Genomic DNA, 72089 nt, shown 5'->3' with positions numbered 1-72089 from the left:
AAAGAGCACACTTGTTGTAAACAAGAAAGAGCACACTCATAAGAGATAAAGAAGTTATCAAAACTAGACACAGGTAGGATACTGTCAGACAGGAAATTTTAAATACCATAATTACTATGACAAATATATGAAGGATCGACAACATGCAAGATTAGACTTGGTTTGGTTCCTTCTCTTCCTGCAGTTGTATAGGTGGAACTCCTTCCTGAAATGACAAAGCCTTTTCCTCAGTGGTTCTTTCCTTTGTTTTGATGGATATTTAACAGATGAATATCTTCATAGGGGAGATGAAGATTTAACTACTTAAAAACTGAAAATGGCAAGGAGTCATGCTAGAATTTTTTAATACTAAAAGGATGAAAAAAAAATACCAAACCACGATTTATTCAGTGACTCCTCAAGAACTTTGGGACTAATTTTCTATGAAAAGCTTCAGATTCAGAGAAATGACTGATACTATCTGTCATTATATTCTTTATTTGTTTTAAAAATTAATTTACTAAATATTTTCTGTGGTGTGATTTGTACAATAAAAAAATAGTAATAAAATGTTAATATTTTGAAAGTGGTAGGAAATAGTAATATGAAAATGCTGAAAATTAAAAAAAGAATAGCAACAGAAATGAAGAATGTCTCCAATGAGTAGACTTAATGCAGAAAAATAGTGAACTTGAACATAGGTCTTAAAAGTACCAAATATAAATACAGAAAAGGAGAAAAAGTTAAAAAAAGAACAAAATACCCAGAGTCTTTGAGACAATATAAAATGTTGTATCCTAAGTGTAATAATCCTATAAGGAAAAGAGAGAATTGGAAAAAAGAAGTATTTGAAGATATATTATTTGAGATTTTTCCACAATTAATTACAAGCACAAATTCTCAATTACAAATAATTTGGAACATCAGATAGGATAACAAATATAAAACAAAACTAAACAAACCTAATAAAATCACATTTAAACTTTTAAAAATAAAGTAAAAGAAGAACATCATGAAGGCAGCCAGAGAAAAATAGACACATTGATTCTGGTGAATAAAGATAAGAATAACTCTATACTTCTGGTCCATATCACATAAAGCAGAAGCTGATGGAGTGACAGCTCTAAAATGATGAATTCAAGAGAAAAAGAAAGAATTTCATGCATTGAAAATATCTTTCCGAAATGAAGCTGAAATATTTTCTTATCTGTGTAGATAGAGGTGAGACAAAAAGGAATCATAAACAACATGTTCATTAACACTAGAGAAGGCAGGAATGAATCAAAAAGGAAAGAGCAGGTGAAACTAATAGAAAACAGCCAGCAGAAGGGCAGAATTTAATTCAATTTGTCAATAATAAATTTATTTATTTATTTATTTATTTTTATAACTTTTAAAAAAATTTATTTTTATTTTTTATCATTTATTTACATGTATATTTTTCCTACTGTATAGCATGGTGACCCAGTGACACATACATGCATACATTCTTTTTTCTCACATTACATGTTCCATCATAAGTGACTAGACAGAGTTCCCAGTGCTACACAGCAGGATCCTGCTGATAATCCATCCCAAAGGCAACAATCTGCATCTATTTACCCCAAGCTCCCAGTCCCACCCCTTATCCCTTGGCAACCACAAGTCTATTCTCCAAGTCCATGATTTTCTTTTCCATGGAAAGTTTCCTTTGTGCCATATATTAGATTCCATATATTAGATTCCAGGTATAAGTGATATCATATGGTATTTGTCTTTCTCTTTCTGACTTGATTCACTCAGGATGAGAGTCTCTAGTTCCATCTATGTTTCTGCAAATGGCATGATTTTGTTCTTTTTTATGGCTGAGTAGTATTCCATTGTGTATATATACCACATCTTCCTAATCCAATCATCTATCAGTGGACATTTGGGTTGATTCCAACCATTTTTTATTTTATTTTATTTTCCCACTGTATAGTAAGGGGATCAAGTTATCCTTACATGTATACATTTTTTCCCCCCACCCTTTGTTCTGTTGCAAAATGAGTATCTAGACATAGTTCTCAGTGCTACTCAGCAGGATCTCCTTTTAAATATATTCTAAGTTGTGTCTGATAAGCCCAAGCTCCCGATCCCTCCCACTCCCTCCCTCTCCCGTCAGGCAGCCACAAGTCAATTTTCCAAGTCCATGATTTTCTTTTCTGTGGAGATGTTCATTTGTGCTGGATATTAGATTCCAGGTATAAATGATATCATATGGTATTTGTCTTTCTCTTTCTGACTTGATTCACTCAGTGTGAGATTCTCTAGTTCCATCCATGTTTCTGCAAATGGCATTGTCATTCTTTTTTATGGCTGAGTAGTATTCCATGTCAATAATCAATTTAAATGTGAATTGTCAAACACCAGTTAAAAGACAAAGGTTGTCAGGTTATATATTTTTTAAACACAAGACTCAACTTGTTTCCATTTTATAAGAAAACCCCTCTAAACATAAAGATATAGATAAGCTGACAATAAAAAGATGGAGAAAAATATATCAGAATATTAAAATCAGATAAAATAACTTTATAATAAAAATATTATCAAGAATATTACATAATAACCAAGCATAAGTTCATCAGACAATATTTTAATCATAAATATGCTGTAACCCACATGGGAAGTGGGGGAGGGGAGAGGGTAGGATGAATTGGGAGCTTGGGGTTAATATATGCAGACTATTGCCTTCTGAATACATTAGCAATGAGATCCTGGTGTGTATCACTGGGAACTATGTCTAGTCACTTATGATGGAGCATGATAATGTGAGAAGAAAGAATGTATACACATAAGTGTAACTGGGTCACCATGCTGTACAGTAGAAAAAAATTGTATGGGGAAATAACAATAAAAATAATTTAAATAAATAAATAAATAAATAAATAAATAAATGTGTGCACTCTTAACTATAGAACTTAAAAAATCCATGTGGCAAAAAATAATGAAATTTAAAAATAAGCAAATTCATAAACAGAGGTAGAGAATTCAGCAGTTCTCTCTCTACAATAGCATACCAGAGAGTATAAATGAATGATCTGAATAATGCTATTAAACTAATAGATTAATGACATATGTGAAACAATCACAACAATGAGGAAAGACACACTTTCTTTCAAGTAACATTTACCAAGATCTTATTCTAGGCCAAACACACATACACACACAGACACACATGCAGAAGTATTGAAATACAGAGTAATTAAATTAGTTTAACAAATATATTGATTGAGCTACAAATATTTGAAATTTCCTTTGGAACACTGTTTTATCTGCATCCTGCAAATTTTGATATATTGTACTGCTATTTTTTATTTATTTAAAATATTTTCTGAAAATTTTACTTGATACTTTTTTTGACTCTTCTATATAATATAGGGAAAAGGTATGGCTTTAAATAGTTACATTAAAAAGGAAAAAATTTCTCAATTCAGTCATCTAAGCTTTCAGTTTAAGAACCTAGGAAAAAATAATAGTTTACTAAAACAGAAAGCAAGCAGAAGGAAGAATGTAATAAACATTAAGCAGAGAATAATTGAAACTACAAACAAATAAAGAAAATCCATAAATCCAAAATCTGATTTTTTTGAAAATATCAATCAAGTTCATAACCTCTAAATAAATTAACCTAGCAAGAAATAGAAAAGACCCAAACTACCAGTATTGAGCATGAGAGGAGATAATACTACATATATTACATACCTTGAAAAGAAAATAAGGAAATATTGGGTCCTCAACTGAACAATGGATATGAAAAAGACAATTTTTTTGAAAAATATGTATTTCCAAAAAACCATTTAAGAAAAAAATAGATAACTGAAATGGGTCTATATCAAATAAACTGAACTTGCAGTTAAAACTCTTCTAAAAATAAATCTCCATGCCCAGATGGATTAACTGTTGATATCTACCAAATACTTAAGAATAAAATGATAGGAGTTCTCATCATGGCACAGCAGAAATGAATCTGACTGCCATCCATGAGGATGCAGTTTCGATCCCTGACCTTGCTTAGTGGGCTAAGGATCTGGCATTGCTGTGAGCTGTGGCGTAGGTGGCAGATGTGGCTTGGATCCCACAGTGCTGTGATTGTTGTGTAGGCTGGAGGCTACAGCTCAGATTCGACCTGTAGCCTGGGAACCTCTGTATGTCATGGGTGTGACTCTAAAAAGACAAAAAAATAATAAAATTATATTACTACTACATAATTTCTTTCAGAAAATTAAGGAAAATGAGTCATTTCCAAAACATTATATAAGCCTAGCATAACTCTAATACCAAAATTAGACAAATAAAATAACTGAGATACCCCTGATGTCCTTCCTGAATATAGAAAGAAATATCTTTAAGAGAATTTCAGCAAATACGATCTGGCAATATATAATAATAAAAGCATCCAACCAAGTGTAGTGTATCCCAGGGAAACAAGGCCCATTCAACACTTGATAATGTGTCATTCATCATATTTAGAGACTTAAGAAGGAGAACATATGATAATCTCAAAAAATGCAGAAAAAAACATTTGATAGAATTCTAAATAATTCATCCTAAAAGCTTTCAGTTAAACTTCTTTAGTTATAAAATTATCAAGATAATACTATAATCTTATCAACAAAAATTTAGTATCAAAGTTAATGATGACAGACTGAGTGAATTTCTCTTGAGACTGGGAACACGGTAAAGACATCCACTCACAACTATGTGACATTGTATTGGAAATCCAAGCCAGTGCATTAAAACAAGAAAAATAAATAAAATGCATACAAATCAGAAAAGAAGCAAATTGATGTCTTTTTGTCAATATAATACTTTTCGAGTAAAATACATTTCTATGCAAAAAAGAATTCTCAAAGAAACCTGTCTAAACTAATAAATTAGTTGAACAAGTCCCAGTACAAACTTAAAAAAATCAAATCTAGTTCTATGTATTTGTAATTTTGAAGTAGAATTCACAGTGGAAACAAATTATAATGACACTAGAAAAAGAAACGGAAAAAATTTAACGAAATACATGGGATCTAGTATATTTGAAACTCTAAGTTGCTGACATTTTTTTAAGTGGAGATAAAACATGTTCATGTTGCTAAGTTAAAGTAGTCAAACATAAAATGATTAATATTTCATGATCCTATTGACATTATACTCTGGAAACTAGTAAAACTTTAGCAAGGAAAAGAGATCAGTGGTTGCCTAGAGTTGATTGGTGGGGACGAGGTGGGTAGTATGGGGGAATTTTTCCTGAGAACTGTTCTCTTTGGAACTAGGGTGGTGAATTCAAGCCTATGTGTTTGCTACAATCCATAGAACTGTATGGCACAAATACGAATTTTGTTGTATGAAATGTCCTTAAAATATCAACCAGGGATGTTATGGGATATTAGGATTGCTATGGACAGAACTGTATCCCCCAAATTCATATGCTGCAACCTAACCCCCCAGTATGAGTGTAATTGGAGCATGAAAGCAATTAAGGTCAAAGAGGTTATAAGGATAGGGTCCTAAGATAGGATTATCTTCCTTATCAAAAGAGACCCTAGAGAGAGAGAGAGACATCTCTCTATTCACTATGTGAGGACAGAGCAAGAAGGGTGCCATCTACAATCCATGAAGAAAGCTCTCACCGGAAACTAAATTGACTATCACCTTTTTATTGGATTTCTTATTCAGAACTGTTAAGAAATTAATTTCTGTTGTTTATGCTACCCAGTACATGGTACTTTGTTATGGAAACCGAAGCTGACTCATACAAGGACTAGACAAGTGAATATAACTGTATTACACATGAACTAAATAACTACATTGAAGGAAATGGAGAAGAAAGGAACTAACCTAAGTAACATGGGCAGATTGTGTTTTGACTGGATACCGTATGGCTAAAGACAAAAAGTTAAACAGTTTACTCTAGTTGGAAAATATTTTTTCCTCACAAGGCATGGCTTCAGAATTCTGAAACTAGTTATAAAGATTGAACAAGTAGTAAATATATTAGATAGTGAAAATTATATTGCTTCCTATAAAAAGTGAAATTAACAAATATTGAAATGGAGACATCTAGAATGAGCTCACTGCTCTTGGACTAGGGTAGGAGTCATTTTTATGGACTCATTTAAAAATATATTTAGAGAAATATATATAGAACTGAGGATACATGTTTGTACGTGGTTAGTATACATACATACATTTCCTAGGTTTATTCATTCATAGGAGTTTGAAGCAATGATACCACCTAGCACTAAGATAATAGATATTTTTTATCTTTTTTTAAGGCTGCATTTGTGGCATATGAAAGTTCCCATCCTAGGGGTCAAATCTGAGCTGTACCTACAAGTCTATGCTACAGCAATGGCAACACTGGATCTGAGTGGTTTCTGGGACTTATTCCGCAGCTTGTGGCAACACCAGATACTCTACCCAGTGAGCAAGGCCAAAGATTGAACCTGCACCGACACAGAGACAACAGCAGGTCCTTACTGACTGAGTACAACAGGAACTCCATATAAGAGTTTTTAAATATCATTTTCTAATAAAAGGAGCCATGGCCTGTTAAAGATTCTATAAAATAAGAAAGGGAGAGGCAGAGAAAGAAGGAGGGAGGGAGAAAGGAAGAGGAAGAAGGAAAGGAAGGAAGTAGGGAAAGATGGAAACTTAGTGAAAACACACTTTATAGTCAACCTGAAAGACTTTCTAATGGCCACAAAAAAAAAAAACCTAAGAACATTATAAATATCCATGTGTCCATCTTGCTATAAATAAATAATAAATAAATGAGGAAGAACATTTCCTACAGAAGTATTCTAATAATCAAGAAGCAATGAAGAATTAGAAAATTGTTATTAAAGCACAAGAGTAATAATTGCCACAGACAAGTTTCACTGATAGATATTAAAATTAATGGATGAAAGTTTAAGCAGAAACAAAATATTTTTATAGTTTCAAAGTATCTCTTCCCAAATATTTAATAACTACAAAGGAAAAAAATAGAAATTTTGTCTTGGAAAACCCTCATAGATACAACTTAGTCAATTGATCAATATTAACATTACTAGAAATAATTCATGATGACACTATGTACCTATTGATATTATGCATTGAGGGCATATTACCTCTGCAAAACTTTCCCCAAAATGAAAAACTTCATTCTAAAACAAAACACCAAACAACCTATATAGAAAATTTTTCAACATAATTGACCAGTACTCTTTTTAAAAAAATTATTATAATTGATTTACATTGTTCTGTCAATTTCTGCTATACAGCAAGGTGACCCAATAATACATCTATACATACTCTCATTCTCATATTATCTTTCATCATGTTCCCTCATAAGTGATTGGAGGTAGCTCCCTGTACTATATAGCAAGACATCATTATCTCTCTGTTCTAAGTATAATACTTTGTATCTTTTAACACCAAACTCCCAGTCCATCCCTTCCCCCCACTGCCCCTTTGCAAACACAAGTCTGCTATCCATGTCTGTGAGTATGTTTCTATCCTGTAAATAGGTTGGTCTATGCCATATTTTAGATGTCACATACGAGTGATATCATATGTTATCTGTCTTTCTCTTTCTGACTTATTTCACTTAGTGTTAGAGTCTATAGTTCCATCTCGGTCACTGCAAATAGCATTACTTTGTTCTTTTTGATGGCTGAGTGGTATTCCATTACATACATATCCCACATCTTCTTAACCCATTCATCTGTCAGTGGATATTTAGTTGTTTCCATTTCTTGGCTATTTTGAATAGTGCTACAATGAACATAAGGGTGCATTTATCTTTTTGAATGAAAGTTTTATCTGGATATATGCCCAAAAGGGGGATTGCTGGATCATAGGGTAGTCCCGTACTTAGTTTTCTAAGGAGCCTCCATGCTGTTTTCTACAGTGGTCATACCAATTTACTTTCTCACCAACAGTGAAGGAGTGTTCCCTTTTCTCCAGCATTTGTTATTTGTAGTCTTATTAATGATAGCTGTTCTGACTGATGTGAGGTAGTACCTCATTTTAGTTTTGATTCACATTTCTCTAATAATTAGTGATGTTGAGTATTTTATTCATGTGGCTGTCGTCCATCTATATGTATTCTTTGGAGAAATGTCTATTTAGGTCTTCTGTCCATTTTTAAATTGTTTTTTTTTTCTCTTGCTCCTGAGTTGTATGAGTTCTTTGTATATTTTGAAGATTAAGCCCTTGTCAGTTGCATCATTTGCAACTATTTTCTCCCATTACATAGGTTGTTTTTAATGTGTGTGTGTTTTTAAGCTTTCCTTTGCTATGCAAAAGTGTGTAAGTTTGATTAGGTCTCATTGGTTTGTTTTTGTTCTTATTTCTATTGCCTTGGGAGACTGATCCACGAAAACATTTGTGTGGTGATGTCAGAGAATATTTTGCCTGTGTTTTATACTAGGAGATTTATGGTGTCCTGTCTTATGTTTAAGTCTTTAAACTATTTTGAGTTTATTTTTGTGCATGGGTGTAGATATGTTCTAGTTTGATTGATTTACATGCAGCTGTCCAATTTTCCCAGCACCACTTGCTGAAGAGACTATCTTTTCCTCATTTTATATTTTTACTTCCTTTGTCAAAGATTAATTGACCATAGGTGTCTGGGTTTATTTCTGGGCTCCTGACAAGTACTCTTCATGTCAAGGTCATGAAAGACAATGAATAACTGAGGAACCTGCAGATTTGGAGAAGACTGAGGAGATGTGACAACTAAATGCATTATAAATGGATAATGTCCTGAAAATGCTCATTGGTAGCTCCACACTTTGAGAGGAGGGGTCTAAGGAGGAGTCTCTTTTTTTTTTTTTTTCATTTGAGACAAACCAAATGGCTTTGAGGAAAAGATAGGTGAAACAAAAAACATTAGACAGTGATGACTCAATGATTTTTTTTTTAAAAAAAAGGCTACAACAGCTTTATAGAGTCAGGAAATGAGCTGCATCCAAAAATGAATCTGCAGATGAGAATATGATTCAACCCAAAGTGCAAACCCTTGAAAAGAATGTTCATTAAAGCCTCACCAAAGAAAGAGAAGCTTCACAAAGGCTGTTTTCATTCAGTCTTATTCTACGTATGTTGCAGAAAAAGGTTTGAATACACAACTTTCCTTCACATTATAGCTTAGATATGGAGACAAGTAAGTATTGGATAAGGTGCAAAGAAAGCCAGGCATCATATAAAAAGTAAATAAATGGTGTGCACTGCACTTCCCACTTTAAATATGAGCAAAAAGTAAACTTACAAATATAGCATCACAAAAAAAAGAAAGAAAAAACAAAAAGACCCTGTGGAGCCAATTTGAAAAAATATACATGATTAAAGAAATTATTGGCTTATAAAAAAACTGACACAATTACAGCCATCACAATTGCCTAATTGCAGTCTAAAAGATGAAAACATATTAATCTCATGCTCTGTAATTCCAAGTTGTATACTGTAGTGAGAGGTGCCCTCAGAGGGAATTCAAAACATTTTAGATTTCTGTTCCTAGTATTTTAAAATTAAATTGTACTAACATGCAGTCATAGTTCATTTAGTACTGTGAATAATAATATTGTGCCTGTGTAAATTAATGCAATAACAGAGTAGTTGTTTTATACTGTTTGGATTATAACAGTTCTATAAATCTCAAAGGCAATAGTTGGATTCTTCATTTGGTAATTTTTTGTCAGTTATTATCTATGAGATAATAATGACATTTTATCATAGTAAGACAATCATATCAATTTGTAATAGAAAATAAAGTCAGGTGATATAATTACTCTAGCAAAAGGCAAAATAAATTCCCTAATCCTGTTTCTTAATTCAACATTAACATATATTTGCTGAAATTAGACATTGTTTATTGAACAAATTATAGAAAGGAAAATGCTTATATTTTTTACAACTATTTTTCATTAATATGTTTGGAACTATTTGACAAAGTAACTATTATCAATCTACTAAATGATTAAATTTCTGAAGCTACCTTCTTTAGTTCATTAATTCTGTCAACAGGTCACTTTATGAATCTATATAATGGGGAGATATGTGAGCAGATTTCTCTGGATTGAGGAATTCTAAGAGTGATTTTAATTAACTGGGTGTTCTGTGCTCTAATATTTCAGCAGAAATTGTCAGTGACCCTCATCTGGTAGAGACATTGATAGAAAAATATACATTATAAAGTATATGAAATCGTATACTACTTGTTTAATTGACCTGTAAAATGTGAATATTGCCCAAAATAATACCCTCACATTTGCATTACATGTAAAACATTTAAAAATAACACAAAACTAATGAAAATATATAACATTAATCAGCAGAAATAATGTAACAATATAAACATTCAAATTAAATCATACATCAATGGAATTCAGTTAACTTCTGCTAGTGTTTTTGAGGCATTTGTCCAAGAGATTCTAAAATTAGTTTTGAAAATAAATATATGAATTGGTAATGAAATTTGTAAAACTGTAGCAAAGATGGTTTTGTGCAGAAAGATTCAAGTTACCAAATATTTAGGCATAATTCAAAACCATGTTAATGAAAAAGTTTGGAAAAAGTTTTATATATAATGAAAGATAAATGTAGCACCACATAAAAATGCCTAATTGTTTTATAATAAAAGAAAAACTAGCTCAGTATTTTGATAAAATAGTTATAGTTGGATACCTATTTAAAATATACTGTACAAAGGAGTCCATGTGGAATAGAGGTTTAAAGGTAATAATACTTGTATTTACATTAATATAAAATAGAGGAATATCTTTATGATCACAGAATGGAATGAAATTGTCATATAAAATCTTAAGAACAAAAAATAAGAGAAAAACCATAGATTTGGTATCATCAACACTTAGAATTTCTGGTTGATAAAGGGGATTGTCTATATCCAAAATTATAAATAGAATAATGTTTAGAATAAAAGTAGAGTTGAGAAAAGTCAAATAAGAAAACAAACAACAAAAATCTTAATGGAAAAATAGAGAACTCAGTTGATTGCAAATAAAACAAGATTTACTTGATTATCTTGTAATCAAAATGATGTTAATTAAAACACCTCGATATACCATTTTATATGTGTCATATTGATAAGAATTCACATTTCCACAATAAAAATCACAATTTTTACTGTGATAACTTGAATATATATCTCTGGTTTACTAGGGGAAAGATCTCTACCTAGAAGTGTGGAAAAGTAAGATGCATATATTATTAATACTTTCATATACTATCACCATATATCTATGTAACCACATATCTGAAGATACTTTCATTCCTCCCTTACATTTTCTTATGGGTAGAGAATTATAAATTCAATCTTCTTTTGTAATTTGAATACATTGTTCCTTTGCCTTTTTGATCAGTGTTGTGATGAATGCATTTTTAATCTAACACTCACTTTGTTGATAAACATTTCTTCCTAGTTAGGGGAAATTTTAAGAATCTCTTTCTTTTTGTTGTTCTTGGTGTTTAGAAATTTCAGAAAGGTAGGAGTTCCTGTTGTGGCTCTGTGGGTTAAGGACCCAACATAGTCTCCATGAGAATGTGGATTTGATCCCTGGCCTTGCTCAGTTGGTTAAGGAGCCAGCATTGCCGCAATCTGTGGTGTAGGTCACAGATGTTTCTTGGATCTGGAGTTGCTGTGGATGTGGTGCAGCTACTACTTAGATTCTACTAAACTCTGATGCCTCTCTTTCTTTGACCCTGAATTTTTATTATTTTTTAAATAAATTATCGCTTTTGTTTGCTCTGCTTTCACATAATAGAACAGTTTTTAACTATTTTTTAAACTTCAGGATTGATCCACTATGTCTCTTAGATTGCCTCATATTTTCTGCCATTTTGCTCAGTATTTAGGAAGATGTTATTGACTTTATCACCTTTCCTTTGTATTCAGTTTGTCATTTTGCCAATAATATTTTTTATTTCCAGTAACTACTTTCTAATTATTTATCTCTTCATGTGTCTTGTTCTTACGTTAACTGTCCGAATTTACTTTACATCGATGTTATAGGTTCCCCCAAAGTCAACGGGTAGATTTACTAAAAGACAAGCTATATCTTGAGAGGTGTTGAAGAATTTTCTTTTTCCTTTTTAAAAATTTTATTGATGTATTGCTGATTTACAATGTTGTGTTAATTTCAGGTGTATGGAAAAGTAGTTAAGTTATACCTATACATATATCTATTCTTTTTCAGATTCCTTTCCCATATAGGTTATCACAGAATATTGAGTAGCGTTCCCTGTGATAGACAGAAGGTTCCCATTGACCATCTATACCATATAAATAGAGTGCATAACCCAAGCTAAAACTCCCAATCTGTCCCTCTCCCTGGCCTTTCTCCTTTGGTAATCATAAGTATGTTTTTGAAGTCTGTGAGTCTATTTCTGTTTTAAATATAAGTTCATGTGTATCATTTTTTAAGATTCCACATAAAAATGGTTGCATTTGGTGTGGATAAGCAGTGAGATCCTGCTGTATAGCACAGGGAACTATACCTAGTCACTTTTGATGGAACAGGATGTAGGACGATGTAAAAAAAGGAATGTATATGTATAACTGGGTCACTTTGCTATATACCAGAAATTGACACATCATTGTAATCAACTATAATAAAATTTTAAAAAATGATATCATATGTTATTTGTCTTTCTCTGAGTAACTTCACTTAGCATGTTCATATGATCTTCAGGTCCATCCATGTTGCTGCAAATGGCATTTTTTTTTTTGCTAATATTCCATTGTATATTTGTACCATATCTTCTTAATCCATTCCTCTGTTGAGGGGCATTTAGGCTGCTTCCATGTCTTAGCTATTGTAAGTGGTGCTGCAGTGAATGTTGGAATGTTTTGAATTATGGTTTTTTTTCTAGATATATGCCCAGGAGTGTCACACCAGCTGAATCATTTGATAGTTATATTTTTAGTTTTTTGAGGCACTGCCTTGCTGTTCTTCAAAGTGGCTCACCAGCAGTGTAGGAGGGTTCCCCTTTCTCCACACTCTTGCCAGCATTTATTGTTTGTAGACTTTTTTTTTTTTTGGAAGTCCTGTGGCATATGGTTTTCCCAGGCCAGGGATCAGATTCAAGTCACTGTTATGACCTACATCACAGTGCCTGAGCCTATAACCACTGTGCCACGCTGGGAATTAAACCTGCACTGTTTGCAGACATTTCGCTGATGGCCATTCTGACCTGTGAGAGGTGATACCTCATTGTATTTTTGATTTGCACTTCTCTAATAATTAGTGATATTTATCATTCTTCATGTGTTTGTTGGTCATCAATGTTTCTTCTTCAGAGAAAACTCTACTTAAAAATCTCTTCCCATTTTTTGATTAGAATGTTTGGGTTTTTTGATACAAGGCTGGATGAGATGTTTGTATATTTTGGAGATTATCCCTTGTCACTTGCTTAGTTTGCCGATATTTTCTCCCATTCTGTGGGTTGTCTTTTCATTTTGTTTATGATTTACTTTGTTGTGCAGAAGTTTTTAAGTTTAATTAGATTCCATTTGTTTATTTTTATTTTCATCACTTTAGGAGGTGGATCCAAAAATATATTGCTGTGATTTATGTCAAAGAGTGTTCTGCTTATGTTTTCCTCTAGTTTTATAGTATCTCACCTTATGTTTAGATCTTTACTCCATTTTGAGTTTATTTTTTGTATGATGTTAGAGAATGTTCTAATGTCATTCTTTTACGTGTAGCTGTCCAGTTTTCCCAGAACCACTTATTGAAGTGACTCTGTTTCTCTACTGAATGTTCTTTCCTCCTTTGTCTTAGATTAGTTGACCATAGGTATGTGAGTCTATTTCTGGACTTTCTATCCTATTCCATTGATTTATATTGATTTTTTTTCCAGTACCATACTGTTTTGACGACTCTAACTTTGTAATACAGTCTGAATTCTGGGAGTCTGACCCCTACAGTTACATTTTTTCTTTTTCAAGATGTCTTTGGCTATGTGGGGGTCCTTTGTGTTTCCATACAAATTTTAAAGGTTTTTTTTTTTCTTGTTGTTATAGTTCTGTGAAGAATTTCATTGGTAATTTGATAGAAATTGCATTGAATCTGCAGATTGCCTCGGGGTTGGCTTGCAGACTGTTTGAATTGTGGGAGGGACTGGTTCCTGTTTACTGCTGGTGAAACTGGGTCTTGTTCCTCTGATGGGCAGGATCATGTCAAGGGGTGTGTTTAGAAGTGACTCTGTCCAGCAGGACCTTAGACAGTCTGTCTACTGATGGGTGGGACTGTGTTCCCATCCTCTTTGTTGTTTAAACTGAGGTATATCTGCACTGGAGCCTGCAATTTGTTGGGTGGGGCTGGGTCTCATTTCCAAAATAGGGACCTTCAGAGGAGCTAACACTGATGAGGCAGCTACCCCCAAGATCCCGCCCCTGCAGAGAGACACACTTAACCCCTGCCTCCCCAGGACATCCTTCAATACCTGCAGGTAACTCTGGCCCAGATTCCTATGGAGTCACTGCTTCTCCCTGGAACTCAGGGAACCTTGTGTGTGCCCTCTGAGAGTATAGTCTTTGTTTCCTCCAGTCCTATGGAGCTCCTGCACTTAAGCCCCACTAACCTTGAAAGCCAAATGCTCTGTGGGCTCTTCCTCTTGATGCCAAACTCCCAGGCCAGAGAACCTTATGTAGGGTTCAGAATTCTTACTCCTGTGAAAGAACCTTTGTGCTATAGTATTTTTTCTGGTGTATGGGTGGGGGTTGCCACCTGGCGGCATGCTTATATCATGAAAGTGTCCCTCCTACTATCTTGTGGTTTCTTCTTTGCCTTTGGCTGTACAATATCTTTTTTTGGTAGTTTCCAGTCTCTTTTCTCAGTGGTTATTGAGCAGTTAGTTGTGATTTTTTTTTGTCTCTTTCAGTGGAGATTAGTCAAATCTTTCTATTTTGCCATTTTGCCTCCTTCCTTCTTCCTAGAAGAATTTGACATACACAAAAATGGAAGAAAATTCCTATTTTTACAAAACAAAAATAGAGGAAAAGCTTTGCTTGAGGAGTTTTAATCCATCCATTTTGTTTGAAATATATAATACAAACTCGAATAATCCCATACTAGGGCAATTAGAACCTGATTTTGACAGGTATTTCTTATATGTCTACATTGTGGGACCATTTTATTGGGCGTAGGAAGCCAATGGAGTTTTAAATACTTAAGATATAAAAAGTTATAAAGTCATATATGTATATATAATATATGCATTATGAAAATATATTAATTCTTCCTAAGGCAGGAGAGGAAAGATGGGAAATTATGCATAATATTCAATAAGAAGACTTAAAACTCAGATGATTTATGATGCTATTAACTAAAATGTATAAACTAGAAGAAGTTAATCTCTTCTAACCTGTTAAGGTATAGTAAAGGGCCTTCATATATCACAAATATTTTTTGTATTGTTAACCTGTGTGATAAAATTATCTGTTTTTATCACTTGGAAGACTGAATGACTAAATAAGGAGTCAACCTATATTATTTTGGTTGAATCAAATAGTCCATTTTCCAAAGTTTTTTTTTTTTGTTGTTGTTGTTGATGAAGAAAATAAATAATGAGAAAGAGAGGCAAATAAAGTGAGGCAGAGAGACTTCAAGGCAAGGAGATTCTTCGGTATTTCCTACAATTTATTTTGCTTTTGTATGACACTGTCTTACTTAAATCATTCAGCTACTGTATAGTTTTTTTTTCCTTCTCAGTAAAGCACGGAATAATTTTGTTGTATCTAGTACCAATCTTGCTACTGGATACAAAAAAATGGAACTATAGGCCACAAGTACACCTATGTGTTTGTGTTGGCTATTAAAGAGAAGAGTTGGTTAGACATTCCCTGAAGTATTTTTGAATTTTCTTTTAACTATAACTATTTCCTATAGTTATTTATGTCCAAAAGCAATCTTGATATCAGATGTAAGTACAGTTAAAGAAAGTAGAAAGTTCCCTCCAGGAATGTAGGAATTCTAGAATGTTTCCTAGATCAATAACAAATGACATTTATTTTTAAGTTTCAGTAACATAAGAAGTATAGTAAACTCCCAAATACTTAGGAGGAAATAAAAATATATTCCCATAAGCAAGATGTTTGTAAGGCAATATTTATAGAATTTATAATGCTACAAAGATTGTGTTAGGAATAACTTAACACTTGGTTTTGGTATGTAAAAACCTACAGGATTATTTTCTAACAAATCATATAATTTTATTTTCTCCTTCCAAAATTTCCAGTATTAATCCTTTCTGGTGCGCCTTTTATATACTTTTGCTTTTTCTCTATCACACCAGACTTTTGGCTCCAGGACTGTTCTATTGCTTTTCCCTTTCCCTGGACTCCCTTGCTATAAATCTTCCTGTTACTAATGCCTCACACATGTCTGGTGTGTCTCTGTTAGAATAACATTGGTTTGGAGTGATTTCTCTGATCACTTAATCTAAAATAATATTCTCCCTCACCATTCTGTCTATTTCTTGCGTCCATTTTTCTTCTCAGTACTCTCTTTATTTGTCTTTATATTATTTATATTTTATTCTTTATTTCTGTAGTTGCTTGGTGTTAGTTTCCCCTACTAATAAGTAGGTTCCATGGGAACAGGAGATTGAAGATAAGGTTCATGATGCTATTAACCCAGTATTCTCCATGATTTTTCCATCGTCCACTGACCTATGTAGCCCTGTTTGACACAGAGAAGGTCCTTAGCCCCTTAATCTAAATGAATGAAAGAAAGAAGAGAGGAGGTTTTATCAATTATTTATACTAGGATGCCAAAAAAAATTGTTAATACATCAAACAATTTACATTCCAGTCTCTCATTTCTGCCACATTCACTCATCCATTCTTATGAATTCATTTTTAATCTTCTTCAACATGTATATTCTTTCAGTCATCAATTTTCACTTTTTTTTGTAGTTGTTTTGCATGCTACTGTCTTTCCAGTCTTACCTTTGCCAGATTAAGATTAAGATTCTGCTTACTTTATAAGTATACTATAAAACTAACTCCTAATATATGTTACATACCAATGATTACCCCATATTCCTGATACCTGTTACTTATATAACGGATGCAATACTTCCTATTCGGAAGTAAATCTCTAATTTAACTGCTTCTCCTAAGCTATTCCCTCTCTATTCTCTACTACCATTTATTAATGCTTTATTAATTGTTGGTCTTGCTATTTTTCACTTTTATGTATTTCAGTTTATTTCCACTATGTGTAACCTATATTTTTCTCTTTTGTTTTATCTATCAATCCTCCAGTATTCAATTCATGATGTACTTCCACTGACGTTTGTCCTGTTTACTTAATTTTCAAGTATTCGCCCTTGAAATATTTTTTTTTTGTCTTTTTAGGGCCATGCCTGTGGCATATGGAGATTCCCAGGCTAGGGGTCAAAACAGAGCTACATCTTCTGGCCTACGCTTCAATCATAGCAATGTGAAATCTGAGCATGTCTGCAACCTACACTGCAGTTCGTGGCAACACCATATCTGAAATAAATATTTTAAATCTGATAATAGCTTACAACTGAAGGTGTCCGTAATACATACTTTTATTGATTAGTATTCTCCTTACTCTAAATACTTAGAAATATAAATGCATGCCCAGAAACTTAATTCAAACCCTGGTGTTTAAAACTTAATAATTTATCTCATATTGCTCTGGAGATAGGTCCTGACTTTTTTCAAAGCACACAAGTATCCAAGAGTTGACAATGAAGTATTTACCTTATATACAATTTTCTGATGGTGCACATGTGGTATTGGAACAATCATGCTAAGATCTCTTTATTATAAGATAGGCAAAACTTAGCAAAGCATAGAAAGGAATAACAAGGAATAGACCTTCCAAATAAAAGGATAGTCTATATATTTATATATAACTATATATAAATTGTATATATTATATTTAAAAGATAACCAGAGAAAAATGATAAAAGAAAGAAATCAAAAGTTGGTGAGATTAATGTTTTCTTCCTGAATTCTAATCTGGCTGAAACAGATACTCAGCTTTTATCTGCATAAGGCCTTTGCTGATAAATTTTGGACTAACTTGTTTAACATCAGGTGTTACTAGATGATGTTTAATGCATTCTGGAATAATTGATTTCTGTGCAATATAAAATTCTAATGAGTACACTTAAACAGTTTAAATAAATTGACTAAAAAGAGACATGAAATTGGAATAAAATTGTAAACAGACAAGGTCAAATTTATTTTGGGAGAAATATAGTGTATGGCTGATACTTATTGTTTTTGATGGAAGGTCTGTAATCTGGATCATAATTATCAGCTTAAAACCAGTTTATTTCTTAGGGACATCATATGAATGACTATAAATGAAACCATAAGATGAGTTACAAAAATGCACACAGAGTGCAGTGCTGCCATGATATAAACAAACCAACAATCGTAGTTTTTATCATAATGATAGGTAGCTACCTGTCCTTTTAAAAGCTAGAATTTAGTATTGGGGCAGTGGAAAAATTCAAAAAAAGGAAGATGACTGAACTTTTAAAATATGCGATGGCCCCTCTAGTATTACTTATACATTTTTAGTAAAGATTATACAATTATAATAGTTAAAACCAATGAAATACCAGAACAAAATTGCCAGAACAAATCAGAAGTTAGTATTTAAAAAAACATCAATAGTGCTAGAAAGTGATGTTTTCTTTGCCTATAATGAGTTATCCTGGCAAAGTACTTAGAAAGCTTCCAAAGAGTCTGATTTAACTGTCAAAACTAAATACACTTTTTCTTTACTTTTGAAATTGTCTTTCACTTTTTAATTTTGAAAATAAGTTATTCAGAAAAAGATGGCTTTGGTAATTTGTGGACTGAAATGTAAAGTGATTGTCTTTTGTTCCAGTTTTCTTCTACAGCCATACTTCTCTTTGTCCTTGTACAACATCTGGTTAGTATCTGATATATTCTGAGTCAAGATAATGTATTGTACTGTTTTGACCTTTTCAATATTCTGCACTTTAATTGGATGCTCATTCTGTATCTTCCCTACAGGTTAGTGGGACAGCAGGTAAAGGGAAAATTCAATGAGCAGCCAATCAAATCATAGAACATAGAAAAGGTCAAAGCTGTATAGTAGAATCTTGTAATTGACAGGAATGTATGAGACATTAAAATTCCACCACATCCTTCTTATGACAGAAGACTATAATGAAACAGAAAATGGCACCAAGTAAATCTATTCATATGACAATCATTGTTCTGTGAGTTGAGAACATAATTTAACACATCCCAATTATGATTTTTAAAACTGCATTATTTTGGTACCCCACATATTTTGTAGTGGAGTTAAATTGCACTTAGCAGAACTATATGTCCAGCAGTAGATATTTAATTCAACACAGAATGACCCATCAATCTTAAATTTAAATAGATCTACACTTATAAAAATCCAGGGAGACATCATTAGCATAAAGAATACTTATTCAGAACTCACTAAACTTCTTTGAAAAACTTAGGAAAACTTTTTTTTTTTTTTTCAGGGAGACACCAAACTAACATAAGAGAGTTTTCTCCATTTTCATAGAGGCTATCTTTATTGGTACATCCATATATGAAATCACCATATTGTATACTTTGAATATCTTACAATTTTGTTAATAAAAAAAATTTAGGAATTCCCATTGTTTTAGAAACCCATCTAGTACCCTTGAGAATGTGGGTTCAATCGCAGGCCTTGCTCAGTGGGTTAAGGATCCTGCATTGCCGCAAGCTGTGAAATATGTCACAGATGAGGCTTGGACCATTGCTGTGGCTGTGGTGTAGGCTGGTGGCTAAGGCTCCATTTCGACTCCTAGATGGCAACTTCCATATGCCTCAGGTATGGCCCTCAAAGGAAATAAATGCAAAACTTAGAATTAATTCTTAGAGAATATGAGATTTGACACCCATACTAGCAGCTGCATCTTTGAGGATGGTCATGCTTATAACACATGGTAGTTAATAATAGCTAATATATAGATGCAGATAGAAAGATTGGCAGTTTATTTTCAGCTGCTATTTTATTTATATGTTAGAAATATTGATTAGAAAAGAGTGTAGAACAAAAATAGAAAACTAGGTGTAAACATTTTAAGTTTCCTGAAAACGTCTTTTTATTTTAATCCTATAGAGGATGAAAAAGTATAAAAATTGTTTTTTCTGCTTTTGGAAAAGAGTATAGTTGCTTCTAAACTTTAATATCCCATCCATAATAATATCAGATATTTGGTTTATTTGCATTAAAAAAAATTTCATCTCAGCTTCTCATGAAAAACATATACTATATGGATTTAGAAAAGCTTAGAAACTGACATCTCCCTTCATGGTTAAACAGGTATGATTTAACACTAAGTATGTTTAACTTTAGACATATCAAATCAACTTATTCTCTAATAATATTAATTGCATGTTTTTGGTTTTTGCTGTTATGATAGTTACAGACCAGGTTTTACCATGCTATCACATTTTATTTCTTCAGAGTTTAAATTTGCTTAGCTTTTGAAATACCATTTTCCACTGATTTTGGAGTTCAGGAAAGCCAGTCAATTTCTCTTTGTTTCAGGATTAACAACATTTTTTAATTTTAATTTTTAATGATTTTTATTTTTTCCTAACAGCTGGTTTACAGTGTTCTGTAGTTTTTTACTATACAGCAAAGTGACCCAGTCACACATACATATATACATTCTTTTTCTCACATTATCCTCCTTCATGCTCCATCATAAGGGAACTAGATATAGTTCCCTGCGCTATACAGCAGCATCTCAGTGCTTACCCACTCCAAATTCAATAGTTTGCATCTATTAACCCCAGATTCCTAATTCATCCCACTCTCTCCCCCTCCCCCTTGGCAACCACAAGTCTCTTCTCCAATCCATGAGTTTCTTTTCTGTGGAAAGGTTCCTTTGTGCCATATATTAGATTCCAGATATAAGTGATATCATATGGTATTTGTCTTTTTCTTTCTGACTTACTTCACTCAATATCAGAGTCTCTATTTCCATCCATGTTGCTGCAAATGGCATTATTTTGTTCTTCTTTTTGACTGAGTAGTATTCCATTGTGTATATATACCACATAAGCTTAATCCATTCATCTGTCGATGGACATTTAGGTTGTTTCCATGTCTTGGCTATTGTGAATAGTGCTGCAGTGAACGTAAAGGTGTATGTGTCTTTTTCCAGGAAAGTTTTATCTAGATATATGCCCAAGGGTGAGATTGCTAGTCATATGGTAGTTCTATATTTAGTTTTCTGAGATACAACATTTTTTTAGAATTGCACCCATTTCTCATTGCATTCGCATATTTCAAAGTACCAGTATAGTAGTGGCAGTCACAAACTGTCCTGACTTTAGGGAAGGAGAATTTTATCCAAGTATCATCTTTTGTCCTCCTGAGCATCCCTGAAGCATACCTTGCTGCAGTAGTACCTTGACTTGTGTTTATCACCTTTTGTGATAGATAATCAGTGGACATCTATCACGGCCCCACTTCATGAAATCTAAATATCTTGCTTATTTTTTATCTTAACCCTGTGCTCCTTGAATCCAACTTCATACTTTCAGTCACTTTGACTAAATGAGTGTTAGAAAATTCAAGGGAAGTTTTTGTAAATTCTTCACTAATAGATTATCTAGTAACAGATTCTTCTTCTCATCAACTAAAATACCTTCTTCAACAGTATTTCTTAGAATTGACCTAAACACCATATTTTGTGAAATATGTAATAGACTTCAGGCTTTCCCAGGTATTGTGGCTATCAATGAATATATATATATATATATATATATATATATATATATATATATTCTTAGATTTCTTTAAATCAAATGGGACTTATATTAGAGTTTTCTTTTCCTGTGTACTACTTTATACCTCAAACTAATGTCTATTGTTGCCAGTCACTCTCCTTTACATGTTCAGCACAAAAACTTCATATTCTTTCATTTTCCTCATCTTGCTCTTGATATAAAAAACCAAGCATCAAAGTTATAAATTGTTGGAGTTCCCATCATGTCTCAGTGGTTAACGAATCCAACTAGGAACCATGATTTTGCGGGTTCGATCCCTGGCCTTGTTGAGTGGGTTAAGGATCCGGCGTTGCCGTGAGCTGTGGTGTAGGTCACAGACACAGCTCAGATCCTTCATTGCTGTGGCTCTGGCCTAGGCCAGCATCTACAGCTCTGATTAGACCCCTAGCCTCTATATGCTGCAGATGCAGCCCTAGAAAAGGCAAAAAGACAAAAAAAAATCATTCTCTTTTATAAGACTGGCTCTTACTGATTAAGAGCATTTTGTCATTTAGGTCATTTAGATTATTGTCTCTGATATTTGATGGTTATCTTTCACAACCTTAAACCTAAAACACAATTTACCTAGGTTATTCCTCAACCACATCAGACATGATATGTATAAAAGGGGAGAGATGAATAATAAATTAAAAGTGACTTAAAAGATATTCAAGTTAATACAGATTTGATCTTGTTCAGATTCTGATTCAAATTAAGCTACTATTGGAGTTCCTGTTGTGGCGTAGCAGAAACGAACCCGACTAGGAACTATGAGGTTGCAGGTTCGATCCCTGGCCTTGCTCAGTGGGTTAAGGATCTGATATTGCCATGAACTTTGGTGTAGGTTGCAGATGCAGCTTGGATCTGGCGTTGCTGTGGCTCTGGCGTAGACTGGCAGCTACAGCTCTGATTAGATCTCTAGCCTGGGAACCTCCATAGGCTGTGAGTGCAGCCCTAAAAAAGGACAAAAAAAAAATTATGGTACTATCAAGATGTATTAGGACATTTTAGTAAATATCAGCATGAACTGAATATTATATAACATTAAAAAATTTAGATATGATTATTACATAGTTAGCTTAATAAAATAGTGTCTTTATCATTTAGAAATATATGCCAAATATTTTCAGGTTAAATGATATAATTTATGAGATTTTTCTTTAAGAAAATCTAGAAAGTATTAAAAATGTGTGTATGATAGGTAGAGGGGTAAATGACAATATTGGCTAAAAGATTGATAATTACTGAAACTTGATTATAGGTACATGGGAATTCATTATCTTATCTTACTATTATGATATTAATATTTTTTGAAAATATTTTGCTTCTGATAATGGTAGAGTGGCTTCTATCAAGTTAAACTTCCTTACCCTCTTTCTAAATAATACTACTTGAAGGCACCACAGGTTGATGAAAAGCATGGAGAAACTGGAGATACAACCTTAGAAAGAAGAGAAACATGTCATGCAAGATCTATATTTATGACTTTTTCACTAGGGAAGACCCAAGACAGTGAAGCACACTGAGACCATAGCTTGAGTAATAAATGTCAATCTTGTGGTCTCAGAGTTCAGGGATTGCAGTGTAACTGATAATTAAAAGGAAGATGACAGAAGGTAAGCAGCCTGACAGGGAAAGTCTAATATGAATACAATCTCCCATTCATCCTTGTCCAAGTCCTAAGCTGTTCATATGCAGTTTATGACATCAGGAAGCCTAACAGAAAACAATACTTATGAGGCAAAAAAAAAAGGAAAATATCAGCTACTGCATAGTACCATGGAATAAAATTTTAGTGTTCAAGTCCTGGAAGTTGGAATCATTGACCTACCCATTAAAATGTTAGTCAACCCATGATGTAGGAATAAAGACCATATTTCAGGAATGGGATCCGAATACCAGTTCTAAGGAAGATGTAAAAATAGACTTGCCCTAACAAAGACTGAAAGCAAGCATTTAGTCAACTATGATGATCCACTTATAAAGTAACTGCCTGCCTTGACAAATTCAACCTTCTGCCATCAACATTAACCATTATAAAATAACAAATTTAAAAGAAATGGAAATAAACTGGAAAAAGCTATTCATAATAAAGAGATAAACTATCAATAGAAACAGAAACATAGAATACCCAGAAGTTGGAATTAGTAAATAAGGTCCCTATAATAACTGTGATGAATGTGCTAAATATTTTATAGGAAAAATATATATAATAAGTGAAATATGGTAAATTTCAGAAAATACAAAAGAAGGTAAAAAAAAAAGAAGTTCTAGAAACAAAAATTCAGTATCTGAAATGAAGCATTTATTATGTGGCACAGTCAGTCAAGGGGCAATGCAGAAGGAAGGAAAAGTGAATTTTTAAAAGATAGTAGAAATTATCTAAACTGAAATACAAAGGAAATCTAATTATGAATACAGAAACATAAACTCAATGAGATGTAGGACAATACTAAGCAATCTAACTTTGTAGTTCAAGTCCTAGAAGGAAAGCAGGAAGTGAATATAGAAATATATTTTGTAAATTTTGGTATAAATATCAACCCATGGATTCAGGAAAATTAATAATCCTCACCCAGGTTAACTCTGAAAGAAGCAATATTTAGACTTCTTAGAGTCATACTATCGAAAACCAACAGTAAATGCAGAATGGTAAAAGTAGACAGAAGAAAAATAAACATTATATAGGAAAAACAATACAAATAGTGTCCCTGAGGGTTCTGTCCCTGACTTGGCTCATTGGGTTTAAGATCCAGCATTGCCTCAAGCTGTGTCTGTGGCTGGCAGCTGCAGTTCTGATTTGACCCCTAGCCTGGGAACTTCGTATGCTATGGGTGCAGCCAGAAAAAGAAATGTTGAATGCACTAGCAGAATAGCAGATTTCATTTCTTATTTTTGAATTCTACACTGCAGTTTTTAACATAGTCCAAATGCATGTTTTTAAATAACATTTTTATTTTAGAACATCTTTAGATTTTCAAAATTTGCAAAAATAACATTGAGTTCCCATGTAACTTGTACCCAGTTTCCCTTATTATTAAATTTTATATGAGTATGGGAGACAAGCCCCTTGCCAGCATGGAAGAGGAAATTGCTTTTCATCCACAATCATGAATATAAGTAGGTAGGTTGGTAAAGAGATAGATAATAGCCTTTAAGACATAAAAACTGACTAAATCTTACAGGAGGATTAAATCAAGAATAAGGCCCTCACATGAATTATTACAAACTCTGAATGCACTAATGAAATTCAGAGTAAAGTCCAACTTATTTTGTATCATCTTTCACTTATATAAAAGTTTTAAGGAAAAGAGAATGTGTGTGCATATACATGTGTGTCATCAAAACCTGATAGGCAGAACATTGAGAGAGAATGAGAGAGGGAAAAAAAAAGAAGGATAAGGAAGAAGAGAAGAAATACAGCAAATATAAGAATTTTGTCTAGAAAGAAAATTCGAGTTGTCTTTTGGCATATATAGCTAACCAGAATCAGCTATATAAGAAGCCAACAAATAGATGCAAACTATTGCATTTGGAATCAATAAGCAATGAGATCCTACTGTATAGCACTGGGAACTATATCTAGTCACTTGTGATCAAGCATGATGGAGGATAATGTGAGAAAAATAATGTATATATATATATATGTAATATATATGTATAAATATATGTAATGTTTGTGTGTGTGTGTGTGTGTGTGTGACTAGGTCACTTTGCTGTACAGCAGAAAATTGACAGAACACTGCAGACCAAAATAAAAAGCAGCCAGCAAAGTTTGAAACAGCTTAAATCTTGATGTAGAAACATTAACCTGGATTAAATGAAACTTGGATAATTCTATATCTGCGGTCAGGATGAGAGTTGTAAAGTTATCACTTGGCCACCAAAGAGAATGCATTCTTCAATGCTTATTATAGATGTGGCCAAGGAAAAACTTTTGAGAGGAAGGAGCCATGGTCTCAGATAAAAATCAGTGCTGATCCTAGGGAGCAGATGAGATGGTAATCAAGAAACATTCTCTATTCTAAGAGCAGTAGACCTTCATGAATGTCTAATTCTAGAGAAAATTCTGTTTTCATATATCTTTCTGCTGTTTGTCTTAGATCTTTCTACTATCCTAAAGAGAACATTTTTTATAATCCCTAGTTTGTCCCTTCATATTGAGTAAGTGGGCTATAGATAACTTGCCATTTTTTGTCATCCAGACCTAAAGTAGACACTACATCTGCTACCCTACAATCAAAAGATCATAGCATATCATCCATAAACCTTAGATTTTGAGCCTGATTAAACATTATAAAAGCAGTTTATGGTAGCTATGGGGGCTTTTCAGAAATAATTTTTATGCACGGTAAGATTGTATGTACCTGCCCCATTTTGAAAGTGTGGCTTTTTGTATAGATTATATATATATATATATAATATATATATATAATTTTTGTATAGATTATATATATATATGATAAATACATTTTCAGTTGGAAGCTTTAAAAACTAGTATACAATTTGACATTATCCTTTTTCCTGCTTTGTTGACTCTGAATCATGTATTAAGATTGAACATCTATCATCCTGAGTCTCTGAGTAACTATGATCTGAGGCTTATAGAACTTTTAAGTAAGATACCCAGGGCCACATAATCTGTTACAATACAGATATGGAAATTAAACACTTGATCCCATCACAGTAAAAGTGTATGCTCTTAACTCCACCATAACAGTAGAAAAATGGAGCAAAAGGAGGAATTCACAAAAGAATAAATAGAATTGGCCCCAAAATATTTATTTCAGTATAAACAAAGTGAATTCTTAGGAAAAATCAGATCATAGTGTTGCTTTTATCTTGATAAAGATATATATATACACACACAATCACACACAAAGTTCTATGTTAGCGATAATACAGTGCAATATTTACTGTCATGCATATACTCTTTATGGAGAGTAATTTGACAGTGTTTATTTAAAGCTATGATAATTTTCATTCCCTCCGATCTAGCAGTGACAGTTCAAGGAAATTATAATAAACAGGTAATTTCACAAGCACACAAATCTTAATGTGTATGGATATATAAAATGCGTTGTCAATTCCAATAATATTTTATAGGCCAATGAAAGTTATATGGTCATGTCAAAATTCATATAGACAGAATCCAGCTTCATCAAATTCTTAGGAGGAAGATAATTGGAATGAGACTTAATATCTACTACAAGCTGACCACGTATCATCATATATTCAATAAATATTTTCAGTTGTGAAAAGTATATTCACATTTTCCAAAGAGTGTCAGACTCAAGTTTTATTCTAGTCATGGCATTAAACTCAAAGATAAGGATGCATTGTAGTTTCCACATAAGTTTCAAATATGGTCTTATGCTCTATATCCAGCATAAGTCCTTATTTTCCATGTCATCCGTAGGTTTCTAAGAAGTGAGTTTTGAATCATATACCATCTTTGGTTTGTTATGCCAAAAACTGATTGGAGATCTCAGGCCTATTTTAGGTCTTGGACAGTCTTTATTCTTCACCTGTGATTTCTTTGGCAGCATAGGTCTCTCAAATACCTGTTAGGCTTCTCCTCTATTTAATTCCAAACATTTCCATATACAAACATACACAAAATAGTGTCATGTTTTTGTATTGCTTTTTGCATTTTCCATATTTTGTGATTTTGTGAACCCTATGTCTTTCTCTTTCTCATATTAAATTGGTTAACTTGAGCCTATGAGGCTTTTATGAAAAGCCATCAGTTTGGTTTATTTTTTCTCATTTGACATATCCCATTCAAAGATTTTAATTAATGTCATAACCACAGTTAAGCCTATTCTCACAGGAATATTATTCATTCAGTTTTTAAGAATGTGTGCAGTGTTTTTATTCTTTTTATTTATTTATTTTTGTCTTTTGCATTTTTAGGGCCATACCTGTGGCATATGGAGTTTCCCAGGCTAAGGGTGGAATTGGAGCTACAGCTGCCAGCCTACACCAGAGCCACAGCAATGCCAGATCTGAGCTGCATCTGTGACCCACACCACAGCTCTCAGCAATGACGGATCCTTAACCCACTGAGTAAGGCCAGGGATCAAATCCACATCCTCATGGATACTAGTCAGCTGCATTAGCCACTGAGCCATGATGGGAACTCCTGCAGTGGTTTTATTCTTAATTTGACCCTTCCATTAGGCTTTAGTGAATCAAAGCATTTCTTAAATGTATCTATTCTTGAATGGGTCTTAAAAAACTGGATTTTCCGGTATTTCAGGGCTATGATTTTCTGGACTCTGTCTAATCCCTTTCATTTCTGCTTGATAAGTAAATGATTCTTTTCTGAACACATCTGTTTATTATAATTCCTATATGGTAAACAACTAATTTCTATTTCTAACTATTTCCAACAGAGTTAAACATTTATGAAGTAAATTATCTATAGAATGATTATACAATATACTGCTCGAACTACTTTTGAGAGGAAAGAGAAGACAACTAAGAGTAATACTGGGTCACTGGTTACAGACTGAAAATGTACTGAACAAACTTGGATGGAAATTCACCCTAATTATCTGTTGTTCAGATCATGGCAGATGAGAATTTTGCAAAATATTTGCCACTATATTAACCCAAATCACCATCTTACTAGTTTCTGGATTTATTTATTTATTTATTTATTTTTATTTTTTTTTACTTTCTATGAGAAGATTGATTATCCAATGCCACATAATTTATATTATGGTATTACACCACCAAACTTCTTTATATTACATTTTGCTTGAGACAGAATTGACTAGTTTATAATTTAAAAAGCAAGCCTAAAAATCTTTATGATTTAATGAAACATATTGCATTAAGGGAGGGAGAAAGAAACTATTTTGAAATATGCTAGAGTACTCTACTCTTCCTAACAAGGCCTAAACCCAGAGGAAACCAATTAGTTCAATCATAACTGACCTGGGGGGAGAGGAATATCCAACTCCAACCAATTCTAGCCTTTCCCAGGAGAAAGGGAGAATACCCAACTCCAACCCATTGTAACTATACTGTCCATTCAGAAGGGATTTTAAAAAACTGGGAAACTCTTTTGAATTCACAGTCCAGAGTCATAGGCTCACTAAAAGATTGAGTCATAAGCTCACTAAAACCATAAGACTATAGGTGTTCCCTGCCCCCCAACCCCTCATGATCACTACATTAGTAAAGGCCTGTTTATAGTAATTCATTTCATCTGGCACATAATGTCTGACTATCAAGGAAAAATTACAGGGCATACCAAAAGGAAACACACACACACAACTTGAAGAGAGAGCAAAGACATGGCCGGGATTGTTGAATTATCAGACAGAGAATTTAAACAACTATGATTAATAATATGCTAAAGGCTCTAATGGATAAAGTTAACAGCATGCAAGAACAGATGGGCAATGTAAGCAGAGACAGCAATCACAAGATAGAACAGGAAAGTTATGCTAGAGATTAAAAAAAAAAAAAAACTATAGCAGAAATGAAGAATTCCCCTGATGACATTTTACTAAACTGAGCAGCGACCGAGGAAAGAGTCTGAGCTAGAGAATGTGCCAACAGAATCTTTGGATCTAAATAAAGAAGCAAATAGCATCAAAGAAAGAATAAGTTAAAATAAAAGGATCTGTTTTTCTTACTCTTTTTTGACTAAGAGACAACATTTGGTTCAAAATAATAGCAGAACTGTATTCAATTATGTATGCATCTTATGTATATACATATACATATATGTATTTATGTAAATGTGTGTATAGGCATCTAAATGCTTATAGATGATTATTTATAAAAGAAATGAATTCCAGAAATGATATAAAGAATGGGAGTGAGGAATTAGGATTATTTTGTTATTATAAAGTACCCATCCTTTCTGTGTGGTGGTATAGTGTTATTGGAAAGATGAACTGGTTGAAAAAGAATATTGCAAATTCTAGAGAATCACTAAAAAGGTAAAAAAGAAAAAAAGTATGACATGCTAAGGAAGGAGGAAAAACAGAATTTTATGAAATGCTCAATTAAAACCTGAAAAGGAAGAAAAAAGAATAAACAAAAATAGAAACAAAAAACAGGGGCAACAAATAGAAAACCTTAACCCATGTGGTAGATATTACCCAGATATATCACTTTAAACAGCACTGATCTAAATCTACCAATTAAAAGACAGATATTTGCAGTGGATCAAAAAATGAGGTCCACTTTTATGTCGTCTACAAGAAACCCACTTTAAATGTAAAGGAACAAACATATAAACAGTAAATTGTTGGAGAAACATATGCCATTATATTACTGATAAAAAGAAAGCAGGAGCGGCTATGTTAATTTTACAGAGTGGACTTCACAGAAAGTGAGAAAAGTTAACAGGAATAAAGAAGGTCATTATAGGATTTCCAGCTGTTGTGCAGCAGTGTAAGAACTGGCATTATCAGAGTTCCCATCGTGGCGCAGTGGTTAACGAATCTGACTAGGAACCATGAGGTTGCAGGGTTGATCCCTGGCCTTGCTCAGTGGGCTAAGGATCTGGCATTGCTGTGAACTGTGGTGTGAGTTGCAGACACAGCTCGGATCCTGCGTTGCTGTGGCTGTGGTGTAGGCCGGCAGCTACAGCTGCAATTCGACCCCTAGCCTGGGAACCTCTATATGCCCTGAGTATGGCCATAGAAAAGACAAAAAAAAAAAAAGAATTGGCATTATCTTTAGGCATTGTGGGTTTGATCCCTGGAAGGGTGCATGGTTTAAGGATCCATTGTTGCTGCAGCTATGGCATAGGTCATAGCTATGGTTTGGATTTGATCCCTGGAAAATCAAATCAAATCAAAATCCAGGAATTCCCACATACCATGGATATAGCCATAAATGAAAAAGAAAAAGAAAAAAAAAAAAAGCAGGACATGAGCTAATGACAAAGGATTAATTCTCTAAGAGAACATAATCTTTAATGTATATGTACCTAATAACAAAGCATCAAACTATTTGAGGAAAAAGCTAATAGAATTGCAAAGAGAAATAGATAAATCCACTATAACCATTGGAGACTTCAATACCCCTCTATTATAAATGGATAGCAGGAAGAAAATCAGTTAGGACATATCAGAACTTAGCAGTACTATCAATCATATGGATATAATTGACATGGCCTCACTTCAGTAGATTAGAGAAAGGCAGTCCTGCCATGTACCCTTCCCCCAAGAAAAAGAACTGCAATATCAGTGAATAATTCTAATGAGACTTGAAAAATCTGTTGCATTTTTCCCCTTGAGACCAATAAGCTTATATATTTGCATTCATTATGCTTTGTGCAGAACACTGTTTAGCTCTTCTCTTATAATTTTGTTTACTGTAATTAGTATCTCTAACTAAGTTATCAACTCATTAAGGCAGAGCCTATAGCTTTTTCTTTAAACCTCTGATATCCAGAAGTAGGCAAGTGATAATTCTAAATGTGTGTTCAAGAAATGCTGTTTAAAGGACTGCCTACCTGATTTTATTTTCAATGATTGTAACTATATGCCATGTTACAAACTGGAACATGTTGTTACCCTTATTATCTGCCTTCTATGATATCACAGTTGAAGTATTATATTAAGTATTTTGCAATGAATGAACACTGTAAAGCATGGATTACTATCTATCAAGCTTCCAGTAATTGTTTTCTTACTGCTTTCTGCCCAACTGCTACACCAATACAACTTTATATAAAACTGCTGAAAAATGTCAGGTAGGTCTTTATAAACATGTTGAAATCAATGTACTGTTAACCTGAGTCATAGTCAGTGTACCTATTTTCATGGTCTCTTTGCTTATCTCAGTGACTTTGTTCAGATGGTAAATGTAAGGGAATCTAGTCAATTTGCATCCTCAAGACATGCCACCGTGAAGTAGTCTTTCATTGCTCATTTGTTTTTTCTTTTGCTTTATTTAAAATAATTTCAGTAGAAAATGGAATTTGGGGGCATAAAAAGAATATAGGTTATTGTCCACATGTGATCGAAATGAAACAGAATGAGGATAACAGAAGTGAGCAGTAATGTGCAAAAATAACTGGAAATGAAGTATACCTATGTACCTGGAATCAGAAGTGATCAAGTGAAATTTTGGCTCCTCCATCCCACACCCCAGTAAACTGTCTGGGATGTTAGAATGAGAACTCAAAAACTAATTTTAGGAGTTCACATCATGGCTCAGTGGAAACATATCTGACCAATAATCATGAGGATGCGGGTTCGATCCCTGGCCTCACTCAGTGGATCTAGTGTTGCTGTGAGCTGTGGTGTAGATTGCAGACATGGCTCAGATCTGGCATTGCTATGGCTGTGGTATAGGCCAGAAGCTTTAGCTCTGATTCGACCCCTAGCCTAGGAACCTCCATATGCCTGCAGGCTTGGCTCTAAAAAATCAAAAACCAAAAAAACAACTAATTTTATCTGAATTTTCGAGAATGAAACCCCAGCAATTATTTAGGTTATGTTTATCATCTCTGTCTTATAAAACCTGAATTTTAGACTAAGTTTTTCAAAGGCAGGAAATAAAAGCATATTTACTTATTAGTTTTTTATTTTGCTTTATTTATTTACTTATAGATTCATATAGCCATAATGCTAATGTGACTTAAAATATACCTTCCATGTTTTCCATTTGACCATGTAAGCTGTCCACATTTTCCCAGCAAGTTAATTGAGAGAACAGGATGTTGAATACTGGAATTATTAAATTGTGTTGACTTTAAGATGTGTGTTTTAAAATCTTCTTTGTATCTTCACAATGCCAAGTACATAAATGTTATTCAATAAACATTTTTTGTTCTTTTTTTTTTTTTGCTTTTTAAGGCCAGACCTGTGTCATTTGGAGTTTCCCAGGCTGGGGTTCAAATCAGAGCTACAGCTGCTGGCCTAAGCCATAGTCACAGCAATGCATGATCCAAGCCGCAACTGCGACCTACACTTCAACTCACCTATACCACAGCTCATGGCTTAACCCAGTTGGATTTGTTTCCTCTGCATCACAACGGGAACTCCAGTAAACACTTTTTGAATGTGGAAATACATTAGTGAATGAAATACTTGCATTTAATATTCTGAACATGATATATTTTTCCCAAATTAAATATTCCATGTCCTATAATAGGCTAGGTATTTGAGGGCAGAAATAAAGTGATGAAGGCCTGATTATAACTCTAGGAAAAAACTGCCATCTCTACCCTTGTGTTAAGTCCTGTTTGTATAGTATGTCACATTGCTGAGTCCAGTGCTGCAGGGCAATGGGGAATCCTGGAAGAGGGACCGCACATTTAGAAAGTGGGAGACCAGGAGGCACTTTCTTCCAGAACAAAGGGGCCTAGGCTTTAGCCCACATGACTTTTATTAAAGAATGTGATGAGATTAGTGGGGAAGGTGACAAGATTAGTATTAGTGGGATTAAGGAAGGTGACAAGATTAGTGGGCAAGACCGCATAGGCAATAAGGAGGTTATCTTCTTAGTGACATCAAAGGGGGTACCCCTAGGACATAGTGCAGTTATTTAAGTTGTTTATAGAATAACATGAATGTCTTGTCTTTGTAGGAGACCCTCTACTTTAGGATTCTGCATCTACAGATATTTGCCTTCTGCAGAGTTCAGCCATTCAGTGGTCTTCAAAATTACATGAATTTCATTTCGTATATCCTCCCCCATAGAATTTAAGTTGGTTAAAGATGAGATGATTTAAAGGAATATATCCTAAATTTCCTGATGAAGCAGAAGATGAAGATCTTGTTAAAATAATTCTGGGATTTGTCCCTACTAAAATCAAATCATTCTAAATATTTGTGGGGCCTGTCCCTCACTTTTTGTCAGAACTCTGAGGTAAATTTCAGTAATCTTGGTCATAGTTTCATCTGAAAACTGATAGAGTCAGATTCAAACCATGCTTAGTTGAAAAAGATGGTTATTTCCCTTTCTGTACATAAGAAAAAGTTATCAGTAGGTCCTGGTGTAATAGTGAACTGGAACAGATCTCTTTCCCCTCCAAACAAATGTCTCTTTCAGTACAGAAAATGATTACCTCATAAAGATATTTTAATTATCTTATTTCTAAGGGAGATTATTTTCCAGCAAAAAACACTTAATGTGACTCCAAGAGGAATTTTTCAGAAATAAACTGTATGCCTTGGTTTAAAGAAACTTTACGAAACAAATATTGATTTTTCTCAAACTTTAAGGCGAAAGGAGTACTTAACACTAAAATGTTATTTCATGTTGCCAGGTATATGTTTATTTATAATTTATGATGTTAGTTGATGGCTTGTGACTCAAATTCTTTGGGAGAAAGAATGGATACTTTAAAAAGTATACTAATCCATTCCAAAAGCAATAGTCTCCATCCATTAACCCCAAGCTCCCAATCCATCCCACTCCCTCTTTCTCCCCTCTTGGCAACCACAATTCACTTCTCCAAGTCCATGATTTTCTTTTCTGGGGAAAGGTTCATTTGTGCTGTATATTAGATTCTAGATATCAGTGATACCATATGGTATTTGTCTTTTTATTTCTTACTTACTTTACTCAGTATGAGTGTCTCTAGTTCCATTCATGTTGCTGCAAATGTCATTATTTTATTCTTTTTTTATATTGGGGAAATAATTTAAAAAAGTATACTAACATTTCAGAATAGACTGGTGTTTTTTTATTGTTTGTTCATTTGCTATAGAGCATCCTAGAGTTTTAGAACTCAAAATGTATTTCTAATATTTTATGTAATTAAAAAAATATACAGGCTATATACACTACATTGTAATTTTCCTAGGTAGTTATTTTCAAAATACCCTTGTCAATTCTTAAGGACAAAAACTGGCATAAATTTGAGAATCTTATATTCTATTAGGGGATAATAAATCATGCTTTCCCATGGTGCCATAAATTCTTCCCCAAACATTGAATCACTTTAAATGTGATACTCATACAGGTATTGCATTTTTATATTGTTTAGTAACATTACATTATCCTTTAAAAATTATATTATTGAGTTGCTTCAGGCCACAGAAAGACAACTCCAAGAAAATTTAAAGAAAATTTGATAACTTAAAGGAGTTTAAAAGATTACTTCAACTATCTGAAATCTTGTCAAAGATACATAATTTTTTCTATGCCCTTTTCTATGTACTAAACAATAATTCTTTCAAGTAGTTCCTGCCCCAAGAGAAATAAGCCTGAGTAGCTTCAATATGAAGTTTTATTAAAGTTTTTTTTCCTAAGATCCAAGCTCTTCTCCATGATTGCTTTTATCAGTGTTCTGCTCCTCAAGCTATTTCACTTTTTTGCTGATTGTTGCTAATGTAGCCTTATTACATTTTCAGTCGCTATGAGAAGATTCTTTCCCATGTTTAGCTCTCTATTGCCTCCATTTTTATTCTAATATTATTCTTTTGTTAAGCATGCACCAGCTCTCCACTGTGTTAGGTATTAGCACAATATCTCTGTCCTTGAAGAGTTCAGAGAAATGTAAATAAGTAGATACCAATTACATAGGGGAAAAAAAGCAAACAGGTACTCACAATATCTACTGGAGAAATTAAAAAAAAATTCTTCCACAAGAAATTTCATGTAGTTTACAAGGATTAACATGCATGGATCTTTTTTGTAAATTTTGATGTGTCTTGACAGAATACATACATGTGTACCCTGATGTGCTCTATAGCCCTATGAAGATAAAGTTCCTATCTTTACAAAAAGTTCTTCCCTCCTTCTCCTTCCCAGTCAGTTCTGATCATTCCCCAGAGGAAACCAGTGTTCTGATTTTGTTTCAACACAGATGATTCATGTGCCTGTTGTTTTAGAAATAGAGTCATAAATGCATCATATGTGTTCCTTGCAAAATATGTTTGAAGTTCCATATTATTGTATGGATATTTGTAGTTGTTCTTTTATGTTGGCATTGTATAATATGTTCTTTTTTTAATAATATCCATTGTATGTTAGAAGATATTGGGTTTGTTTCCAGTTTTGACTATTATGATGATATAGTTTCTATGAACCTTCATACATAAGTATATTTACTTAGATTTTTATCTCAAGTTAATTAAGTAGGAATGGAATCAATGGATCACAGGATAGGTGAAGGTATAACTCTATTAGAAACTGCTAGGATGTTTATCACAGTTTTTTTGCCATTTAACATTCCCATATTTATTCCACATACTTGCCAACATCTGGGGATTTTGGTTTCTTTATAATTATCCATCTGGCAGATAAATAATGGTATCTCACTGTAGTTTTTTTAATATAATAGTTTTTATTTTTTTTCCATTATAGCTGGTTTACAATGTTCTGCCAATTTTCTACTATACAGCAAGTTGACCCAGTTACACATACATGTATGCATTATTTTTTCTCTGATTATCATGCTCCATCATAAGCGAACAGACATAATTCCCAATTCTACACAGCAGGATCTCATTGCTGATCCATTCCAAAGGCAATAGTCTGCATCTGATAACCCAAACACCCCATCCATTCCACTCTCTCCCCCTCCCCCTTGGCAACCACGAGTCTATTATGCAAGTCCATGATTTTCTTTTCTTTGGAAATGTTCATTTGTGCCATGTATTAGATTCCATATATGTGATATCATATGGTATTTGTCTTTCTCTTTCTAACTACACTCAGTATGAGAGTCTCTAGTTCCATTCATGTTGCTGTAAATGGCATTATTTTGTTCTTTTTAATGGCTGAGTAGCATTCCACTGTGCATGTATACCACATCTTCCTGATCCAATCCTCTGTCAATGGACATTTAGGTTGTTTCCATGTCTTGGCTATTGTGAATAGAGGTTCAATGAACATGCAGGTGCATGTGTCTTTTTCAAGGAAAGTTGTGTTTGGATATATGCCCAAGAGTGGGGTTGCTGGATCATATGGTGTTTCTATGTATAGTTTTCTAAGTTATCTCCATACTGTTCTCCACAGTGGTATTACCAGCTTACATTCCCACCAACTGTGCAGGAGGGTTCCCTTTTCTCCACCCCCTCTCTAGCATTTGTTATTTGTGGACTTATTGGGGATGTTGAGAATTTCTTCATGTGCTTGTTTGCCATCTGTATATCCTCCTTGGAGAAATGTCTATTCAGATCTTTTGCCTATTTTTCATTTGGGTTGTCTTTTTTGCTGTTGAGTTATATAAGTTGTTTGTGTATACTAGAGATTAAGCCCTTATCAGTTGCATCATTTGAAAGTATCTTCTCCCATTCTGTAAGTTGTCTTTTTGTTTTCTTTTTGGTTTCCTTTGCTATGCAAAAGCTTTTCAATTTGATTAGGTCCCACTGGTTTATTTTTTATTTTATTTCTGTTGCTTTGGGAGATTGACCTGAGAAAAAATTTGTAAGGTTGATGTCAGAGAATGTTTTGTCTATGTTCTTTTCTAGGAGTTTGATGATGTCTTGTCTTATATGTAAGTCTTTAAGCCATTTTGAATTTATTTTTTGTGCATGGCATGAGGGTGTGTTCTAGTTTCATTGATTTGCATGCAGCTGTCCAGGTTTTCCAGCAATACTTGCTGAAAAGACTTTTTCCCATTTCATTCTTTCCTCCTTTGTCAAAGATTAATTGACCATAGGTGTCTGGGTTTATTTCTCCATTCTCTATTCTGTTCCATTGGTCTGTATGTCTGTTTTGGTACCAGTACCACACTGTTTTGATGACTGTGGCTTTGTAATATTGCTTGAAGTCTGGGAGAGTTATGTCTCCTGCTTGGTTTTTTGTTCCTCAGAATTGTTTTAGCAATTCTGGGTCTTTTGTGGTTCCATATAAATTTTTGGATTGTTTGTTCTAGTTCTGTGAAAAATGTCATGGGTAATTTGATATGGATTACATTGAATCTGTAGGTTGCTTTGTGTAGTATGTCCATTTTTATGATATTAATTTTTCCAACCCATGATCATGGGGTGTCTTTCCATTTCATTACATCTTCTTTAATTTCCTTGATTAATGTTTTATAGTTCTCAGCATATAAGTCTTTTACCTCCTTGGTCAGGTATATTCCCAGGTATTTGATTTTTTTGGGGTGCAATTTTAAAAGGTATTGTATTTTTGTATTCCAATCAGTTGCATTTCTGTATACTAACAATGAAATATAAGAAAAGGAGTACAAAAATACAATGCCTTTTAAAATCACTGTAGTTTTAATATACAAATTTACATTTCCCTGGTGACTAGTGGTATTGTACACTTTTTCAGATATGTATTAAACATGTATCCATTTCTGCATCTTTTATAAAGTTTTTTTTAAACTTTTAGCTTTTTTTTTTTTTGCAGGGGAGGGAAGGTCTTTTTTACTGTTGAGTTTAGGAGTTCTATATGTTCTGGATAGAAGGTTTTAATGGTCTAATATATTTACTGTGAATATTTTCTCTGTATAGCATTGTCCGTTTTCTAAAATGTACTTTTGATGAAAGAACTAATTTTTTGTTGTTGAAGTACATTTTAGCATTTTCCTTTTATAAATTTGCTTTCTGTGCTCTTTTTAAGAAATGCTGCCACCTCCAATTATGAAGATATTTTCTCATGTTTTATTGTATAAGCTTTATAATTTTAACTTTAATATTTAGGTCTGTAGTCCATCTTAGAATAATTTTTCTATAGGTTTTTAGGTAATACCAATTTATTCTTTCCTGTGTGAATATGTTGTTATAGCCTCATTAGTTGGAAACAACCAGACAAACAAAAAAACAAAAAAACTTCATTATACCATGAATTTATTCGGTGACTTTGTTGAAAATCATTTGATTTGATGAGTTTATTTCTAGTTCTTTTCTGTGTGATAGGGCTTTATGCCTATACTGCTGTTGTTATAAGCTTGTTTCAGTTCCCACAGATTTATAGTGAGATAAAATCAGGTTGAGTATCTGAAATGAGGTATTATGTTCCTTCCAATGTAATCCTTCTTTTCCAAAATTATTTTGCAGATAAAACCTATGTTTTTCTTTTTTGAGTCAGTCCTGCAATATTTATCTTTTTTAGAAATTTTCCATTTTATCCAGGATGCTAAGTTCTTGACATAAGTCTACTGGTTACAATTACTTGTTATGCTTTTAGAAATCTGAAGTGATAACCTCTCTTCCATTCCCTTTATTGGTCATTCTTTCTATCTTTTTGTTTTAATAATTCCTATAGTGGTTTATAAATGCTTTAGTATTTTAAAAAGAACACATTGTTTGCCTTTTTTTTTTTTACTGTTTCTATTTTCTAATTTATTGCCACACTTGTCATTTTAATGTTTACTTCCTTAAGGCACTTTGTTTTTAAGGATTTCTTTTCCTCTAATTTTTCTAAGGTGTGTCACTGGTTTTAAACCTTTCTTGTTTTCTAATTGATAATTTTTCCATACACTGTATTATTTGCTGTTTACAAAGTTTGATATATTTATATTTTGTTCAATTCAAATAATTTATATTTTCCTTTTAAATTATATTTTTTAATATTATTTCACAGGTCATTGAAGATCCCATCTCTTTAATTTCTGGGTTTTCCACATTCCATAATTTCAACTACTGCATCTTTGAGTTCACTGATACTTTGTTCTATAGTGTTCAATTTATTGTTAAATTCATGCAGGTAAATTTTAGATATTCTATTATTCAATTCTAGAATTTTGATTTGATTTCTTTAACATTCTCTATTTTCTAAGATTGCCCAGCTCTTCACAAATTGTTTTGATCGTATTCCTTGAATGCTAATTTCAGCAATTGAGCTATCTCTGGGTTTTATCCTAGTGATAGATTTTTGTCTCAGTCTGAGTTTAATTTTTTTTCTGTCTCTTCATATGCTTTGTCAGCTTGTAGTTGGAAATTTCTGATCTTTTGTATGGCTACTTTGAGGTCCTATAATTTTTTTTAATGATTGTAGAGTTTTATTAGTGCAGGCAATATATTTACTGCTGGATCAGATTTCTTTGGCACAGTTTATTTGGGGCATAGCTGGGACAGATCCAAAGTGGCTTTCTTACTAGGGCTAGAGTAGTTGTAATTTGAAGACATGGCCTCCAACTGATGTTTTCTTCCAGGCCTTACAGAGTCTTACCCTGCATATAAAGAGTTTGCAATTTGGACAAAGATACAAATGGCCATACGGAGATTTCTCCAGCTCCTTCTCTTTGTACTTTTTTTCTCTTCATTATCCTAACTCTCAAATTTCAGCCTCCCCAGACTATGATCTCTGTTTCCTCTACATAGTGATATTGTTTTCATGGAATACATACTTCACTTTCTTGAAGAAATATTTTTCAAAATGACATTTGAGGAATCCAAGGGTTAATTAGAAAATTTCTTATATGTTTAGAATTTGTTCTCACTATCTGTAGTTAAGTTTGAAAAGCTTAAATAAAATGTTACCTGAAATGGATGAAAGTCAAGCAGTTGTAACATACCTGAAGTTGTAACATAGCTGTGAAATTAAGCCAAAATAATTTTTATCCAATCATGTCTTATCAGCTTAGGAAAGGAAGAAAATAATGTGGTTTTCCATGATTTTAATTTTAGCAAGACAGGGGTGAGGAAGTAGGAAAATATAAATACTCATAAACTGAGACTTTCTAAGAGATTCATAAAATCAGATAGGCTTAAGTAGAATTTTAAGGCCCAAATCCAAGGAAGGTATGTGAATCCCAAAATTTGATGAAAGGATTCAGTTCATACATTCATCTGACATCTGACTCCTTACTTTAAAAATGTATTAAAATAGTGACATTTGTAAAACCCCATTTGAATGTATTTTTATATCTCAATCATATACAAAGCCAGCTATCATCTCTATTGCCTCCAGATGTGCCAACCATACCATTTTTTTAATAACTGGAACACTTTAGAAAATTTAATTATACACTAAGACAAAGAGGTATATTCACCCCAGCCATGGTTGTAATGGTACCATAATCCAATCAATTATTCATGGCAGAAAGTGTTATAAAGTCATCCTTAATTCTGTGTCATCTTCTTCCATTCCTACATCCAATCCATCAAAAATCACTGTCTACATAATATATCTAATATATGTCAATATGTTTTAATTTCTACTGTTACCACCTTGGCAAAGACGATAAAAATTTCTCATGGTGACTGCTCTAACAGCCTCCCTGCATCTACTCCTTGGCCCCTCATTACATACTCTGTAGAGCAACAAAAGAGTCATTAAAATGTACATTAGACCATGTTAATACCTTAATTAAAATTCTTAAACAGCTTTCAGTTGCAGTTGTTTTTTTTTTAATTAGAGCAGTTTTATATTTTTAGAGCAGTTTTAGGTTTACAGCAAATTTGAAAGAAAGATAATAGAGATTTCCTATATACACACTGTCTCTGCTCATCATAGCCTCCCCTTTGTCAACAACCCTGGCTAGAGTGGTATGGTTATTACAATTGATGAACCTACATTGACACATCAATACTTGATATTATGGTTCACTCTTGGTGTTGTACAATCTGTGGGTTTAGTCAAATGTATAATTTATACACATTATAGTATAAAACAGAATATTTTTACTGCCCTAAATTTCCTTTGTGCTCATCCCTCCTTCTTCCCATCCCTAACTCCAAGCCCCTGGAATCCTCTGTGCCTTTTCTAGTATCACACAGTTACAGTTATTATAGTAGGTAACCTTTTCAGATTGGATTTTTTCACTTAGTTATATAATTTTATATTACTCATTGTATTTTCATGACTGACAGCTCACTTCTTTTTTAGCGCTGAATATGTCATTGCCTGGATATACCATAGTTGATCCATTGACCTACTGAATATCCTGTGCACGTGCAAGTTTTGGTAATTATGATTATGGCTGCTACACACATCTGTGTTCTATACCTTTGCGTAAAGGATTGTTATGTAAAGAGTATGTTTGGTTTTGTAAGAAACCTTCAAAGTGTCTTCCAAAGTAGTGGACCATTTGGCATTCCCATTCACTAAGACAAGTACCTGTTGTTCCACAGCCTGATCAACATTAGATGTTGCCAGTGTTTTGGATGTTGGCTATTCTAAGAGGTGCGTAGTTGTCTCATTTTTTGAAAAATTTCTGTTGAAGTTAAAAAAAAAAATTCAGGCCTCTTTATGCTTATTCATGAAAACTTGCCATAATTTGGCCCTTATATATGATTTGTTATACTGAGCCAGGATGGAAGTTCTGTCTATTCCAAGCTAGAGATAATCTCAACTCTAGCATATTTGGGCCTTGCTATCATGAATACTAACTTTAGCTAGTTTCGTAAAGATTATGTAGGTTTTCATTTCTTTCGTAATTTTTCCATAGCTCCAAAGGTTAACAATGTGTGGCTACTTAACTTAGTGTGTTTATTATTGAATCTTCTATGATATAGTTAGTTTCTATAACTGTATAGTTACACTTTTATATAACAATGACTTTCTTCTTGAACAGTTATGTATATTAATAATAATACTATGAAATTAGTGAAACTCTAACAGATTTGAGAATAAAGCTGTCCTGATATAACTCCCTAGATGTGTGTTCACTGCAGAATCTGATCTCATAATATGCAAGCTAGAAATGAATACTCCTAGGTCTTTTTCTATTAATTTTGGCAGAATTAGATGATAATCCATTTTAGAATCTATGTCTTTTTTTTCTTGAGTTAAAATTACTATTGAACTTACACCTCTAAATGTTAGATGAATTTTGATGTTTATTTTAAAAAATCATCTATTAATTTTTTTTCTAAAATATATATTTTGATGACTTATTATAACTTTATTAAAATAATGATATTGACTCATTATTTGGATGTCCTTGTACACAGTCTTCACTCTACTACGAATGGAAATTAATATTTTCCTTTAATTTTTAATGAAAATGGATGATTATTAGGCATTTGGACCAGATCCTTAAAATTTAAATATTGAGGGTTGGCATTAACTTGTTTTCAAGTGTTTTTTAAAAATTAGCAATGCTTGTCTATTTTAGTTATGGCTGTTAATCTAATGCCAAAGTTAATCAATTTAATAAATATTATAAATTAAATTTTAGAAATGTGTCAACTGATAAGAGAAAAATTACTTTGGACTAGTTGAATTGTCATGTGGTAAAATTTTAAATTTGAGTATGTATGAATGCAGATGTTTGTTTTTCTTTGTTTTGTGTGTGTGGTGGAGGGAAGGATGGATATTAAAGTTGAAAACAGTTAATGGGTGCAACTGGTGTTTTGTTTTGTGATGTGTTATTTTGTGTATATTTTTAAATTTTATTATTATCATTTTTTGTCTTTTTGTCTTTTTAGCACCACACCTGGGGCATATGGAGGTTCCCAGACTAGGGGTCTAATTGGAGCTATAGCTGTCAGCCTATGCCACAGCCACAGCAACACCAGATCTGAGCCATGTCTGCGACCTACACCACAGCTCAAGGAAATGCAGGATCCTTAACCCACTGAGCAAGGCCAGGGATCAAACCTGCAACCTCATGGTTCCTAGTTGGATATGTTAACCGCTGAGCCACGACAGGAACTCCAACTCTGATATGTTTTTAAATTTTAAAGTGAGAAAAAAAATATTATGCTTCCGTTAAAAAATACAGTATTTATTTTCTTCACTTGTGCATATGGACTTTGAGTTGTGCATATTACATATTAAAACAAAAAAAGCTCACACTAAACCAAACTCTTACAGTGCTATTAGCTAGAAAATATTATTTCCTAATTAAGTTGAATGCATCTGGACTAAGCATTTTTTAATGTGATTGTTTTTGAAATATTTATTTCATAAATGATTTTAATTATAAAATGGTATATATTGACTTTTAAAGTAATAGTCAGATGGACTTTATATAAATAGTCTAAAATTTTAAATCTTCTACAAAATTGTCTTACATATACACGATTTATACCAATCAACTCCTCTTATAAATAATCATGAAAATATCAATGAAGATGACACGTAACAAAGATATTTTAGCCAAAAAATAAAATCTATCTTTGTAAAGCACTATGAATGTATTTCTGTCTCAATTATCTCAGTTTTCATATTTGTTTTATGGAGGGTGTTGCTGTAGTGTTTTGTCAATTAACTGAACTTGTCAGTATTGACAAGCCAGTTTGCCGTCTCACTTAGTGATGAACTATGGTTATGCTAAAAAGTATAAATAAGATATTTTATGATGTCTCTCATCCGAGAAACATAAAAAAATTCCCATGTCCAGTTCTCCTGAAGGTTTTGTACACTAAGTACTAATGCCTATAAGTAAAAACATCTCTAATAGCAAGGACTGCATTTTGGTTTTGTTTGTTTATTTGTTGTTGTTTTTTGGCTTCCTGAGATATTTTAACACTAGGAGCAAATACAATTTGCCAAGTCTTGCCTTGTTTGAAATACTGTTTTTATTTATTACCAGATAATAATAAATGCATAAACACTAAAATGTATGTTTATTTTTTGTCATTAATTTTCAAATTGCCAAGCAGATCTGATAAGAAGGAACAGATCTGATAAGAAGTCATTTTTATTCCTAATGCTCTAATTATAGAATTTCTCCATGCCTTTCATATTAATACTTGAGCATAGTTGCAAAAGAAAAGCTAGAGGCATGGCTTTTGGTGAATACTCATAATTATGGAAAAAATAAAATTCCTCCTAAAAGTATGGAAATCTGCCTGTTTTCAATGTTTGAGAACCAGTACATCTGACACATACTAATTTCATTAGTTTTTTTTAGGAAAATATGCAGCATTCAATAACACATACCTGAACTTTTGTAATATGAGACTTTCATAGCAATAATAAACTAGAAATATAATTTAAAAAAAATAGATGAATGCTTCTCACCCCACTGGGTACTGTCTGTGACTTAAAGGCATCACAAAGGAGAAAAATCTGTTTTAAAAATGGAGGTAACACATCTGATATCTGTCTGAATGCCTGAAAGATTGACTTGATTTTAGCTGAATAAGATCTAGAGATTTGCTATACAACATTGTGCCCATAATTAACAACAGTTTATTGTGCACTTAAAATTTTGTTAGGAGGGTAGATGTTATGTTAAATGTTCTTACTACAATTAAAAAAAAAAAGATTTCTTGGTTTTAATTAAATGCGTTTAAGGTATAGAAACAATTTGGGTTGGAATGCTGTTGTGTGGAGTGCCTAGTAGGATGCAAATCAAACATGTTGAGCTAAGTATTACATTTGCAAGGAATAAAATAAAATTTATATTTGTTAATTGTTGTCTATCTAACTAATTTGGAAACATTCCCCTGTGAGAATACCTAGAAGATACATACATTTTTTTTTTTTTTAGTTTATAATTGGAGATATTATAAAGCTAACAATATATAAAAACAAAACAAAAAACCCCAAATGTAGACAATCTTTAGGAGAAGAGAAAACTACAGAAAAATGAGCTAAGCTTTGAGGGCTCCTTTACCCTAGAGGTAACTGATCCAAATAAAAAACTTAGATATTCAGATTCCATAAAATTAGTGCACAGATAGTTTGAAACTAAAAGTAAGTTAAAAAATTGTCATATAATCACAGAAAGAAAGATGATGAAGCTTTATTATCAGAAAAAGAGTGCTCTAAGGCAGGAAACTTTGTTAGAGATAAAAGAGGAATATTTTTATTGTTGGAGAGGTTAAACTATCAGGAATATACCCTACTCATGCATTTACCCTTTAACATCTTTAAAATTCAGAAAGCAAAAATTCAAGAATGGCAAAGAGAAATCACCAAATAATGAAAAATATTAGGGAGCCTATCTTAACAGATACTAGGGGAACAGACAAATAGAGTGTTCAAAATGGAGAACAAATTTGACTAATGAACCTGTATATAAAATTATACCCAAAATTGGGAGAATTCACATTTTTTTCAAGTCTACTTAGAATATTTATCAAAGAAAGTAGGGAGTTCCTGTTGTGGCTCATCAGTAACAAACCCAGTTAATAGCCATGAGGACAGGAATTTGATCCCTGGCCTTGTTTAGTGGGTTAAGGATCTGGTATTGCTGTGAGCTGTGATGTAGGTTGCAGATGAGACTCAGATCTGGTATTGCTGTGGCTGTGGTGTAGGCCAGCAGCTACAGCTCTGTTTCAACACCTAGCCTAGGAACTTCCATATGCCACAGGCATGGCCCTAAAATTAAAAAATTTAAAAAAAAAGTCTATCATATGCTGGACAATAAATAAAGCCTCAAAAATCCTTAAATATTTGAAATAGTTCAGCATATCTTCTTTGACTATAGAGTAACTCAGCTAAAAATCAATGAGAACAGTATCTAGAAATACCAGATAAATGTGATTAATACAATACTAATAAACATCAAAATGAAATATGAAAATATTTTTTATTTCTCAACTTGATTATTCAATTTACAGTGAAGGACTAAGCTTAATCACTATTTATAGTAAAATATGTAGTCTTAAAACGCACCTATTAGAATAGACAGTGGGCTTAAAATCAGTAACTGAATTTCTATTTCAAAAAGATAATAAAATAATAGCCAGTCAACTTCAAACAAATAATAATTATAGCTTTGTAATATTGTTGATGTCAGGGAGCCTAATTCTTCTGTTTCTTTTTCTTTTCCTTTTTTTTTTTTCCAATATTTCTTTGGTTATTTGTTCTCCTCAGAGCAACAAATTTTAAGGAGGTATTTAGAAGCTCTATGAAGGTGTTTGTCTCTTGTTCCGAAGATCACTGGGTCTTCTCACCTCTTGCTCCCCATAAATTATGCAGGAATGTGTCTCAGTCATGGCCTCAAGGGCTGATGGAATTTCAGCTCTAAAATGTGTTTTATTTCATCTCAAGCTTTTCAGTGATTTGTCTTGCAATAGTGGATAAGTAGAGCAATAGGATATATTATATCTGAACAGTTCTACTTTTACATATATAACAAAAAATGTATCTATATCTATAGGTCATGAAATACATGTGCCGGAATATTTCTTTTTTTTGTCTTTTTTTTTTTTTTTGCTATTTCTTGGGCCACTCCTGCGGCATATGGAGGTTCCCAAGCTAGGGGTCCAATCGGAGCTGTAGCTACTGGCCTATGCCAGAGCCACAGCAACACGGGATCCGAGCTGCGTCTGCAACCTACACCACAGCTCACGGCAACGCTGGATCCTTAACCCACTGAGCAAGGGCAGGGCCCGAACCCGCAACCTCATGGTTCCTAGTCGGATTCGTTAACCACTGCGCCACGACGGGAACTCCCCTGGAATATTTCTAGCACTATTATTTAATTGGAAAAATACAGAAAAAAATCACATACACATCAGCAATAGAAGGGATAGTATATTTTGGTGTGTTTGAAACACTATGTAGTTCAATGCGAATAAACAGCTATATCCAGCTTTTTGAATGAGTTTCATGAATTCCATATATATAAAGGAGAAATTCAGCCAAATATAAACTCTACTGGTAGAAATCTGAATAGTGATTATCCTGGGCAAGAGAATATAATGAATCATCAGAAGCAAGTCATGGAGTTCTGAGGTGCTGGCACTAGTTTTTTTTGTTTTGCATAATGGTAAGAGGTATATATTTCATTTGAGAGGTGATACTGAACATTTGCAAGAATATTAAGAAATGGAAGCTCTTGTAGCATGTTATTACCAGTAAACTGATAGAACTACTTCGTAAAACAGTTTGGTTATAGCTACTGAAATTAAACATTCATACCTTAAGACTCAGTTATGCCATATTCAGAAATGTATCCATATGTGCAATGAAAGACCTGTAGGTAAAGGTTCATAAAGATATTTATATAACCTCAAATTGGAAACAACTGAAATGTCCAACATCAGAATAAATGATGAAATGTATTTTTATCTTATTTCTATTGATATGTGTATAGGTGTGGATAACAGTATGCCACAATTAAAATGAAACTGTAATTGTGACCTATAATATGGATGATTATAATACAACAAAGTAAATGAAAAATGATAAAGAAAATTCTAGCATACATATAATTTGATTCAATTTATTCAATGTTTAAAAATAGGCATGACCTTTATATAGTGTTAGAGCATTAGTTTCTCTCTGGAAAGAATGGTAGATTTACTGAGTGAAAGCAAACGGAGTTCTTCTATAGAATTTTAAATATTCATAACAAGTGTTTACTTTGTGCTAATGCAGTAAACTGAATTTATTCCTAGTATCTGGCTGCCTATTGTCTTTTTATCTATCTGTCTGTCTATCTATCTATCTATATTATTTCACTCAAAGTTACAAAAAATCTGGAGATTATGATCAAGGATACAAATTCTGCTACAAAACTATTATTTTGTCAGGGTATGATTTAATAAGATTATATGTAGCAAGGATGTCCCTTTACATACAGTTAAAATAATCTCTATTCACACTACCCAAAAGAGCAACTTAATTGATACTTACATTAAGCAAGACAATTTTGAAAAGAATTAACCTTTAAATGAATAAGCTAGTATAAGACCAGTCAAAAGTAAGATGTATGTTTTTAAATGCTGTATAATTACACTTTAAATTGCTGTTTTCAAACATTGTTATTTTCTTAAAAACAAAAAAAAAACTTCCATGACAAATTTAATAACTATGGCAGTTACTCATTATAAATCCCAGGTCTAAGAATTACTGTTTTCTTTGTAAAGTCTCTTTAAATGTATCACACTGGGAATTCTAAAGTCATTGTTTCTCTGTTACAGCATATTGGTTGTGTCTTTAGCACAGGTCTGTGATGCTATGGAATAATAGAGCTGCAGGCTCTATCTAGAGAATTAAGATTTTTAAACCAAGATTAAAGCAAACTTGTGTCACATCTGAATAAAAGGTCTATGGAGACTACTACAGCCAGTCAGTATTGTCATTCTTATGTAAAATGTTTAATCGAATCTGCTGACATGTAAACCCCATTCTGATTACTAGGGTCAGTCTGAAAGCAGCATTAGCTAGATTCTCCAAGAAACAAAATAGAGCATTGATACTATTAAATGGAATCTTGGTGGAATGCCTTAGCAACTACGAAGGTTTCAGTTGGTTAACCCAATTGAGGTGTGAGAAATGGGAAAGGAGAAAATAGAAACTGAAATATGATAGCAATGGTGATTTGATTTTGACCTAATAATCTGAAAGAACTCATAATAGTTTTTACAAAACGTCCTCACCAAACATGTTTTTCCTTAAAGAACATTCCTTTAATCATCTGAAATCAGTCTTTCTTCTCCGTTGGTATATTTGCCTTCAGTATCTACAGTGAGGAGTATATCGTTTTATGGTGCAGTGTTACCTTTACCATCGGACCTAAAAATGGGTCTGGTGGTAAAGATAGAAGAGGGAATGTGTCAAGTGAGTAACATCTGTGGCATTTTCCTTCTCTTTGAGCTACAGTACAACACACTGATTAACGATCACAGGGAATCTTGTCAGCTGCCTAATTTCCACAAAATGAAGAAATGCATGAACAAATGAGAGACTTTTAGTTCAAAATGACCACAGCTCAGCTCTCTGTCCTGTTTTGTATTTGTTGTCTCCCTCACTTTTTCCCTTTCACCACCTCTCTCTCATCTTTTATCTTATTAATAAAAATATTTAACACACATTCACACGTGTGTGTACACACACCTGTGGCATAATAAGCAGTTTTATATTTTTTCCTGTTTTGTTATTTAAATTTTCTTGAAGAAATATTAATAAATGTGAAAAAAGTAATTGAAAAATGAAAGTGGAAAACAGAAGTTCCCGTCGTGGCGCAGTGGTTAACGAATCCGACTGGGAACCATGAGGTTGTCGGTTCGGTCCCTGCCCTTGCTCAGTGGGTTAACGATCCGGCGTTGCCGTGAGCTGTGGTGTAGGTCGCAGAGGCGGATCGGACCTGGCGTTGCTGTGGCTCTGGTGTAGGCTGGTGGCTATAGCTCCAATTAGACCCCTAGCCTGGGAACCTCAAATGGAAAACAAGCTAATATGAACTGAAGTGGAAAAAGAATTTTTAAAAAAGGCTGCAAATAATGTGAGTTATTAGGAAAGCTTACATGTTGTTTTCCAAAGCAAGGAAGTTAAGCATATGTTCTACTTAGATTAAAAGGGAGAAAAAATTCTTAAGAAGTCTGACTGTTCATTCAAGTTTTAAGAATCTTGGGATCATCTGTTAATGAATTATAGAGGTCTCATTCATTTTGTAGTCAGCCAGAGAGCCATTTAGTTTTATAGCTTTCTCCCTCAAGGTGTTAAAGCTCACAGGGCACCTTATAATTCAATTATAAGTACACTTAGAATTTTAACTATATAAGGCAAATGAATTTAATTCTTGAATTTCTATGAGATATACTTGAATAAACATGTGTTCAAGTTTTGAGTCTTTCTCCTTGAACAAAAGAAGGCATATAATCTCAGTTATTAAGGAAAATGATCCGTTTTACTCTTCTCACTCCAAGTTTTCTAAGGTACTCTTATCTACCTCACAGAAAATATTTTGGCAATCCAGTAATATTAAGAAAGGAGACAGAGTGAGAAGTCCACAGAACATTTTGTATTGCTTTTCTAACTTTTCATTTTCTTATTCCTTCTCAAATCAAGACTATGCCACTGACTGAATGTATAAAATCCAATATTAGCAGAATAAACAAGTGACAAACCGTCCAATATCATTAGGAGAATTGTGTTCCTAACCATTATGTTCCCATTTTATGTAAATAATTGAATCAACTACACAGATGGAATTCAAACCAAACCAAACAAACAATAAATAAAAATTTTAGTTTATTTAGTTTGCTTGACATAGCTCTAGTCTTAAAGTGATGCTCTCAGAATAAAGCCTAAATAAATTTAGGAAAAACTGTATTTCATATATAACTTTTTCTTGGACTTCATTTTGGATGCAGTCCTTCATTTCTAGGACTCAACAGAGCTCTATTTTCCAAGTACTTGCTATGTTGTTCTACCAACGTTTTGGAGAAGATATCTTGAGAAATTCTTTGATGTAAACAATAATTTTTTTTGAGAAAATGTATACCAAGCTATTTTTTTTTACCTAATTACTATTTTAGATGGAATTATAAAGATTATATTTGCAATAATCTCTTTGTATAAGATTGATGCATTTAGGATTTGACCAAATGATTTTCTCATACCAGAGAATGTCAATGCTATAAAATATTTGTAAACAATTGATAATACATTAATTTTACATCTGAAGTAAAACACATCTTTCCTTTTAAATACCTTTTATGCTAATTTATCAAGGACATTTTAGGGATATTGTAAATTAATCCTCATTAGCCTACATTAATTGGTTTAATCATTCAGTACCTATAGTTTAGTCACTGTAGTAGGCATGGTAATAGAATAATAGTACTAAATGTAATAATTTGTGATTAACAGTTATTGATATTTCATACTTTATGTTTATTTTACATGTGTTATCTCACTTCATCCTGAATACTGCCCTGTGTGGTGGAACTTACTGTTCACATTTTCCAGATTGGGAAGCTAACACAAAGGCTAAGCAGTTTGTCAGATATCACATCACTATTAAAAATACATAGCTGAACCTTGGCAGTCTGGCTCCATAGTCTGTCTTCTCAGACTCTAGAGGCAGACTCCTATGCAATAGAATGAGTAATGTAGACATGAATAAGGCAGAGTTCCTTTTGGGGTTCAAAGTTCAGTGAGAGAGACATGCCTATAAACAAATATAGAAAAACAAGAGAATGATGACATTAAAAGTGAAATGAAAAATATGCATAAGTGAACATATATGAGTTAATGGAAAAAGTGAGAAGTTCAGTATTAAATATGTATGGTTACAGTGGCAGGGGTCATCTGAATACAGATAGTAAATAAAGCATTGATTAATACTCACGAGGGCTCAGAAAGAATTTAGCATGAAATTGCAATTAGGAAATTGATAGGATAGAAGTTGAAATCAAGGAAATCAATTAAAGCAGGAAGGTAATGTGAACCAGGGTAGATTCTGGTTAATATTAGCAATTAACCTGTGATATAAAGGAGTAGCAGATATTCTTTTCACTAATGTTCTCAATGAATAGGAAACAATCAATCCATTTATATAAATAAAGTAAACAGTTTTATTGAAACTATATAAAATATAAAATAAACATAGTTTTACTGAAAAAGTATAAATAATAAACAATTTTATTAAAAATTATGTCTTATTGGGCAAAATCAATGCTTCTACTGCATTTTTTTTCATTGCTTCAGGAATAACTTTACCCTCCTTCATACACCATTTAGCTTCTTTTTAATTATTGCATGTTAAATTACCCTGCCTTTCATTAGTATTGTTTCATATGCAATATTTAGAATATCACTCAATTGTGAAATTGAAAATACCATTCTAGTCTTTTTGTGTGTGTATTGGTGATTCTGAACATCTAGTTTTCATTTCCTGGCTCTTGTCACTCATTGTGTTATTACCTGCAGTGTCTGTTTATAGAATGCTATGCTTTATTCAGATTTGAATTTTTTTTCTAACTTGGCCAAATAAAAATCAGTCCCATGAACTTTACTATATAGTAATGGTACAGAGCAAGTGTGTGTTAACAGTAGTTCTTCAGACTGCTACATAAAAGGATGAGTGTGGGTGGAATGTGTAAATCGAAATTCTTGCTATGAATGAGGATATGGTAGTTTTCTTAGGTAGTATCTGTGACAGCTGTGAGTTTATATGAACCAAAAAAAAAGCAAACAAACAAACAAAAAACCTCAATGGGAATAAAGTAAAGAGGACAACTACCGTATCAATACAGAATCAACCTACTTCACCATTTCCTTTAATATATTAAAAGTTAATATTTAGAAAAGAAAACAAAAAGCGCATAGAAACCACTACCACTGGGAAGCATTTTTGTTCAATGAAGATATCTTCTTAAAGAGGGCTTCCAGAGTGGCAAATCAAAATAAGATTATTTTATATAAACATAGATGATTAGTAAAATATATATTCAGTGGTTTGTGATTATTAAGTTGTTAAGGTCAATAAATAATGTGTTTCATAGTAAATTAGGCTTTGGCAAGTATATCACCTCCTTTAGTTTTGTAGGGAACTAGAGAGAAAATACTGAATGATTCCGGTGAAAAACTATCTATTTTAGAATAAGATAATCTGCTAGGAAGCTGACAAATTATCTTGTTCAACTATGTAATTATATAAGTGAAAAAAACTGAGGCCCAGAGAGATAAATGGATAGTATTAGAGCTATATGACAATAGCAGGTATCATAACTCCTAGACCAGGGAAGGTTTTAGTATGCTGTGCCTGTTTTCTTGAGGCCTTGAGCCAGGTTAACCCCACAAATATGTTTTAAAAACAGCCAAAGAGTAGATTCCACTGGATTGGGGAATTCATCATTCTGCTAAAGGGATAGAAAAGAAAGATTTTCTTTTCCCCAGCATGAGGGAGAAGGGCTAGAGAAGATGGTGAAGGAAGGAGATGCTGTTTTAGCAGCAGGCTGGATTCATCCTCCACTGAAGACTTAGCACACAGGAAATTTGCTGCAGTAGATTCAGTGCAAAATTTGGTCAGAGAACCCTGTTGGACCCCAGTTTTTTTGAACCTTTCAGAAATCAGCATGACTTCTGCTTCATAGAATCTGTAGATCGTGAGCAGCATTCTGAAAGGTTAAAAATAAAAAAAGATCATGATGTTAGAAGCCTGTGTAGGACTATATTTCACAAAAGGTGGGTCTCTTACTGTGCAAGGGAGGACATCTTGCTGTGTGAGCCTCCTTATAGCAGCATTTCAATTTTAAAGCAATCTGTGTGCTATGTTATTGTAGGATTTCCTTATTTCTCACAAATTACCTAATTTAAACCAGTCACAAACAGAATGATTCACTTGGCATATAGGAATAAAATATAAACATAAATATATATTTTTATGCATTGTAGAAAGTAGTCATGTTTATTTTCATTGATATTACAGATAATATCTTGTGTGAAAGATTGCTGGAGTCTGAGAAAACTACAGTGACAGACCTTTATTTATTTTTGGAATAAAACTTGTCAAGCTTTAACGGTCTTCTATGAACTGAATTAATTTTTTATGCTGTAGTACTATTTTTTGCAAAAGCAATTGCTTGACATTACAAAAGATTTGTTTACAGAAATGTTTCTTGTATGAGAAAAAAGATTATATCTTTTCTGAGAATATGTGGTATTTATTGCATTTCTAAAATAACATGTGCAAATGTTTGGAATTTAATATGATTATATCTATAATCTATAATGATCAACAAATGCTCTTTGGCAACAGAAATATCTGCTCATTTCATTGCATAGGTATAGAATAAGAACATAATCTGCAGGTTGGAATTTGAAGATAATAGTAATAGTACTTGCTTCTGGCAAGTACTATTGAATGCTGAAGAAAATCATGGCCAAATTACCATAGAAGAATGAAATTACATACATATCATGACTAATACTACAAAAATATCCCTGTGATTTTTAATAATCAGTGAGACTTGGGCTAAAACAAATTATACAACTCATCTTTTTATAAATGTGTGACTATTATCAACCTTAATTAACCACCATCTTTGTTATGTTAGTTAGAACAAACGTTCAGTAATAACATCTAGTATTATGCCAAAATTAAATCTTTGGGATAGGATAAAATGTTCAATAAATTGAAAATTGTAATTTAAAAAAATAATCAATGTATTTTTAACTTAAAAGGCAAATAGACATCAAAACACAAATCTGAGAGTTAAACTATTAGCTGCTCTATTTGCTCCTCTATTCCCCACCCTAGTGCCTCATAAGGCAAAGATCTATAAAAAGAGCATTCTATCTTTACAAAAATTCTCCATACTTCCTACACACTCTAACTTTGCCTTTATGAAAAAAGACTGGGATGATTTGAGATACTACAGTAAACAATCACAGATAAAGTAATTTTGAATGAAACTGGTTAATTATCACTAATTCAAATAATCTCATAAGTTTCTTAAAGTATAATTTAAAGTAGATTCTTAATTTTTTATAATTTGTAACAAAAAATTTGGTATAACTTTAAAAAGTCTCAGTTACACTGTGATTTTCTTTGGGATTTTCTATCATTGGTATTCAGCTAAGCTACTTTATTGACTTTATGCCCAATTAGTTTCCCTGAATGATTGAAAGAATAATAAAATTATGCACTATTTGTGTTCCTACTTTATCTAATGTATTAGATTATTCTTGTTTAATATATATTTCAAGTCAAAATAGCTATTTCTCTATATGATCTTGTACCCATAGTATATTATAATCATATAAATCTGTTTCTGTATCTCAAAAAGTGACATCCATTGTATCATTGGCTATAGTGGATTACCACACCATAAACTGTATTTAATAAAATATAAAATGTTCTTTAGGTTTAAGTAATTATTTTGCTTATAAATATGACGTAATTCATTATAGGTCTTTCAAAGTGACCACCTCTATAGAATTATGGTTGTTGGCAGTTCCCTTCAGAGTTCCAGCAGGAAAAACTCTGAAGGGAACCTCCAAACGTATTGTTTAGAGAATTCAAGACCAATTCCAGTCAGTTTATTTTCCCAAGAGTCTGTTTCTTTTCCAGGCTTTTCCTCAAGATTCCCAGAGGTTTCTGGCATTTTAAGCAGGGGATGGATAGGAAACAAATGACCACATATTCTAGAAGAATTTTTCACTGGATGATTGTCAGTAACTGTAATTAAGCCTGTTTACAAAGGAGAGGATTACAAATTGTGGGAATTGCTCTCTAAAATTATTAAAATGTATAGTCCACAGCATGACATGATGTGGATCTCCTGATTTGGGTATGGAGAGGGTAACTTGTCTAGTGAATTTCCACTCATAAGTACCTATGTGTGATGACACTTGTCCACAGAATAGTGCTGCTTATCTCTGTGCCCTGCACATTGACAGTTTAGTTTACATTATGGGGAAATAGAGGAAAACCGCATGCCTTGGTTCTACAAGTATGACATGCTGATATCTGAGCTTATTTCTTTAAACTTAAAAATCATTCAAAAAAGTGACACCAAAGGTGAAAATTTTATTTTCCACCACAGAAACAGTTGCATTATGACAATTACTAAAACCTGGACAAGAATACATTAGGTCATTTTAGTACAGAAGACATTAAACGAATTAACTCTGTTCCCTCTTTACTAGGTTTTAACAAAAATTTTTGTTCCACTTGAATAGGTTCTAATTTTATACAAACTTTATTTGCTTAGTTAATTACTTTTGCTTCTGAAGTTATTTCTCTGAAGAAATCACTAGCAATTTGGAAAGCATGCTGTTCAGAATTGTTTTGACATATGTGAGTAGAAAAAAATGATGCTGAAAATATAAAACAAATGCCTTTGGTTTGGAACATTCGTCCTTAAACATCTGTTAATACAATTGGTTTTGCAACAGAATGCAAGCAAATTCCTCACTTTTGGGCATCACTAGGTTTGAAACATATAAAATGTATAAGTTGTATGAGTCTTGGTTTTACTTCCTAAGAATGCTTCGCCTAGGCTCAGCAGTAGCCCAAAAAACCTCACTCCTCAAATCGTACTCCAGATTTATTTCAAAAGCTTGCTGTTTGTTTTATCCTTTAATTCAGCATTATAGTCTGCTTTCTGACAACCTCAAATGAAGCTTTAAAAAAATTATGTGCTATTATTTATTATACATTGCTAAAAAATTTTATCCTATTTCAGCTCTTTGGAAAAGAACTATATTAACTGACTTTCATTGCTTATGTCTTTCAGTTGTGTTTTTGACCTACTCAGGCTGCTGACTAAATGTTCTTTTTTACTTTTTATTTTTTCATTTTGTATGCAGGGGTTTAGAAGATATTTTGAGAAAATATACAGACCTAATTTCCATCCAAGTTCTTTTATCTCCTGTAAAACTGTACCAAAACTTTGGACTTCGCCATGACCCCTGCATTCTCAGCAGGTATGTTCGGGGCAGCTAGTAGGCAAGGACTGGAATGACAATGTGTCCCCTGCTGTCCTCACAGGGCAGTTTGCATGAACTCACTGTTTAAGTGTATTTGGTAGGCCTCTGACAAACTGCAAAGTACAACCACTCAGGGCATTTCATTGTCTGACATCATTGTGTTTCCAACAGTGGAAAGCACATACTATGATTTAAATAGTAGAAATAGATTGTTGTCTTTGAATTTAGTTAGAAGACTCTCATAACATATTAATAGAGCAGTGCATCCATAAGGACCACAATTCCTAATTAACATACATGGCTAGATAATTTAAAGAAAATTAGCTTTATTAATCATATCATAGTACCCACAAAGATAATTAAGATGTTCAGTAATCTATCACACTACTTAAAATCTCAACAGTTATATATATTCTGCATTTTCAATTTTCGTCTCTTTCTCTTTCTTATTTTTTTGGCCACACTCATGATGTGCAGGTTCTCAGGCCAGGGATTAATCCTTAACCATAGCAGTTACAATACCGAGTCCTTAACTGCCAGGGAACAGGGAATTCCCATATTTTCAATTTTCAATCATGAATTTGAGCAATTCTTTATAAGTAATGTAATAAACAGTAAAATCATTTAAATCACATGAAATTCAACCATATATCGTATTACATTTATAGCAGTAATCTCAGACATTCTAAAATTGTTTTGCCTTTTAACATTATATGAGCACATAAACATTATTATTGTTTCATAATGACATGTATTAACAATTTACAATGCAAAAGTTAGAATTTGTTATACTACCTTTAACTATTTGGCATTTTATTGTTCATATATTTGTCTGCTCTTTTGAGAGTAAAGTCCATGAGAGCAGGTATTTGATTATCCATTGTTGCATCCAGTGTATTTTCAAGGTTGGAACTTTAAGTGAAATATAACAAATGACAAATATTCAGTAAAAATCTTAATAAATATGATATTCATTGTGCCAGTATGCCATGAGAATCTTAGATGACTTAAAATAGGGATTTGATTGTTTCTGAATTATTATTTTTATGAATATCTTTTTAATGACTATGTGGAATTATGTAGAGTAAAAAAGTAATTAATAATTTCTCAATAAATTAGCATTTTCAGTAAAATTAAGCCTATTTTATTATATCTAAAGCATAATTTTATGCCCAGAAATCTTTATAAACTTTTGCTTAACCTTATCAATTTTTCTAATCTTACTTTTTCATTACTTCTTTAGATTGTTCAATCTAAGTTTTTCTAAATTTCTGTCCTAAAAAACTTTATTTAATTTTATATAATTAAAATGTAAATTGTACATGTTTGTGTATTATAATATTTGCACAATTTGCTTTTCGTATTTAAGAAAATCATATTAAATGCCTGCTTAAAATTATTTGTTATTAGGGATTATAATCACCACTTTAACATATGACTTTTTTATTGTGTGTATCTGTGAGATTTTCTTTAAAATATACCAGTGTGTATGATTTCTGTGGAAATAAAAGTGTAATCAAGATAAAGGTATAAATTAACTTTACCTGAAGGAGCAAGCTTGAATTGCAATATTGAGTGATATTATTTGTTAATGTGATAAAATTAATGTTCATTATTATATAATATCATTTTGGTTGTGTTTCCTAAGACTGTTCAATAAGGCATTCCAGTCTTTATACTCACCTTCCACATATTCACTATGTCATTTTCTATTTCTCTCAAAAGAATTACATCAGAGAGATTACTTTTTGTTTATTAGAATTGGGGGAGTTCCCATCGTGGCTCAGTGGAAACAAATCTTACTAGCATCCGTGAGGACGCAGGTTCGATCCCTAGCCTCACTCAGTGGGTTAAGGATCTGGGTTGCCATGAGCTTTGCTGTAGGTCGCAGACACAGCTCAGATCCCACTTTGCTGTGGCATAGGCCAGTGGGTACAGCTTTGATTTGACCCCTAGCTTGGGAACCTCCATATGCTGTGAGTGCAGTCCTCAAAAAAGATCAAAAAAAAAAAAAATTGGTTTGCAAGAACTGCCAAGACCAGCTCAGCAGGATGGGCCTGAAGAATGGGTGCTGTGAAACTTAAGGAAAAAAGTTAACATAAAAGAAAACACAGAGACATTTATCTTAAGTAACGGTGGGAACCAGGAAACTCAAGGTCTCAGGGACCAAGAGCACCACCTCAAGAAACCACATTGCTTTTATTGTGCTCTTTAGGATAATGGCAAGTGAGGAGGGGGCCATAGGTGGAGGATATAGGTTTTTTTTTTTTTTTTCATTTTATAAGTTCTTTTATTATTTTAAAAGTCACATAGCTGGTAGATGGTTAAGCTTTTACTCTGACCTTTAGGTATTTAACAATCATTAGCATTTGAGTTAGCTAGCTATGCATAGCATTCCAGAGAATCCTCACTGTGCTTCCTCAAAGGGCATGCTTATTTGTGGCAACCCAGTGTGCCTAGGTTTGCACTTTGGTTCTCTTTGCTAATGCCTATTCTACTAACGACTGCTTATAAACCACTTGGCCATGATGTTCCTCTTTCTCTTATTCTTTGGAGGACATATCTTGCTTGTGCAAATGGCGTGCCAGTCTGCACAGGTCCAGTGTGCCTAGACCAAAGCATCATGTCCTCATTCAGCTGACCCTATGAATAACTTATGCCTTTAGGTCTTTGTTCTTAAGCTTAAGTCATTTACCAGTACTGTAACTGTTTTTCAAGCAGGAAGATGAGGTAAAGTAAATCAGGACAAGATGGAGTTTTCAGCAAAGAGGCTAAGAAAATATTGTAGAAACATGTCTCCTGACAAAGAACAAACTCCAAAAGTAGTGTGTGTGGAAAACACATGGTTTCCTACAAAGTAAATGTACATTGGCATTTTCATTTCCCTGATTGACTAGGAGTTCAAATATATTTTTTGAAGTAGTGTTTAAATGTATTTCCTAAAAAAATTGCTTTGTGATAGGTGCATGTATAATTATTAAAGTAAAAATATAACAAAATAAATCATTACATTCAAATTAAAAAAATAACCATTTGAAAGAAGAGTAAACAAAGATAAGTATATAAATATATTATTTTTTAAAGACCCCTTTTTTTAAATTACTCATTGGATTTTATTACATTTATAGTTTTACAATGATCATAACGATCCAATTTTATAGCATTTCCATCCCAAACTCCCAGCCCATCCCCCCACCCTCAACCTGTCTCCTTTGGAAACCATAAGTTTTTCAAAGTCTGTGAATCAGTATCTGTTCCACAGAGAAGTTAAGTGTGTCCTATTTTTAGATTCCACATGTAATGTTACAGCAGATACCCAGCAGCCCTGCGCTGCAGCGTATCAGCTCTGGTGACAGCCCCGTGGCTGTAGTGTACCAGCTCTGGCAGCTTTGTGGCTGTAGTGGATCAGCTCTTTTACCCGGCGAGAAACCAAGCGAGCACTCCGAGAGTTGGAGAACTCAGGTTTATTACGCTGGCGGGCTCAGAGGAGTTCGCTCTCCAGAGTCTGAGCCTAGAAGAAGGGTTTCACAAGGTTTTTATGGGCTACGTCTTCCAGGTCCAAGCTTGGCTAGTTGGACTGGAGTGATGTCAGGCAAGGTAGTAGATGCGGAAACAAATGTACAGAAGCAGATGCATGGGGGAGGACTGGTTGGGGCAGTTGGCTAGACTTTGCTTAGTCATCATGGCTGGGGTCTCTCCTATCTACATTTTATTGGGACATTTTCTCCTACAGTAAATGCCAGCATATGATGTTGGTGTCTCACTGTCTGACTAATTTCACTTAGCATGATAATTTCTAGGTACATTCATGTTGCTGCAAATGCTGTTATTTCTTTCATTTTAATAGCTAATATTCCATTGTGTGTATGTACCACATGTTCTTTATCCACTCCTCTGTTGATGGATATCTAGGTTGTTTCCATGTCTTGACTGCGGTATATAGTGCTGCAATGAACATTGGAGTACAGGTATCTTTATGAGTCAGTTTTCTCTGGATAGATGCCCAGCAGTGGGATTGCTGGGTCAAATGGTAATTCTATTTTTAGTTTTCTGAGGAATCTCCATACTGCTCTCCACAGTGGTTGCACCAGTTTACATTCCCACCAACAGTTAATAGGGTTCCCTTTTCTTCACTCTTTCCAGCATTTATTCTTTGTAGACTTTTTGATGATGGCCAGAAGGTGGTACCTCACAGTGGTTTTGATTTGTCTTTCTCTAATAATTAGGGATGTTGAACATCTTTTCATGTTTTTTGGCCATCAGTATGTCTTCTTTGGAGAATTGTCTGTTTAGATCTTCTGCCCATTTTTGATGGGGTTGTTTGATTTTTGGTATTGATCTTTTGTCAGCGGCTCAATTTGCAAATATTTTTTACCATTCTTGGGTTGTCTTTTTGTTTTGTTTAGGATTTCCTTTGCTGTGCAGAAACTTTTAAGTTTAATTAGGTCCAGTTTGTTTATTTTCGTTTTTATTCTCATAACTCTAGGAGGTGGATCTGAGAAGATATTGCTGTGGTTTATGTTGGAGAGAGTTTGGACTATGTTTTTCTCTAAGAGTTTTGTAGTATCTGGTCTTATATTTAGGTCTTTAATCCATTTTGAGTTTATTTTTTGGTATGGTGTTAGATGTTTTCTAATTTCATTCTTTTCCATGTGGCTGTCCAGTTTTTCCAACACCACTTATTGAAGGGACTGTCTTTTCTACATTGTATATTCTTGTCACTTTTGTCATAGATTAGTTGACTCTAGGTGTGTGGGCTTAATTCTGGGCTTTCTATCATGTTCTGCTCACCTATATTTCTCTTTGTACTAAACCCATATAGTTTTGGTGAGTATAGCTTTGTTTTATAGACTGAAGTCAGGGAGCCAGATTCCTCCAGCTCGATTTTTATTTCTCAGAATGGCTATGGCTATTCTGGGTCTTTTGTGCTTCCAAACAAATTTTAAGATACTTCGTTCTAGTTCTGTGAAAAATGTTCTAGATACTTTGATAGGGATTTCATTTAATCTGTAGATTGCCTTGGATAGTATAGTCATTTTGATAATACTGATTCTTACAATCCAAGAGCATGGTATGTCTTTCCATCTGTTTATGTCATCTTTGGTTTCTTTCATAAGTGTCTTATAGTTTTCAGAGTACAGGTCTTTGTCTGTTTAGGTAGATTTATTCCTAAGTATTTTATTCTTTTTGATATGATGGTAAATGGGATTGTTTCCTTAATTTCTCTTTCTGATCTTTCATTTTTAGTATATAGAAATGCTGTTGATTTCTGTGTATTAATTTTGTATCCTGCAACTTTGCCAAATTCATTGATGAACTCAGTAATCTGGTGGTGTCTTTAGGATTTTCTAGGTATAGTATGATGTCATCTGCAAATAGTGATAGTTTTACTTCTTCCTTTCCAATTTTGATTCCCTTTATTCATTTTTCTTCTCTGACTGCCACGCCACTGCCATAGTTCCAAAACTATGTTGAATAGTAGTATCTTATTCCTGATCTCAATGGGAATTCTTTCAGCTTTTCACCATTGAGAATGATGTTAGCTGTGGGTTTGTCATATATGGCCTTTATTATGTTGAGGTAGGTTCCCTCTATGCCCTCTTTTTGAAGGGTTTTTATCAGAAATAAGTTATGGATTTTGTCAAAAACTTTTTCTGCATCTATTGAGAGGAATATATGGTTTTTGTCATGCAGTTTTTTAAATGTGGTATATCACATTGATTGATTTGCGGGTATTGAAGAATCCTTCCATCCCTTGGATAAGTCCTACTTGATCATGATGTACAATCCTTTTAATGTATTGTTGGATTTCTTTTGCCTGTATTTCATTGAGGATTTTTTTCATCTATATTCATTAATGAAATTGGCCTGTGATTTTCTTTTTTTTTTGTTGTATCTTTGTCTGTTTTTGGTATCAGGGTGATGATGGCCTCATAGAATGAGTTTGGGAGTGTTCCTTACTCTTCAAGGAAGTTATTTCAGAAGGATAAGTATTAGCTCTTCTCTAAATGTTTGATAGAATTCACTTGTGAATCCATCTGGTCCTGGACTTTTTGTTTGTTGGAAGTTTTTTAACCACAGTTTCAATTTCAGTACTTTTGATTGGTCCATTCATCTTTTCTATTTCACCTTGGTTTAGTCTTGGAAGGTTGTACTTTTCTAAGAATTTGTCCATTTCTTCTAGGTCATCTCTTTTGTTGTCATAAAATTGCATGAAGTAGTCTCTTAGTATCCTTTGTATTTTTGTGATGTCCATTGTAACTTCTCCTATTTCATTTCTAATTTTATTGATTTGAATCCTCTCTATTTTTTTTCTTGATAAGTCTAAGGGTTTATCAGTTTCGTTGATCTTTCAAAGAACCAACTTTTAGTTTTGTTGATTTTTTCTATGGTTTTCTTTGTTTCTATTCCATTGATTTCTGCTCTGATCTTTATGATGTCTTTCCTTCTACCAACTTCAGGTCTTGTCTGTTCTTCTCTCTCTAACTGCTTTAGATGTAAAGTTAGGTTGTTTATTTGAGCTTTCTCCTGTTTCCGGAGGTAGGCTTGTATCACTATAAACTTCCCTGTTAGAACTTCTTTGCTGCATCCCACAGGTTTTGGAGTGTTGTATCCTTGTTGTCATTTGCTTCTAGGTATTTTTTAATTTCCTCTTTGTTTTCTTCAGTGGTCTGTTGGTTGTTTAGTAGCATGTTATTTAGTCTCCATGTGTTTATGTTTTTTGCAGTTTTTTTCTCGTTGTTGATTTACAGTCATATAGTGTTGTGGTCAGAAAAGATGCTTGATATGATTTCAGTTTTCTTACAGTTAGCCACATTTGATTTGTAGCCCATGATGTGATCAATCCTAGAGAATGTTCCGTGTACACTTGAGAAGAATGTGTATTCTCTTTCTTTTCAATGGAATGTCCTATAAATATCTATTAAGTCCATCTGGTCTAATGCTTCACTTAGTGCCTGTGTTTCCTTGTTGATTTTCTGTCTGGGTGATCTGTCCATTGCTGCAGTTGGGGTGTTAAAAGTCCCATGATATTATTGTGTTATTGTGTTATTGTCATTTTCTCCTTTTAAGGTCATTAGCAAATGCCTTATATATTGAGGTGATCTTATGTTGGGTGTACATTGTTATATCTCCTTCTTTGATTGTTTCTTTGATCATTAGTTAATGTCCTTCCTTGTCTCTTATAATATTCTTCATTTTAAGTCTATTTTGTCTGATATGAGTATTGGTACTCCAGCTTCCTTTTGATTCCTATTTGCATGGAATATTTTCTTCCATCTTCTCACTTTCAATTTGTGTGTGTCCCTAGAAGTGAAGTTCTCTCTTGAAGACAGCATATATATGGGTCTTGTTTTTGTCTCCATTCAGTCAGTCTGTATGTTTTTGTTGGGGCCTTTAGTTCATTTACATTTAAGGTAATTGACATATATGTTCTTATTGCTATTTTATTATTTGTTTTGGATTTGTTTTTGTTGCTCTTTTTTCCTCCCTTCTCTTATTCTCTCCTCTTGTGGTTTGATGACAATTTTTAGTGTTGTATTTCAGTTGATTTTTCTTATTCATATGTGTATCTGTTGTAGATTTTGGCTTGAAGTTAACCTGAAGTTTTGATATAGGAATATATAGAAATGTATGAGATTATTTTAAGCTGTTGGTCCTTTAATTGCAAGTGCATTTCCAGTGTCCTGCGTTTGTACTCCCCTCTTCTCGCAGTTTCTGACTTTGGTAGCATATTTATGTGTGGATGTTTTCCTACCTTTACTGTATATATGCCTTTCCTGATGATCCTTATAATTTGTAGTATGTTTGATTCTAGTTGTGGCCTTTTCTTTTCTGCCTAGAGAAATTCCTTTACTATTTGTTGTAAAGCTGGTTTAGGGGGTTCTGAAATCTCTTAGCTTTTGCTTATCAGTAATAAAGCTTTTGATTTCTCCTTCAAATCTGAATGAAAGCCTTGCTGGGTAAAGTATTCTTGGTTGGAGGTTTTTCCTTTCATCACTTTAAGTATGTTGTCCCTTCTGGCCTGCAGAGTTTCTGCTGAAAAATCTGTTGATAATCTTATTGGGGCTCCCTGTATGTTATTTATTTCTTTTCCCTAGCTGCTTTCAATATTTTCTCTGTCTTTAATTTTGGTCATTTTGATTAATATGTGTCTTGGGGTGTTCCTCCTTGGGTTTATTTTATATGGTACTCATTGTGCTTCATGAATTTGAGTGAGTGGTTCCTTTCCCATGTTATGGAAGTTCTCAGCTATTGTCTTTTTGAATATTTTTTCTGTCCCTTTCTCTCTCCTTCTTCTGGCACTAATATGGATATTGGTGCATTTAACATTGTTGTGGAATTCTCTTAGATGGTCTTCATTTGTTTTCAATCTTTTTTCTCTTTTCTGCTCTGCATCAGTGATTTCCACTAGTCAGTCCTCCACCTTGCTTATTTGTTCTTCTGCCTCTTGTATTCTGCTGTTAAATGAATTTTTTATTTCAGTTATTTCATTTTGTATCTCTGCTTAAAGTTTTAAATCTTGTGTTTCTTTGCTCAATGTTTGCTGTAAATTATCAGCCTTTGCCACCAGTATATTTCCAATGTCTTGCATCATCTTCACTATCATCATTCTAAAGTCTTTTTCCTAGAGGCTGATAATCTCCAGATCACTTAGCTGTTTTTCTTTCTTTCTTTTTTTTTCTTGATCCCTTTTCTGAGTTATAGTTCTTTGCCTTTTCATTTTTATAGGTTTTTGGTGTGGTGTCCTTTTTGCAGACAATAGAATTATACCCTCTCTTACTTCTGATGGCTTCTGACTTTGCGGATGAAGTTGTTATGGGGCTTGCTGTAGGCTTCCTGATGGAAGGGACTGGTATCTGCCCACTGGTAGGTGGGGCTGCTTTTTATCCCTCTGGTGGGTGGGTCGTTGACTCTGGGTGAGATTAGAGGCAGCTGTGTGCCTGGGGGTGGAGGTCTTTAGGAAGCCTGTTTACTGATGGGTGGGCTGTGATCCCCCATGGAATATTGTTTGGCCTGGGGCTCTCAATGCTGAAGGGTGGGCCAGATTTTCCCCAAATGGCCACCTCTAGTGGAACACATGCTGATGAATATTCCCAAGATCTTTCCTTCCAACATCCTTCCCCCACAATGAGCCACAGTCGCCCCCTATTTTCCCAGGAGATCCCCCAAGAACTACAGACAGTTCTGACCCAGATTCCTATGGAGTCTCTGCTTTGCCCTGGGACCAGGTGCACATGAATGCCCGTGTGTACCTTTCAAGAATGGGGTCTCTGTTTTCCCCATCCTGTGGAGGTCCTGTGCACCAGCCCCATTGGCCTTCAAGGCCAGTTGACCCAGGGACTCTTTCTTCCAATGCTACATCCCCAGGCATGGGGACCTGAAATGGGACTCCTACCTCTCACTCTTGTGGGTGAGTCTCTGTGATACAGTTACTTTCTAGTCTGTAGGCAGCCCACCCATTTTTTTATGGGGTTGCTTATATCACATAATTGCCCCTCCTACTGTCTTGATGTTGTTTCTTTGTCTTCTACACTAGCATAACTTTATTGAAAGTTTCCAGTCCATATGGTTGAAGGTTGTTCAGCATTTGGTTGTAATTTTGTTGTTTTTTATGAGAGATGGTGAGCCCTAGTCCTTTTATTGCATATATATATATATTATATTAGCTGATATACACCTAAATCACATTCCCTATTTTAGGTTGCTGCATGCTGATATTTATTTATTGGTAGAAAAATAGTTTGAGGATCATCTTGTTACAAAGTTATACCACCTTTTTATTTTTAATATCCTTGTATAAATAACAACTTTATGTAGTTAAATTTTATATGATCTCCCAAAGTAGTGTGATTTTCAACCTTCTCTTGTTAAATACCCAACATTGAATATATTGTTTAGATAAGTGTTTCTCACTCCAGTGTGATGATGCATTGAAAAGAAACAACTTATTACCAAATTCTTAATAATCAAAGTGTATAATTTATTTTATACATTGCAATGTTTGTAGGTTATCTCCAGTAAAATCATTAATTTTCACTTCTACTGCAGAAGAACATCCAGCTCATTTATTCCATTAAAAACAGTATGAAGCACTTATTTCATATATTCCAAATAAGTATGCAGTCTATTTTGTATCATAGCAAATAAAAATAACATTTCAGTGCCTTAAAACTATTGATATAAGCAATCAGATCTCACCCATCATGCATCATTATAGCACATGATTGAAAATTGTCCTGGTATCCTCCAAGGACACTTTGTGGCCTTATTGATATCATCAGTGAAATATTTTAATTGCCACTCGGCCATCTTGATTATTGAATGTCTTGTTTTACACAACCCACTTCTAAAAGGAGAGAACTGTAAACTTGACCTAACTTAGAGCTCCATAAATTTGTAGAATATTGAAAGATCTATTTGGTTGCTCTGTTCTGTCATGCTTATTTGTATAGAGCATTCAGACGAAGTGTGTAGAATAGAATTTGGTGGAGGGTAAGGTCTGATAGATGGAGAAACAGAAATGTAAGGTTGTGGGAGTAGAGAATCGGAGAATCATGAGGTTTTCCTCAATGAAGTAGGGACATTGTGGAGGAAGAGAGAGAAGAAGAAAAAAAAAATGATTTTTTCATAAACAGTATTGCCATGATTGGTGCTGTAAGGATGAGTTGTTATTTCTGTGCTTATGAGGAAAAACATCACCAAATTGTTTAATGTGGAAAACAAAACATGGAAAGCATCTGCGTATAGATGATGTAGAGATGTTGAAATAACTAATGCTAGATGCTCACTACCTATGAGATTATTTTATACAAAAAAAATAAACTTCCTTTTAGTTTAAGCCACTTTTAGTTGCATTTTATGTGGTGGGCAGTTGAAAGTTGTTTAACGTATAAACTACAAAAATTAATTTCTAAAGTGAATGCTTTGATATTATTCTTGATAATATACAAAAATTATTTTACCTGTGAAAAAGTTAAAATATTATTGAGTAAATCAGAGATACCTGTGTACTCTCATTCCACGAATCTAAATTCTCAGTCCTTACTGTGTGTAATTTACTAATTTTCAGTGAAACCTAGGTTCTTTATTGTTTTTTTCTATTACAGCATTATTTATTTATTTTAATTTTATTATAGTTGATAATAATTTCAATTTCTGTTCTACAGCACAGTGAACCAGTTATTTATATATATGTATATGTATATACATATATATATATATATAAAATTTTTCTCATGTTATCTTCTATCATGTTCTTTTGCAAGTGATTGGATATAGTTCCCCATGCTATACAGCAGGATCTCATTGCTTATACATTCCAAATACAGTAGTTGCATCTACTAACCCCAAACTTCCAGTCTATCCCACTCCCTCCCCCTCCCCCTTGGCAGCCACAGATCTTTTCCCCATATCCATGAGTTTGCTTCTTTTCTGTAGATAAGTGCATTTGTGCCATATGTTAGATTCCAAAAATAAATGATATCATATGGTATTCGTCTTTCTCTTTCTGACTTACTTCACTTAGTGTGAGAATCCTATGTTCCGTCTATGTTACTGCAAATGGCATTATTTTTTTTTTTTATGGCTGAGTAGTATTCCATTGAGTATATGTACCACATCTTAATCCCTTCATCTGTCTATGGACATTCAGTTTGTTTCCATGTCTTGGCTATTGTGATAATGCTGCATTGAACACAGGGGTGCATATATCTTTTTCAATGAAAATTTTGTCTGGATATATGCTCAGGAAGGGGATTTCTGGATCATGAGGTAGTTCTGTATTTTTCTGAGGAACCTCCATATTATTTTCCATATTGATTGTACCATTTACATTAATACCATTTACATTAATAAGTCTACAGATAACAAATGCTGGAGAGGGTGTGGAGAAAATGGAACCCTCCTACACTGTCCGTGGGAATAGAATAACTTAGGCTCTTTAAATGACCCCAAACAACTAATTTCAAGGAGTTTAGGTCTTGTCTTTGTAAAGCAATAGACAGTTTTAGGAAGATTACCAACATAATTGTCTTAAATATGTTATTCTTGCTTAGTTATTCTTAAAAGAGGTAAGGTTCTTTTACAGAAGAAAAAAGTATAGATTATTTGAGCATATTTCTATATATCTGTAAGAATAGGCAAAAATCCTGTGTTCAAAAAATAAAATTTGCCTTGTTGGGCATCCGATAAAAAATTACCAGGCACGCATAAAAATAAGTAAAATATTACCCATAATAAGGAAAAAATTAGTCACCTGTAATTGAACTACATAGCTAATAGACTATTATAAGTATATTAATAGACTATAGAAGGATAACAATAGACTATTGCAAGGATATTAAAATATGTATTATAACTGTATTCCATATGCTCAAGAAAATAGAGGAATGGACAGACATGTAGAGTAGAGACATGAAAGATATAAAAAGAGATATAAACTGAACTTCTAGAGGTGGAAACTACATTGCAGAAGTAAAGATTAGTGAGCCTGAAAATAGAGCAATATTATTATATATAAAATAAAACAGGAAAAAAATCAGAAAAAAATGAAGAGTATTAGTGAGCTGGAAGATAATATCAGATGCCAGTATAATCTCTGAAAGAGAGAAGAAAAAATGCAGACAGACACAAATTTGAAGAAATAACAGCTAATATTCATCAAACTTGATGAAAACTATCAACATAAACAAAATTTAAGCACAAGAAACATGAAGAAAACTACACCAAAGCACATTAAAATAAAATTGCTTAAAAAGAGTAAAAAGTAGGAACTTACACATGTATCCAGAGGAAAAAGATATATGTAGAAAAACAGAGAAACAGAGTGAGATCTCTCCAATCACTGTTTAGAAACCATACAAGCAAAAACACAATGGAAAGTATTTTTAAAGTAGTAAAATATATCTTTGCCTAGAACTCTTTACCTAGGAAAAAATATTTCAAACATAAATATTTAAAAAAAGTAAATATTTTTTCCAGTCACATGAACATTAAAAGAAAATATCACCAGCAGAACTACAGTATGAGAAGTGCTAAAATAATTCTTTTATGTAGAAGGAATATTGTACTAAATGGAAATATGTTTCAAAACCAAGGAATGACAAGCACCAGAAATGGTAAATTCATGGGTAAATATAAATATTTTATTAAAATTATCATTTAAGTCTTTTTTTAACATATACTTTATTTTTTTGTTTTTTTTTCTTTTTTTTATTACTCAAATGAATTTATCACATCTGTAGTTGTATAATGATCATAACAATCTGATTTCACAGGATTTCCATCCCACAGCCCAAGCACATCCCCCCACCCACCAAACTGTCTCCTTTGGAGACCATAAGTTTTTCAATGTCTGTGAGTAAGCATCTGTTCTGCAAAGAAGTTCAGTCTGTCCTTTTTTCAGATTCCACATCTCACTGAAAGCATTTGATGTTGGTGTCTCATTGGCTGACTTCACTTAGCATGATAGTTTCTAGGTCCATCCATGTTGCTAAAAATGCTGGTATTTCGTTCTTTTTGATGGCTGAGTAATATTCCATTGTGTATATGTACCACATCTTCTGGATCCACTCCTCTGTCGATGGACATTTAGGTTGTTTCCATGTCTTGGCTATTGTAAATAGTGCTGCAATGAACATTGGAATATATGTGTCTTTGCGACTCGTGGTTTTCTCTGGATAGATGCCCAGGAGTGGGATTGCTGGATCAAATGGTAGATCCACCTATCAGAGTATTGACAATAAAAAGAAAAATAAATGGGACCTACTCAAACTTAAAAGTTTCTGCACGGCAAAGGAAACCCTAAACAACATGAAAAGACAACCCACAGAATGGGAGAAAATCTTTGCAAGTGAATCCACTGACAAGGGATTAATCTCCAAAATTTATAAACAACTTCTGCAGCTCCATACCAAAAAAACAAGCAAGCCTATCAAAAAATGGGCAGAAGATCTAAACAGACAGTTCTCCAAAGAAGACATACAGATGGCCAAGAAACACATGAAAAGATGTTCAGTATCACTCATTATTAGAGAAATGCAAACCAAAACCACTCTGAGGTACCACCTTACACCAGCCAGAATGGCCTTCATCCAAAAATCTACAAACAATAAGTGCTGGAGAGGGTGTGGAGAAAAAGGAACCATAGTACACTGTTGGTGGGATTGTCAATTGGTGCAACCACTGTGGAAAGCAGTATGGAGATTTCTCAGAAAACTAAACATAGAACTATCATTTAAGTCTTTTTAAATGATAATTGACTTCTAAAGCAAAAGTGATAAATTTGTATTATGAGAGGTTATATAAAAGTAAAATCTGTGACAACAAGAGCACATAGGTCAGAAAAGAAGAAATTCAAAACCTACTATCCTAGTTCCCTTTCACTCTACATGAAAAATAAAGTATCATTTCATACTAAACTGTGATACCTGAAAAATACATATTCTAAGCTGTAATTTAAACCTATAAATAACAGTACAGAATTAAAATCACTGTATTAGGTTTCTCTTCCAATATAACATATTGCCACAGACTTAGAGGCTTTAAACAACATGTATCTATTACCTCACTCTGTTATTAGTTTTCTTTGGGTTAGGAGTTTAAGTATGTTCCAGCTCATTCCTCTGCACAGGGTCCCACTGGAGGTGCACTCAAGATGTTGTCCAGGGCTACCTCCTCATCTGAGGCTCAAAATCCTCTTTCAGGAACATGTGGTGGTTGCCAGAATCCGTTTTCTTTCAGTTGCACAATTCACAGCAGCTTACTTTTGCAAAGCCAGCAGGAGAGCATCTCTCTGACCCCTAGACCGTCTTTCAAGAGTCTGTCTGATGAGGTCAGACTACCCAGGAGTTCCCTTTGATTAATTCAAAGTCAGCTGAGTAGAATAACCTTAATTACAACTGCATTTTTTCCACACATTCCTTATAATGTGTCATAAGCATGGGAGTAATATCATATTCACAAGTTCTCTCTATACTCAAGGGGATGAGTGTCAGGCAAGGGCATAGCTCACTGGGTGTCACCTAAGATTTGTGTTTACCACAGACAACAGGCCAATAAAGGAAATAAAATAGAAACATAAGAATATTCAAGTGATATAAAAACAGGTAAAAAAAGAGATACAAAAGGGACAAATTTAAAACAAATAGCAACTATGCAAGTAATCACATAAGTATAAATTATCTAACAATGTCAATTTCAAGCAATTATCAGATTGTATGTAAATCAAGACCTAATTATATACAGCCTATTCTATATACACTTTAAATATAAATATATGAATAAAATAGGAATAAAGCAAAAAAACACACAATGATAATGCTAATGACAAGTAGGAGTGGCAGTATTACTATCAGGCAAAATAACTTTCAAGCAAAGATTATTAGCA

Source organism: Phacochoerus africanus, chromosome 4 (assembly GCF_016906955.1).
Source record: "Phacochoerus africanus isolate WHEZ1 chromosome 4, ROS_Pafr_v1, whole genome shotgun sequence".
NCBI lineage: Eukaryota > Metazoa > Chordata > Mammalia > Artiodactyla > Suidae > Phacochoerus > Phacochoerus africanus.
Note: the sequence above shows the minus strand (reverse complement) of the source record.